Source organism: Mesocricetus auratus, unplaced genomic scaffold, assembly GCF_017639785.1.
Source record: "Mesocricetus auratus isolate SY011 unplaced genomic scaffold, BCM_Maur_2.0 Super-Scaffold_100676, whole genome shotgun sequence".
NCBI lineage: Eukaryota > Metazoa > Chordata > Mammalia > Rodentia > Cricetidae > Mesocricetus > Mesocricetus auratus.
In genome coordinates this window covers 99,261,377-99,323,315 of record NW_024429266.1, presented here as the reverse complement: position 1 = coordinate 99,323,315, position 61,939 = coordinate 99,261,377, and the positions used below count along the sequence as shown (strand labels likewise).

Sequence of the window (61,939 nt, the reverse complement as noted above, 5' to 3'; positions counted from 1 at the left end):
TCACGGTTCAGACGTTCTTTCTCGGGAACTGCAGACTCGCCGCAGACAGAGACGGGTTCCCGCCCACAGCCCCACATAAAGGCGAAGGCTCCCCCGGGCCCTGGCCGTCACCGCAACGTGAGGGGACCTGGCGCAGCGAGAGGGCTACAGACAGGAGACCAGGTCTCCATGGAGGCAGAGCCCCAGGCTGCCAGCAGCGTCGGCCGCAGGCGCTGCCGTCACACGGGGAGAACCGCCCACCTCACACGCCCGCCTCAGGCTCACCATGTCTCCGCCCGGGCCTCCGGCGGCCTCACCTCCGCTCCTGGGCTCCGAGCTCTCCCGGATACCGAGGCGGAACCCTCGAGACTTCCTCAGCTGACAGGGTCTCTGCACTAGTATGGCCGCGCCAGGAAGAAAGATGGCGAGTAAAGAACTTCCGCCCTGCCTGCCAGCACTCCTGAACTGTCAGTTTCCACAACCTTAGGCATATCTAGCACCTACTTCCTAGGTTTCTAGCTGGCCCCAGGCCTGCTTCTGGTTGATCATTAGAATTAAACGGTAGGGCTCTAATGCTGACGACAACACACAAACCCAGAAAAATCAAGACAGAACCTTGCAGCTGAGAGTCAAGTGTCCTAGAGAGTTGTGAACCCTGTAATCTACAATATCAACCTGCCAGTCAAGATGTGCCCATTGGTCTAATAGTGGAGTGGAAGTTAGGGTTGTAACAAACAACTTTCTGATTGCACCAGTCCTCTCCAGGAAGGGACTCAATGTGTGATGGTGCAAACTTGCTCACAAGCCCATGGATGGGAAGGTCACAGGTCCTGAGGGAGAACTGTTCTGTTGCTTTACTACAAGGACATAATGTCAAGCTGTCTTATAAACATTTATGTTTATACTCGCCGATTTTTGCCATGTGTGATGTTTAATACAGACACTCAAGTGCTCTGAGAGCTGAGAATAAGTGAATGCTCACCCCTAAACAGTGTCTCTGTGTCACCCATGCAAGGCTTGGAGACCATCTCAAAAGGACAGAAAGAATGCAAGCTCTGGAGGGTGGGAAGTAATGCTGTGAATACTGTCTCTGGACACTATAAAGCTGTTGAGCTCACGAACTCACAGCAGTGTACTCCCTGCACATCATGCAGGGAACGGGGTCTCTCAACACTCCATAGTTAGGCTCCACCCTTCTAGACGAGCTATTAGGAATTAATTAATGGCTTCCTGGGGGAGAAAGAGTCATTGTCATCAGAGACATAGCCACTGATAGACTGCCCATGCCTCAGAAAATAACCCTCACCCATGTTCATCAAGCAACCATAATCAAGGTCACAGACAAAACAAAACACTAAAAGTTTGAGGGGAACTTATTGAGGGCATGTTTCAGTAGAAGTGGGATGGGGATGACCAAGTGGGTGGTGAAGATCAAAAGATGTGTATACAAAATTGTAAAAAGTACAAATAAGAATAGTAAACAAATAAATAGTAGTGATCAGTATCTGAAGAAGATATGTCCTAAGATCTGCGGTGGAAGACAAAAATAGAGGCTAGCAGCTAGTGTAATGTATACTACGGTTTTCCCTACCCATATATATGAGAAACTTTAATTTGCTAACTAGGCACAAGAAGAGATTTACAACAATATATAATAGTGAAACAGAACTATAACAACAATATCTAGTGAGTCCGTTTCTTTCTCAATATGTCACAGTACACTGCATTCATCTTTCCTCTTGGGCTGGTGTAATGTCACATAGCTGCTATACATTCAATGAGATTATATGAGGTGAATGATGGACTAGCATGGCTTTATATTACATGACATTACTCATAAGAACTATCCACTATCCACTCGACTTGCCCTTTGATTACAGTAACAGTTTTTATGTCCCTTTCTCCTGCATTTCCTTAGCACCCAGTTGTCAGGTCCAAAAGAAACCCGGGACAAATCTCACTCAGTACCCATGGCTCCTCCCAGCACCTCTCATACACACCCTATCCCAAACCTCTCCAGCCCAGGGGCTGGGCTTCACTTCCCTTCTCCGGCTTCTGATCATTTATAAACCAGCCATGTTGGCCACACACTCTTGGTTCTCACATGCTCTCTTGGTCTTCTTGCTCCTTGTGGACTCCCCTGAGTCTCTGCCCTCTTGGCTCTCTTCTCTTCCTCTCTTGATCTCTCCCCTCCCACACTTTCCTATTCTGGCCTGGTTCAGTCTGGACCCTTCCAGATGCCTCAGACTGAACTCTCCCTCATATCTACAATAAAACCGTTCTCCTCAACCATACTTTGGAACAGTCATATGCCCATTTTCACTCCCCAATAACAGAAGCCATGCAGCTGCTCAAACACTAGCTGAGGCCTTAATTCCAAATATACCAGTTCATCACTCTCAAGTTCTGTTCTGTGACCTGTCCACTTGTAATGAGGATGGCAAGTTCCCATTTCCAACCAGATGTCCTCTCTTCTGATTAAAAGTGTATCAGTACAGCCTTTGCTGTCTATTGTTCTGTTTAAAGGAACTGTGTTGGTTGGCTATAGTTGTCAACTTTACAGAATCTCTAGCTACCTGGGAAGTAAGTCTCAGTGTGGGACTGACCATATTGGGTTGGTCTGTGGTCATGTCGGTGGGGAGTGTCTTGGTTGTGTTAACTGATATGAGAAAATCCAGCCTAAAAGTTGGTGCTGCTAGGCCCTGAGCTTGGGTCCCGGATGAGTAAGAGATGAAAGTAAGCTGAGCGTTAGGCATGCATATATTTATTTCTCCCTGCTCTTGACTATGGGTGTGATATGACTCTCCATTTCAAGCCCTTCCTTTACTTTTCTGCAGTAACTAACTGCAATCTGGACTTGAGAAGTAAATAAACCATTCTCTCAAGTTGCTTGTCTTTTTTTAAAAATTTTTTCTTGAGTGAGGGTTTCTTTGTGTAACCCTGGCTGATCTGGAACTTGCTATGTATACCAGGTTGGCCTCAAACTCAGTTTCAGAGGAATATTGTCAATCATGGGAAAGAAGAATCAACAGCAAGCAGAGATGGCATGGTCCAGGAGCAGGATGATGGCTGGTCATACACACTCAGGGAACAGAGAACGAAAAGGAAGTGGGACCCACAGTAAAGGCTCAGGGCCCCCCAGTATTCCACACCATCCAGTAAGTCTTCACCTCTTAAGGTTCAACAATCTACCACCTCGTGGAGACCAAGTGTTCAACCATGTGAAGTATGGGGGGCATTTCACATTCAAAACACAATACCCTTTCCCACTAAGGTACTGTTCAAATCAGAATGACAGTCTGATGCTCACCTGAATTACTACTGCTTTGGTGAGTGACTTCCTTTGGTATTTCAAAGGGGGAAATCAGAGTGGACTAGATTTTGTTATTACATCCACAGGAAAAACCCAAATGGGACAGCACTGAGTGTTGTTCATAACCTGGGAGAAACTTCAAGGCTTGAAGGGTGTGGTTTATATCACTACTTACTGGATGGAGGAATGGCTCAGTGGGTAAGAATGCTTGCGTAAGCATGGGGACCTGAGTTCTGATCCTAGCATGTGCCTACAACTCCAGTTCTATGGGGAAGTTGAGACAACACAGTTGACTCCAAGCCTCACTACAGGTATAGAGGACCCTGTCTCAAAGAGATAAGGCACAGTGAGTGATTCAGCAGAACACCTGATACACTTGTCTGGTCTCTGCAATACACATCGTGTATAACACACATGCACATGCACGTGCACTCTATCATCTATTTACCTATTCTTTGTTTGTTTTGGTTTTTTGACACAGGGTTTCTCTGTGTGGCCTTGGCTGTCCTGGACTTCACCCTGTAGACTGGGCTGGCCTTCAACTCACAGCAATTCACCTGTCTCTGCCTTTTGAGTGGATTAAACTATCTGCCTATTCTATCTAGACATCATGAAAGTGAATTCACAGCACCTGTGGTTACCTGCAAAATATACTTGCACAATACTGGCGCATCAGTATCTTTTCTGGAAGCGAGAGGGATGTCTGAGGAGTTATAAGCCACTACCTAGCAGCTGAGGAAGAAAGACTCATGAGGCCTATCCACTCCTTGAGGATCTGTATGTATTAATGGTTGCTGGGGGAGGAAGAGACATTTCCTTTAGTAGTATAAAAACTGGGAAAAAGAAAACAATCAACACAAGTAGGAGACACAAGAGAGTGTAATGAGGATCTGGAGAATTTGAGGCTAGCCTGGTGTGCATAGCTAGTACCAGGTCAACCCTGGGCACCAGTGAGAATGTGTCTAGGGTCAGGGTGGTAAAAAGGTTCATTTGAGTGAAAATGCAATAAATCATAAAAAACGGCCTTGGAAATCTTCAAATGATGTTAAAGAGTAATGAGAAAGCTCAGCTCTAGACTCTCATGTGCACACTCAGAATTACATGCGACATGCACTTGTGGAAGTCTGAATGAGAAATTTCCTCCACAAGCACTTAGGCGCCAAGCTGGTGGAGTTGTCTGGGAAGACTTAGGTGGCATGACCTTAGGTGGAGGGAATGTGTTACAGGGGATGAACTTGGGGATTAAAAGCCTCCCATCATTCATTTCACTCTCTACTTCATGCTTGCATTGAAACATGAGCCCTCAGGTTGCTACTCTTGTTTCCATGGCTGCCACCTGCTGCCACGCTTCCCAACCACTACGCACTCTCCCTCCTCAAGAACCATACGTTTCTTCTGTATGTTGCCTTGATCATGGTGTTTTATTACAGCAAGAGAAAAATGACTACTGCAACATTCATGGTAGCAACTAACAATAGTGAGATGAATGCCTTCTACCTATGCTTTTTATCACGCCAGGCTAGACTGTCCAAAGCACACCACACTGTTCATAAATACACACGAACAAGTGCTAGTACAGAATTAGGTGTTGGATATGGTAACAGAAGTGATCAACGATGACACCCTCACTTATTTACACACTGAATATGCACAGAGAAGAAAGAAACCCCAATTTGTTTCTGAGACAGGGTCTCTTTTTGTTGACCAGGCTGGCCTTGAATTTAAGAGATCCACCTGCCTCTGCCTCCCGAGGGCTGGGATTAAAGGTGTGTGCGACTACTCTCAGGCTGAAAAGATAAAACTCCAACTTGTATATCATCTGCTATCATTTACTCTCCTTAACTTCTGTTACATCTTACAAATGGACAGCTTACTTATTTCATTCTGTTAGCACTACTAAATATCCCCACTCTGTCCCCATCTCCTTATCCAGGACACATGTGAAACCTGCCAGAAATTTCTAGAATTAGAAATGGAGCTGTGGCCGGACGTTGGAGGCGCACACCTTTAATCCCAGCACTCAGGAGGCAGAGGCAGATGGATCTCTGTGAGTTCGAGACCAGCCTGGTCTACCGAGCGAGTTCCAGGACACAGTCCAAAACTATACAGAGAAACCCTGTCTCAAAAAACCAAAAAAAAAAAAAAAAAAGAAATGGAGCTGTGGCCCTGGGGTGTGGTTTTTTTCCCAGTTATTATGGGTCTGCCACTCCCATTGGAGGGCACCCTTGCCAACATGAGCTCTGGACAGCTTTGGTGGTGTTTGTTCATCTACTAGTTGGGCTTTGGCTATGGTTAGTGTTTTTTGTTTGTTTGTTTTGCTTTTTGAGACAGGGTTTCTCTGCATAGCTCTGGCTGTTCTGGAACTCACTTTGTAGACTAGGCTGGCCTCCAATTTGGTGACCTTGCCTGCCTCTGTCACCCAAGTGCTGGGATTAAAGGCATCTGCCACCACCGCCCACCTATGGTTATGTTTTTTGAGATAGGGTATCATTATGTAACCCAGGCTAGCCTTCCAAGAGTCAGGATTACAAATTATGCCACCGCATCCTTCTTGGTTGTGGTTTCAGTATTAAGAATACTTGGCTGAGTTTCATGGCACATACCTTTATTCCCAGCACTCAGGAGGCAGAGGCAAGTAAATCTCTGTAATTCCAGGTCAGCCTGGTCTTCATAGGGAGTTTCAGGAAAGCAAATAAGACACTGTCTTAAAACAACAACAAAACCATGTGAATACCATACATAGTTTTGGTATCAGTTGACTTCCAGACATCCTGCAAAGTATATATTCCATTTGTGTTCCAAAAAAATTTTTTCTTGAAAATATTCTCTGCCACTATACTACATCCCCAGTTCCTCTTGTTATTTTTATTTTAAAACAAGCTCTTTCTAATTCAAGCTGGGCTGGAACTCACTTTGTAGCCTACACAGGCTTTAGTTTCTTAAGCAGCTGGAATTTCCAGTCTGAACTACCTATGTAGACAAGGCTGGCTTTGAACTCACCTGTCTCTGCCTTCTGAATACTAAGATTAAAGACATGCACCACCACACCAGGAAAACGAGGCAATTTTTTATGGTAGTTAGTAATTAAAAAGTAAGCGACTATGGTTCCCATTATTTTTTCTAAAAAAAAATGTTTTTATCCAATGAAAGTTAAAGAAATCACTGTAGAAGAGGGTTATAATGTATTATAATGCACCAAAACACCTAGCTAGAATATGGAATTTCTTAATCTATTTCCAAGTTAAGTAATTTGAAAGCAGTGAATGTTAACATCACTTTTTTTTTTTTTGAGACAAAATCTTGCAGCTAGCTCAGGTTGGCCAGTGGGATTCAGTCCAAACTGGCCTTACTCATGATCATCTCGCATGTGCTCACATGCTCATCTATGTACACTTTCCAGGTCTTGCTGCGGAGGCAGGAAGGAGAACGGAATGCTGTTGCAGTTGGGGTGCGTCGCCGGGGTCCCCCACACAGAGCAGAGAAGCCTGAGTCCCGCAGCACCCGAAGCAGGGCCGGGTGCGGAAGTGTGGCCCCGACCCGGGGAAGACCCGGCGACTCCTTCGCTTGCCGACGTTTACCGCGTCTGCTTACGGGGCCTCTCACGGGTTTAGGAGGTCGGACTTCAGCGGCCAAACAGCCTTGGCCATGCTCCCGCCCCTCTCAGCTGACCAAGCCGCGCCAGGAAGAAAGATGGCGGGCGAGGAACATCCGCCCCGCCTCCCGGCATTCCTGATTGGACAGCTGGCCGCAAAGGCACTTACCATGGCTGAGCTCCAGGCCGCCTGAAGCCCTTAGGAAGGGATGCTCCGGTGCTGGCAGTCAAACAGCCACCGGTCCTGAACGGCCGCCTGGGACTCCCTCACCTGACAGGACACTATCACAATAGTCGGGCAAGTAGAAAGATGGCGGGTGAGGAGCTTCCGCTCCATCAATCGGCACTTCTCATTGGATAGCTCCTGCTGCGCTCCGCGCTACTGATTGGATAGCTGTCAGAGCCCACCTTCTGCCCTGCGCGGTGGTGAGCTCTGATTTTAATAAGTAGGGCACAGATGTCACTCACATTCCTGCCACAGCTCTCACAGCCCAGGCAGAAATCAGCCCATCCTGACAGGTGCATTTAAACAGAATTTTCACCTGTTCCCCCCCCCAAACCAGTTTTCCTGCTTCTTCCCCCTGGAAATGAGGAGGTCCCGAGTCCTCTTCTTTAAGGTCAGATTTAGCGTACCGTGGACACAACCTTAGAGAAAGAGTTCCTAGAGCAGCCACATAGAAAAAGGGTGCCAAGGTAAGGCAGACCACACTGGAAAAGAAGAGAAGGTCCACTGTGGATGATGTAGTTTGCATCAGAGCAAAAGCTCTTCCCTCCCTTTTCACTCCACACATTTTCAGTGAGGAAAAGAAAATCATGTCGATGATACAGTTATTCAATGTATACGAGAAGTGCAGTTACACAGGAGCAATCACAGTGTCCCCTAGGGGTGAGGGGACCGGTCCATTTGCTCTGCCAATTAAAGCTGTTTTATTAGAATTTTTTAAAAAGGAAAATCCCAGGGAAACAAAGTTGGTAAGTCACAACAACTGCTGGAGTAGGAGAATGGAGAGAAGAAAGTAAAGCAAGGCCATTTGAGTGATGCCTGCCTGGGAGTCAGTCACACTGAGGCAGGCAGTCGGGGAGGGAAACGGGGAAAAGCTAGGAAGCCAGAAGCCAGAGACTAGGAGTTAGCCAGATCTCTGATAGTTGGACAAATAGAAAGAGGGACCACAAATAGATAATAAAAATGGCAAACTTCTGGCTTTCCCCTCATATTTCTAAATAGAGACAAAGGCCTAAAAGACATAGTGGTCTTTTATTCCTGCCAATAGAGCCCCCTGCCTGTGGACAGGTCTTGCAAGTTTAGCATCACAGATCAGACATGCTTACCCCAAAGGAGGGATGTTTGCCAGTTTTTGTTCAAATTGAACACCTCTAAATTAGAAAAGCCCCTTCAAAGCTTCCTGATCCCTGCCCCTCTGCAAAGTGCCCCTCTGCCTGCACCCCTCCCCCCCCTTACCCTTACAGGTTCACTCTGTCTGCAGTGTCTGACATTTTTTCGTTGCTACTTGTTGCAGCTGAGAATTTTCTTGACTTTTAACTCTTTAACTGGCAGAAAAAAATCCTATCAAGACACCTTGATGGTAGTGAAGGTAACAGAAAAGGCATACTTAGGGTCTGACTAGTATCTGAAATAGAAAGAAAAAGAAGAAAAAACATATACCTTTCTCAGGTCATGTCTCAGAAAGGTGCCCTGACCTAGCAGAACCTCAGAGAGGAGGGCAGGAACTCTGGGAAGGAAAAGTGCAGCATCTCGTCAGAGGGATAGTTATCCTACAGATCTCTTTAGCATGGCTTCCTTGGAATGTCACTACATTTATGAGATAAGATTCATTGCTCAGGTTACTGACAGGCCCAAAGGGATTAATTATTTTATATTTTGGATAGCTTGGAATGTTAGGTCTCTACCTTGGCTAGAAATGCCATCCTCTTGATTAGAAGGAACTAGTTTTTCCTTAGTAGACTTTTACGGCTGCTGTCTGTTTCTGAAGAGGGAGCCCTAATATTAATTATGGAATGAAGTGAACTTGGAGGACAGATATAATGAGCATTTAGATATCTATGTAGTTCTAAAGTTGTTCACTAGAAGAGATGATTAATGTGTGGACTGGAGTTTTAGTTTTCACCCTTACAGAAAGCCTTTAGGTAGGGGTAATCATTTAGGAGGAAATAAAAAAAAACAGGATTCTCTTCCACAATTCCTGACCAAAGAGTTAAGGACATTATTGCTTTGGGGGCATCTGTTCTGAACTGCCTAGCCAGTCTGTCTCTTGTTCTCATTATTACCCTCTCTTAAGAGATAGATAATCCTAACTGCGGTTCAGAGAACTGGGGTGATGGTTGATCTAGCTTCTTAGCGCTGAATGGGGCTGTTAGGTGCAGCATTTGGAGTACTTCTTTAGTTGGTCTATCTTAAATACTCCAAGAAAACGTCAATTATTTTATTCCTATAACTGCAAGATGTAGGTAGAAAAAGTGAAGTAAATACAAGAATTAAGAATTATGGTTCGCCTCCCCTAGAGCCAGCCCTACTCTGTCTTACCTGTGTAAGGCTACTACAAGGATCAGACCCGGAAACTCTGGAAGGTTGTAAGCCTGAAACTTAGGCCCCACCATCCAACCTAACTCAGGCCTGAACCTGCTCTGACTGTCACGTTGTGGCAGTTGAGTAAATTCTTCCAAGAGCTCCTGTCCCCCTTCTCCTCAAGTTTAGCTGATCTCCCCTTGGAGTTGGAGCAACATTCTATGGTAGTATACCAGAGGACAGACTCAAGGTTCTGGAAATTAGCGGACCATATCCAGATTGGTACCACAGAGCAACTGGTCCTAGAGATGGAGAACTAACTTGACTTTCTCCCTGTATAGGAAGGCCATGCTGGTGGCTCTCCCTGAGCCATCTCTCCAGCCCCGGATCCTAAACTTTAAACTCCTTTCCACACTGGGGCTTTGTCCTGCTGAACAAATTGTAAGGCAAGATGCAAATAAGAGAGCCAGTGTTTAAAATGTCAGGTGTTAGGAAAGTGTGATGACAGCAAGCCCCCTTTATTCCTGGAACAGCAGTGGGTTCCTGGGAATTATTACAGGCAAAAGATGTTACAGTGCTGATATCAGAGCACCGTCTAAATATGCCATTCTCATTCCTGTAGTCTTACCAGGCCTCTGGAAGGAAAAGAAGAAGAAAAATGTGTGGGTAGGTAAATCGATGCTGGCAGAGTGGGAAAATCAGGAGGTGGGATGGGGCCCTAGGTCCCTGAATAGGCATATAAACATCATGTTTTTACTAGGACTGTCATGGCCACTCAGAATTGGGTGCCATCATCTCTGACCATGCACACATGCATGTATAAACTAAATTATCCTTGAAGCATGAGTCTAAGCGGGGAGGCATGTTGGCCCCGCACATTGCCCAGGCTTGGCTGGGGTTGTTGATCTGTTCAGTCCTTGAAGTTTGAAGGTACAAACTCTAGGGCAGCTGCTTCAGTTTAAGGAGTGGGGCTGAACAGCTCGTGGCTAACACATATGCTTGTTTGCCTTGACTAATATCCCACAGTACAGGAGGGAAGCTTCAGTTCTGAGTTCTTGCTGCCAGATGCCATATAACCCTGGACACAAGGGAGAGGATGACATAAGGCTTTTGTGGAAACTGGATAACCATTTTCAACTTTGGGAGGGAGGGAGGGAGGAAGAAAGAGTGCTATACAGGATGCATTTGCTAAGGAAGAAATCTGAAGGCATTCTCTTTACCTTCTAACTGGCTGTTCACCAGCTGTTATGGGTACAATTTTGACTTTGGAAGTCACCCAATGTAATTTCTAGGTTCTTGTGTCCAAGCAGTGCTTTGGACAGAGAACCCTGAACAATACAGGAGACAGTTTATTCAAGCAGAAAACCAAATGGGTTGCAAATGTGCCAGAGTTACACATAGATCCAAGCAACTGAGTTGAAGACACTCTGACCTTTTGTGGATCCACTACTATATCCACAGGCTGCTTCTTACACAGTGGGCAGTCAGGAAGATTTCCAGCCTAGTCATTACTTTCTTTCAAGCTAATCTAAAAAAAAAAAGATTTGTGTGAGTGCCTTGGCTGCATGTGTGCATCTGCATCAGGTTTGTGCCTGGTGGTCAAGATCAGAAGGCATCAAGATCCCCTGGAACTGAATTAGGAATGCTGGTGGGTGCTGGGAACTGAGTTAGGAATGCCGGTGGGCGCTGGGAACCGTCCTCAATCCTCTGCAGGAACAAGTGCTCTTATCCACTGGACCATCTCTTCAGCCCTTTCACGTTAATCTTGATGCCTTTGCAATGTCTCCTCCACTCCGTCCTCTTACTTCAAATCACTGTAGCCACTGCAGTCTCTTCCTAGGTTTCTTTTCTATTTCCCTGGTTAAATCTACAGAGAAAATTTAAGGCGTATTAACAAGCATACTATGAAGTGTGCTGGCACTCTTAACCGAAACAAGGGTGATCATGGATTCTTGGTGGTCTTTGTTGATAGCTTTTCTTGTTAAAATGGTTTGGAACAAATATATTGGGAGACAAATCGCTTCTATTTTCAAAGACCATCTAAATCTGGGGAAGTGATCTGCAGTATACTTACTTTCTCATGATGCTAGCTAATGGCATCCAGCAACAGCAGTCTGCCTGCTACTTGTTCAGGAACACAGCCACATACCATATTATATAGGAAATCCAATGAATTACTGAGTTTTCAACATATAAAGTTTGCGTGGTATTGGTTTGCTTTGCTCAACCATAGACTAATGGAGGTGATCTGGACATAGTCATGTTGGCTCATATTTGAAATTCGGTAGGTTAGATGGAATAATTGCGTTTCCAACTTAGGGTAGTTTCACTTTGCATTGGCTTTATTGAAACACAACTCCACCAAAATTGAAATATATCTCTTTTATTGGAGAACAGGATCCAATGTACATTGTAGGAAATGCTTAAGTGTTTAAATAATGACATTAAGTCCAGAGGTTGGCCTTATATTAATAGGAAGGCCAGATTTAATGAAAAATTATATTCCTCAAAGAATAGTGTGGACTAACACAAAAACAAGTACATGTGTTTCTAAAATTTGTAAAACAACACTTAATCTCAATAATGAATCTAACTAGTGTCACCAGGTTTTTTCCTTCACCCAATTATTTCAGCCTCTTAATTACTTTGATTACCCAAGATAGAACTGCATTCATATCAATTTATCCACTGGAGGGGGATGTCTCATATGTTTAGTAGCTACTCAGACCTCTAAAATGAACACCAGTCCTGCAAAACATTAAATTGAGAGGAGTTTAATGTTGAAGCATGTTTTCAGTTATGGTTTGTGGACACATGATTTATTACATATTATTACACGAAAGGTGAGACCCTTGTGTTGTCTGGCAAGAAGTCATTTACATCAGCAAGATGTATCCTCCGAATGAGCAAAGAAAAATAAGTGAAAAGAGAAATAAACGTAAGGTGAAAAAAAAACCCTTACCATTATTTGTAAGCTCAATATATGTGCTGGGCTGGAGAGATGGCTCAGCAGCTAAGAACACTGGCTAGTCTTCAAGAGGTCCTGAGTTCAATTCCCAGCAACCACATGATGGCTCACAACCATCTATAATGAGATCTTGTGCCCTCTTCTGGCCTGTAGGGATACATGCTTACAGAACACTGTATACATAATAAGTAAAAAAATTTAAAAAACAATATATGTGCTTATATATGACTCAATATAAAAGGAAAAACTTAAGCTAATAATATAAACTTTATCTAACTTATGAAATATTTGTAAGGATCAACTCAGTAAATGAAGATAACATTTGATAAAAGACAAACACACTGTGCAAAAAAAAAGTACCTTACAGAAAACAATTATTAGAAAGTAAAAAATACAAAATCCCCACTCAAGTACCATTTTATATGTAAAATCACCATGATGGTTAATCTACAATGTATCAACTTGTCTGAATTGTGAGAAGTCCAGGACATTAGTAAACCACACATCTGGGTATGTCTGTGTCTGCAAAGAATGGCTGGGTCAAGACAACTCTGACCTAATGAGTGTATTGGGCAGGTTATCCTGGGGCTATTATTATGTACTGCACTTTTCTGCATTACCCATTAAAGACCTTTGTGATCATTATATAACTGTGCTTCACAATACCATGATCAACCCAATAAATCATCTCTTGCCTTTGTTTCTCAGTCACCAAAACAAGAAAATTAACCAATATAAACATATAAAGATGAAATGAAAAAAGTGAGATTGCTATTCCTTAAGGACAGTAGAAAATTTCTAACAATTAACAAAAATTCATTTTTCTCTGGGCAGTGGTGGTGCATGCCTTTAATCCCAGCACTCAGGAGGCAGAGGCAGACAGATCTCTGAGTTCGAGATCAGACTGATCTATAGAGGGAGTTCCAGAACAGGCTCCAAAAGCTACACAGACAAACCCTGTCTTGAAAAAAAATCACCTTTCAATGGCTTATCAATGAAAATAATTTTGTTTCGTTTATTTTCCTTTTTAAGGTTGTTCTGGAGCTCATTACCTAGGTTCATGGCAATTGAACTCCCTGAACTCTTGGCAGTCCTTTTGCCTCAGCTTCCCAAGTGCTGGAATTAGAGCTGTGTGGACAACCTACTACTTTAAAAATGAAAAATAAGCCTTACATATTAGAAATATGTTTGACTTATATACGAATTAAATATGGTTGTGTGTGAAATGAAAACATGACTTCATTAAAAATGTCACTACTGGGTTGGAGAAATGGTTCAGCAGCTAAAAGCACTGACTGCTCTTCCGGAAGACCCATGTTTAATTTCCAGCACCCACATTGCAGCACACTATAAGTCCAGTTTCAGAAGACGTGATATCCTCTTGTGGCTTCCAAGGGCGCTGCATAAACATGGTACAGACATAAATGCAGGTAAAACAGCAATACACTGTTATTGATGAAAATAAATACATCTTTTATTTTTAAAAGTCAGTATTTTGAAACTGAAACTCCTTCGCTCAAACAAAACTTAGAGATTTACCATTTTAACAATTATTTTTAAAAATGACCAATACTGGGCGTGATGGCATACACTCTTAATCCTGATGACCCATGTCTTTAATCCCAGCACTTGGGAGACAGAGGCAGGAGGATCTCTGTGAGTTGAGACCAGCCTGGTCTACAGAGTGAGTTCCAGGACAGCCTCCAAAGCCACAGAGAAACCCTGCCTTGAAACAAGCAAACAAAAAGAAGTAGAGGTAGATGGATCTCTATGAGTTCTAGGCCAGCTTGGTCTAGATAATGAGTTCCAGGACAACCAGGGCTACCTAGAAAGACTCCTGTCTTAACCCATTAGAAATAAAATGTACAGGGGCTGAAGAGATGACTCTTACAGAGGATGTGAATTCAGCCCCAGAACCCACATAAAGTGTCTCACAACAGCTGTAACACCAGGTCTAGAGACTAAGATGCCTTCTTCCTCAGGCCTCATGTTCACTGTCGTTCATACACACGCACGCGCGTGCACACACACACACACACACACACACACGCACACACACGCACGCACGCGATTAAAAACAAAACCCTATATTTTAAAAAGCAATAAATATTCCATAAACCTGTTTTAATACTGAATGACTAGTAATCGTGATATGCTCATAATTTTTATAATATTTTCTCAGGTATTATAATTTCTGGAACATTCTATAAAAGTTACTTTACATCAACCTTTTTTTCATAAGATATACTTAAGGGACTTGACAAAATGAACTATTATAGATTTGATATAGTTTGTTAACAATCTATAACATTTTTTTTACTTTTATAAGTTTTAATACTAAGTGCATTCTTAGACATGGTTGAACTGAAGACTTGCACATCTCTTCTAGTTTCTAATGAGATCGTGTTCTATTACGTTTGTGAATTCAGGCAAGATGATTAGAAGCACGTCTACAAACTTTATGGTGATAGTCTCTTTGCTACTACATACTAGAAATGCCATGTGACAAGGAGGCCTTTGAAGAATCTATTCTTAGGAGTTCTCACTAGTGTATCTTTTCATGTTTTTTTTTTTTTTTTTTTTGGTTTTTTGAGACAGGGTTTCTCCGTATTGTTTTGGAGAATGTCCTGGAACTCATTCTGTAGACCAGGCTGGTCTCAAACTCACAGAGTCTTTTCATGTTTTTTAAGGGAACTACAGTACTGAAGGTTTTCTTACAGTGCTTACATACACAGGGCTTCTCACCAGTGTGAATTTGTTCATGTCTTTGACAGTGACTCAAAGCAGACAAGCCTTTTCCGCATTGTTTACATATGTAAGGCTTCTCTCCACTGTGAACCCTTTCATGGCGCTGAAGGGAGAGCAGTAAGGGCTTCCCCACACTGCTTGCACACGTGGGGTTTTGTTCCACTGTGTACTTTTGCATGGCGACGAAGAGAACTGTCAACACTAAACACCTTACCACACTGATGACATGTATAGGGCTTCTTTCTCTCCAGTGTGAGTTCTTTCATGTAGTCGAATGGAGCAGGAAGAAATAAAACTCTTCCCACATTGTTCACAGACACAGGGATTCTCACCACTATGAATCCTCTCATGACAGTGGAAGGAACTGTGATTGGTAAAAGCTTTATCACAAACTTTACATACATACGGTTTCTCGCCCGTGTGACATCGCTCATGTCTTCGAAAGGAATTATAATACGTAAAGGCTTTCCCACATTGCTTACATACATAGGGTGTTTCACCAGTGTGAGTTTGTTCATGCTCATGAAAATTACTCAGATAACTGAAAGTTGTATCACATTTCGTACAGCTGTAAAATTTCGCTCTAGTTTGAGTTCTTTCATGTCTTAGAATGCTACTCAAACTAGACAAGGCTTTCCCACTCCGCTTCTACATGTGGTTTCCTTCCAGTGCTAGTCTTTTTATGACACTGAAGGAAACTGTGGTTCATGAAGGCTTTTCCACATTGCTTACACACATATGTCTTCTCTCCATTGCTAATTTTCAAATGTATTTGAATGTAGCTCTGATTCTGGAAGGCTTTCTCGCATTGCTTTTATTCATAGGTGTTCTCTTCACCAGAAGTACTCTCATGCTTCAGAATGCATTTGGGATAAATGGAAGCTTTCCCACATTCTTGAACTTTATAGAGACCTCTGCCACAGGACTCATATTTATGGTGTTTGTGTCCAGTATGCTCGCTAACAGGCACATTTTCGAATGAATCACCATTGAGCATACCCTTATGCACATGTCTTTCAAATGTCTTTCCTCCAGGAAGAGTTTTCTTGTTCAGAACTGTGCTTACAACCTGGCTGAAGATTTCTCCACATTCACCCAGACTGGGCACCACTTCACTTCTGTAGAAAAGAGAAAGAAAATGACTAAAATTTTGTTTAGGGCTGGGGAAATGGCTTAGTGGTTAAAAGTGCTTGCACTGCAAGTATAAAGACTTATGTTTAAATCTCTAGCATCCATGTAAAAGCTAGGTGTGGCCATGAGTAGCTAAAATCCTAGCACTGGATGGTGGAGACAGATTCTGAGAGCTCACCAGCCAACTCACTCAGGCAAATTGGTGAGCTTCTGGTTTAGTGACACTGTCTTGAAGAAATAAGACAGAGAATGATGTAGAGTACATCTGATATCTTGCTTTGGCTTCTGCATGGGCATACATACATACATACATACATACATACATACATACATACATGTGCATATAATACACACACAACACATAAAGTTTTATTTATAAGTTATAAGCAGAAAGGATTGCTGGTTTCATGCACCTTGGGAATTTTAAAGAAGAGTACAGGTAGCCTATAAGAAAACCAATATTAAGATACTGGTGGGCTGGAGAGATGGCTCAGAGGTTAAGGGCACTGGCTGCTCTTGCAGAGGTCCTGAGTTCAATTCCCAGTAACCACATGGTGGCTCACAACATCTATAGTGGGATCTGATACCCTTTTCTGGCATAAAGGAATACATGCAGATAGAGCCCTCATATACATAAAATAATAAACAGTAATATTCAAAAAATTAAAATAACACAAAAAAGATACTGATACTTATATGGAGTTTCTTAGTGCTTTTATCAAGTTAACTATTTTCTAAACATTGATTATCTTATCTTTATTTATTTTTATTATTAATTAATTAACTTATTTTTTGGCTTTTCGAGACAGGGTTTCTCTGTGACTTTGGAGGCTGTCCTGGAACTAGCTCTTGTATAGCAGGCTGGTCTCGAACTCACTGAGATCCGCCTGCCTCTGCCTCCCGAGTGCTGGGATTAAAGGTGTACGCCACCACCGCCCGGTTATTAGTTTTATTTTTGAAGATTTTATTTTCATATCTTAAGTTGTATGCATGGGCATGTGAGTACAATGCCAGTGGAGGTCAGAAAAGACACTGGATGTGAACTATTAAATGTGGGTGCTTTTAGCTGTTGAGCTATCTCTCCAGACCCTAGGATTTTGGAGATGAGGTCTTCATGTAATATAAACTCACCACCTGCCCTGCCAGAGTAACCACGGGATTGCAAGCATGACACAGTATCTGCTTCTTTACATCAGAGTTAAATGCACTCAAGCACACATTATGCAAAATGCTTTGGCCACCACTATTTTGGATTTTGAGATATTTGCATATATATAGTGTATCTTTCAAAATTTTTATCAAGGCAGTGGTGATGCACACCTTTAATCCTCACACTCAGGAGGCAGAGGCACGCAGATTTCTGTGAGTTCAAATCTAGCCTGGTCTACAAAATGAGTTCCAGGACAGCCAAAGCTATTACACAGAGAAACCCTGTCTCGAAAAACAAAAAACTTTTCAAGAGATTTATTTTTATTTTATATGTATGGTATAGTACTTGCATGTATGTTTGTATACCATCTTCTTGCCTGGTCCTAGAAAAGGGCATTGAATTCCCTGGAACTGGAGTTACAAAGGGTTGTGAACCATCAATTGGGTCCTCTTGAAGAGCATCCAGTGCTCTTCAGTGCTCTGCCTCCCTCATTTTTTAAGACAGGATTTCACCAGTGTAGCCCTGGCTGACCTGGAACTTACTATGTAAAGGGGGCTAGTATACAACTTTTAGACATCTACCTGCCTCTGCCTATAGAGTGCCGAGATTAAAGGTGAGTTCCTTCATGACTGGTTCAGTCCCATATTCTTGAGGGATTTCACTTTAATTTGGAAAGGAAAAATACCTTAGTCTCCAGGAATTTTTGTGGTTATCTTCAATGCTTTGGCATTCCTGTGCTTGTTCTAAAAATATAGAGCCAGAAAAATCACTATGAATCCTATTGTAGAAGAAAAATACTAGATTCAGAGTAGTTTAATGATATAATGTGACCATACTTGGTATAGTCTCCAAATGGATCATTTCTATACTCCAAATCATTGAGCAGCATTGATGAATAAGACAGACTGTTGTCAGTTTGAGTATTAAGGAGTGATTTTACCCTTACCTATAGAGAGCAGATTCTCGAAAGTTTTCTCCATCACATCTCTGTAGAGTTTCATCTGAGAAGGATCCAGAAAAGCCACATTCTCAAAGGTCAAAGTCTCCTAGAACATACCACAGATTTCCAGGAGGAGAGGTGAGATTCACAACACAGTATATTTATCATCAACTCATATTTTATATGTTAAAAAGACCTGCATTTGATTCCTGGTACCCCTGTGGTGGAAGAAGAGAGCTGACTTCCCCAAGTTGTCCTCGGCCCTCCACATACATGCTGTGGCACACAGGAACAAACACACAATACATTAATTGGTGTAATAAACATTCTAAAGCAAGGCAGAGTGGCAGTGGAAGACACCCTACATCAACCCGTGGGTTCAATATATGGGTGAGTGCACCCACACTCACAAATGTGCACACTGCTCACACACGCACACACACACACACATGCACAACACACACACACATGCACAACACACACACACACACACACACACACGCACGCACGCATGCACACGTACATCCAGTCTGTCATGATTTGGAAGGTAAAGGGGTCATCTTCTCCCAGTTAATGTCATTCACGTTATAAATACAGCCATAAATTGTCTTTAAAATTTGCAACAGAGAAACCAGTATAATGTTGCCCCTTTCCTTGGGACAACTCACTCCAATTTTCTATATCCTTTGCTAAATCAACTTCTGTTTAAATTGCCTATCTCCATTGGATGAATTTTCTTCTTCAAGAAAATAATAAGTGGTCCCTCTCCTTCCATCGGGTACTTGCCTGATTCCATCTCACGGTACTGTTCCCCACCAGACCCTCCTGACTGTTCAGATAGACTACCTGTATTCTCTTCCCAGCTCCCCTCCATATGGGTTACCTCAAAGACCCTGGATGCTTGACAGAGTTCTGCCAGCTGACTGACTGTGACCCTCCAGTTGCCCTGTGCAGCCTTGAGTCTCAGAACAAGTACACAATGCCAGGGAAGTCTTATTCCAAGCCTGTTGAAAAAGCCGCCGAAGGCACCAGACTCTGGCAGAAAAAACAGGCTGTAGCTTCAACTACCAGATAAACAGAGATTAATATTCCAACCCTGCTGTGGATTACCCCTCCTGAACATCTTAAACACCTCTGCTGAAAGAAGAAGGATGACTTGAACAAAAAACACAAAGAAAAACTCAGCCAACAAACTAACTCCAGATACCTCTCGGGACATCTGAATGAACACACACACACACACACACACACACACACACACACACACACACACACAATTTTTTAAAAAAGTGACAGTGAAGTCGGGTGTTGGTGGCACACACCTTTAATCCCAGAACTCAGGAGACAGAGGCAGGCGTATGTCTGTGAGTTTGAAGCCAGCCTGGTCTACAGAGGGAGTTCCAGGACAGGCTCCAAAGCAATACAGAAACACCCTGTCTAGAAAAACCAAAAACCAAAACAAACAAATAAAGCAAACAAACAAAAACAAAACAAAACAAAAAAACCTCCATAAAAGTTACAGTGGAGTCATTGCACAATGGGGCAACAATACTACTAGATACCTCAGACTAACAAATAAAAAGTCCAGTGGCAGGAGTGGATCTTCTTCTTTAGATCTTATTCATTTTTAATTTATGTGTATGGGTGTTTTGCCTGCACAGATGTCTGTGTTTTATGTGACATGCAGTGTCTGTAGAGACAAGACAGAAGGGTCAGGTTCTCTGGAACCAGTGTTATAAATGGTCATGAGCTACCATGAGGGAGCTGGGAACTGAACCTGGGTACTCTGAAGAGCAGTCAGTGCTCATAACTGAGGACACATCTCTCCAGGCCGATGTGTTATTTCTTTTGGAGCTGTTGGCCAGTGAGGTCCCATAGACTCCTAAACATTACAGGCTATTGCCAATGCTATTGCTTACCCTTCAGAACTTGACAGTAAGACAAAATGGATGAAAATAGCAGATACTTAAGTCACATCACAAGGAGATATCAACTGGTACTGACTGGAATCTTTATCCCCACTGGCTAGCTTTCATAGTGCTGGCAGGTGCTATGCATTCTACCAGAGCAGAAAAGTAAGCATCAATCTTAGCCAGCTGTAGTACGGACTTGCCTGACCAGGCATGCCCAATGGTGCAATAGTGTGACTAACCAACCACTTTCTGACTGGATTTAGGTATTGCTCCACAAGATGAAAGCTACACCTGGCACTATTAATGGACCAAGAACCTGTGTCTGAGAGGTCATAGGCCCGAGGGGAGAACCCACTACTATTCTGCTAAACAGACATTGTATTAAACTGACTCCTAATGACTTATTATACATATAGATTAATGTACCTTTCAATCCTCATCAGATAATCTATTTGCAGTAAACAGTGATACAGAAACCCACAACTAGTTAAGCTACAGAGGACAAGAGATTCTGCAGTGCTCAGCCCTAAATGGGACATGTAAATTGCACCTCCTTACCCTAAGGCTTAGGGTCAATTTGGAAAATGGGGTAGAAAGAGGGTAAGAGACTGAGGTGGTGGGTGTGGGTGACTACAAAGAAACAACGTCTTCCTCACACAGCAGAGAAGCTGCACACACACATTTACTTTGGTTATGACAACATGAACAAAACTTGTGCAAGCTCAACCAGTTGAAATCTCAGCATGTTTGGGGAGGTGGGTATAAGTCCTTCCCCTACCAAAGGAGCTATTGACTCTCCTTTTGGTAGAGGACGATGATTCTTTAAGAATGCATCCCCTGGTAAACTGACCACAGAGAAATTGAAGGGCAAAGGTCCAAGAATACATGGGCAGCACAGATTGAAGTTGATGCATTGAAAAAACAAAGGACACAAAGTTTTGTGTCAATGGGGAAGGAGCGAGCGCTGGTTATCTAGCAAGAATCAGGGGAGGGGATGGATATGAATATCGTATAAGATTCTAAAGAACTAACAAAATAAGACATTTTGGTCATACCACTTCTCCTTCCTCCCTCTCAAAAACAGAAGGTAAGAATTGAGAAGAAAACTTTAATAATCACTTCTAAGAGTATTACCGTACACCTCTCAACTTACTGAGTAGGTTCTGCCTCATGAAAGAGTTATGATTTCCACAGTGTGTCTGAGACAAGCACCCTGAAAAGTTCATTTTTCCAAGCAGCATGGAAAGAGGGGAGAGTGAACGGAAGAGAGAGACATCAGCCCTGACCTATGTCATGGGAAGCAACACTAATTGTGCTTTATTTCTTAAGAGAGACACTTTTTGAGGCCATTCAATGGGTAAGGAACAGCAAATCACTAGGCCCCCATAACACCTTGATAAGTACAAAACTGAGTGGTTTAGTTGCTCCTCACACTCCTGGAGAATTCCGGAAATCCACAGAAGTTTGGAATTTTCCCAAATCCTTAGGTGCTGACTGGAGACATACAAAGCAACTATATACTTAACCAGTGTAGAGTACACGCTGCCAAAATTTGGGTCAGTGTTCTGACTAATTATGTATTCTAAAAAGTCCCCAGAGATGAAATACTTCCTCAGTGTTCAATATTAGCAAAGCAGGCACTGAGAGAAATTATAACCGTAAGCTGTTCTGTTTTCTCTAAAACTAGACAAGGATGTCTACTTTTCCACTATTATTCTATATACTACTGGAAGATATTCAGATCAGTAAGTCAAGAGCAAGACATAAAAAAGATACAAATAGATAGTGAAGACCTCAATTTTCATATAACTCTATTTTCATATAATATACTCCTATGCCAGAAAGACTCAAGGATGTCATCAGAAAATTCTAAAACATGACAAACACTTTATTCAAAGTAGGAAAATACAAAATGAAATACAAACATCAGTAAGTTTCTATATCCATAATGAATATACTGGAAAAGAAATCAGGAAAACAATTATATTAGCCTCATAATAGCTTCAATACACACACACACACACACACACACGCACACGCACACGCACACATGCATGCACGCACGCACGCTCCATGAATACACAAAAGGAAACAAATAGGAATAAATCTATGCAAAAAAGTGAATGGCCTTTTTTTTGAAAACTTTATCAAGACATTGAAGAGAGAAATTGAAAAGGACAATAGAAGATGACACCGGAAAAATTAGGTATCCATATGCTAAAGAAAGAGATCAGAACCCTAATTTGACCTTAAGCAAAAATCAATTAAAAATGGATGAAAGACTTTGAATCGAGTGCCTGGTACATATTAGGCAACTGCTCACTGCTGGTCTTCCTTGCTGCCACAGTCCTCACATTACTCCAGTTCTTTCTACTTCTGTCCAATAATACGGTAAGAAAAACCTGTGGTCGTTAGCTTCTTTCACCATTAACTTTTCCAAAAGTGCATGGAGTCAAGCAACCATGGACAACACCCTCTGAAACTATAAACAACCCCAATTAACCTAGCCTGTCTGGAGTTTACTCTGCTGGGTATTTTGGCCACAGAGATGTACAACAAACACTGGGAAATGACAGGAAACGATGAGTGGCCTCTGCCTGTTCTTTTTGTTTGTTTGATTTTTAGAGACAGGGTTTCTCTGTGTAACAGTCCTGCCTATAATGGAACTCACGTTGTAGACCAGGCTGGCCTTGAACTCACAGAGATCCGCCTGCCTCTGCCTCCTGAGTGCTGGGATTAAATGTCAGGGAGAGTCCCAACCAATAAAGTGGAGAATCGTCAAGGAAAACAAGCACTGTCAACGTCGGGCCTACACATGTGCATCCCACAAATGTGAATATCTATACACAAGCACATGTATAATGAGATAGATGGATGGATGGATATAAGATAGATAGATAGATAGATAGATAGATAGATAGATAGATAGGTTTAAAACCCCAAAGAAAGAAAGCTACAAATTTACAAAAACATATTACGTATTTAAGAGAAGACAAATGAATGGAGAAAAGCACTACTTTGTTCCATTAGTTAACAAGAATTTGTTAGGTTGTCATGTTTTTATTTGTTAGTGTGTTTTATTTTGTCTTATGTGTGGGCTGTTTTGCCTGCTTGTATATTTGTGCACCATTTGCATGTGTGGTGCGTGAGGAGGCCGGAAGAAGGTGTCTGACCCTGTGACACTGGAGTTAAAGACCGTTGTGAACCACTATATGGGTGCTTAGAATCAAATCCAAGTTCTCAAGAAGAACAGCAAGTTCTCTTAACTGCTGAGCCATCTCTGCAGCCCCCATTTTCTTTAAAACAAAAACAAAAACCTTATTTATTTTCTCTGTGTGGGCACAGTGCATGGAGGTCTGAGGAAATCATGAGACTTGGTTTTGCCTTCCACCATGTGGGTCCCAGGAATTGAACTCAGGTCTTCAGGCTTGGGCATTTCACCAGGCCAGGCTGTCAGTTTTGAATAGAGGCCAGAGCAACATAATGTAGTATGTGATGAACACAGACACAAAATCTCAAGTAAAAAAAATACGAATTAAGCCCAGATGCACATAAAGAGGGTAGTATTTGTAATTAAATACCATTTATTATAGCAATACAATATTGATCAACACCAGGGTAGAAAATCTTTTATTTTCATTCATTGGCTTATATTAGTTCATGGCATATAATAGTTGCTCAATAAATGTGTTAATTGAATAGAGTCTTTACATTTGTTTTACTACATTAAAGGGGAAATATGCATGGAATCTCAGTGTCAAAACAATGCTTAGAAAAAAAACAATGATTAGACCAATTCTGTATCTCTTTTTTTGTCTCATTCCCTGATTGCTTTTTTTAAAATGTGAGAATATCTTCAATTAATTAATTAACCAATTAATGTGTGAGTGTTCTGCTACAATACTTGTGGAAGTCAGAGGACAACTTGTGATAGTTTGTTCTCTCTCACTACTATGTGAGGTTGGCGACTGAAGGTCCTTTATTCATAGGTACCCTACTGGGCAGTTACACTCGAACTCGATCTGTGGACCAGGCTGGTCTCAAACTCACGATCTCACAGAGATCCTCCTGCCTCTGCGTCCCGAGTGCTGGGATTAAAGGCGTGTGCCACCACCGCCCGGTTGGCATTTATATTCTTGATGTCTCTGCCTGCAGTCCCTACTGTCCTCACACAAAACCCTGGGTAACAGCATCTCAAAGGCTATCCTGAGATGCCTACTGACTACAGACACGAAGCGACACAGCCTGTGATCCTGAAAGTGCCCAAGGTTCCAAGCATCACTATGACAATCCCAAAATTCATTGTGCGCTGTCTCTGGGGGCGGGGCCAGTCCCCTCAGCTTCTGCTTAGGGAAGTCCTGGGGCTCACTTGGCTCCCCAGGTCGAGGAGCCCCTGCAGCCTTGAGGCTGAGGAGGTCCGTGGAGGGTTTGCAGCCCTGGACATTCCTGTCAGGTTTGGGGCATGGAAAGCTTTGTTTCAGTCATGGATTTGTAAAGAGCTCCTCGTAAGTTTGGAGGGTTACAAGGATAGTCTTGTCGATTTCAGAATCTAAGACAAAATCTCTTATCAAATGGGGACACAGGAGAGCCCTAGTCAGTCTGAGGCGGCTGCTGCAAAGAAATGCCTGACATTCGGGCCGTGAAAAAAATATCTTCCTTCAGTATCAGGATTTGAGGGAAGATTTTTGTTGGCTTACAGCAGTTTTGAAGAGACTTGTTTTATTATCAGGGGTGTGAGGAGATCCCTGTCAGGTTTAAAGTGCATGGGGACAGCGATACTCATTACTGGCCGGGAAGAAATGCTTAGAACCTAACTCCAGGATTGTGACTTGAGCGCCTAGTCTCGTATGCCTTGTGCTGAAAGACTCTGAGGTAATTTTCTAATAACCTGACCGGACGTCAAAGGATCTCTACATCTCTGGCCCCTCCTGTTTTGAGGATTTGAGCGCGTCTCTCCCCAAGCCCCTCCCACTTCCTTATGACGCAATTCCTGTCATAATACGGGGAGTGGAGAATTCTAGAACCTGGGAAGCAAGAGGACAGCAACAGAGCAGTTAGTTACAAGCGCTTGCTTCTGAGAGGCTTCAGGTATTTACACGGAACCTCAGAAAGATACCTCTGACTTCAGGACCAAAGAAGGTGGGCCCGCAAGGCCTCAAAGGAAGAATAGGGCCCCAGACTCTCTGCCCTCTCAGTGAAAGAAATTCTGAAGGCTGGGTCCCAGCGACCCTTCATCCTCCAGCGAGGGTGCCTGCTGCCTCACTCTGCGAAGATGAACTCAGTGCCTGGGTACTGCCTCTGTCGAAAGCCTTATGATGAGAACCACTTCATGATCGAGTGCAACCGATGCCAGGACTGGTTTCACGGGAGTTGTGTTGACGTTGAAGAAGAGAAAGCTGCTGACATTGACATCTACCACTGCCCAGACTGTGAGGTCTCACATGGGCCTTCCATTATGAAAAACTTTCATGAGTCCTCTAATGTGGGCGAAACTCTTAAGAGGGAGCCAGTGCTGACAGGGAGCCCTGAGTTTATTCACCAGCTTCAGGGTAAGACATTTGACAGTGCGGACGAAGTGGTTTTGAAGCCCACAGGAAGTCAGCTGACAGTGGAATTCCTGGAAAAGAGTAGCTTCAGCGTACCCATCCTTGTCTTGAAGAGGGAGGGGTTGGGAATGACACTTCCCCCACCATCATTCACGATCAGAGATGTGGAACAATATGTGGGTTCTGACAAAGAGATTGACGTGATGGATGCGGCCTGTCAAGCTAGATGCAAGATGATGCTGGGTGATTTTGTGAAATACTACTACAGTGAGAAGAGGGAAAATATCTTCAATGTTGTCAGTTTGGAATTCTCTAATACCAGGCTTTCTAAGATAGTAGAGGTGCCCAAGATAGTTAGTAAGCTTTCCTGGATTGAAAATTTATGGCCAGAAGAGTGTGAATTTGAAAGACCCAAAGTCCAGAAGTATTGCTTTATGAGTGTCCAGGATAGCTACACAGATTTTCACGTGGAATTTGGTGGCACTTCAGTCTGGTACCATGTGCTTAAGGGTGAGAAAGTCTTCTACCTGATCCACCCGGAAGATGCTAACCTGACTCTCTTTGAATGTTGGAGAAATTCCTCTAAACAAAGAGAGATGTTCTTTGGTGACCAGGTGGACAAGTGTTACAAGTGTTCTGTGGAGCAAGGGCAGACACTTTTCATTCCTCCAGGATGGATCCATGCTGTGCTGACCCCCATGGATTGCCTAGCATTTGGAGGAAACTTTTTACACAGTCTTAGCATTGAAATGCAGCTCAAAGCCTACGAGACTGTGAAGCAACTGAGCACAGCAGACCTCTTCAAGTTTCCCAGCTTCGAGACCATCTGTTGGCACGTGGGAAAACAAATTCTGGACATCCTTGGAGGTTTGCGAGAGAATGGGAGACATCCTGCATCTTACCTGGTTCGTGGTGGGAAAGCTCTGAACATGGCCTTTCAGGCCTGGACAAGGAAAGAAGTTCTGGAAGACCACCAACATGCGATCCCAAAGACAGTGCAGACCATACAGCTCATTGAAGATCTGGCTACAGAGATCTGTCTGGTTGAAGATACCTCCCAACAGAACATCCAGAAGGCGAATACAATCTTTGGGGTCGAGCAGCTCTTCCCCACTATTTCCTCTTCCTTAACTTGGCCAACTGATTCCCCTTCAGTATCCAAGCCTACATTATCATCACCCTCCAAAAGTGATTCAAAAAAAGACCCAGAGCTTAAGGATGTCTTTAAGAAGACCAATCCAAAGGACAAAGAGCATCAAGTCTTGGGGTCTGATGATCAAGGTATGGATAATCTTAGGGGTCTAGACAATCATCAAGTACTGAAGGCAGGCTCTTCCCAGAAAGTAGAGTTTAGTATTGCTAATTCCTGCTTGAATGACTCAGGTAATGACTCAAAATCTGACAATGTCTATGATGGAAACGAGAGCCCCATGGCTCTGTTGATGGCTAATGGTGGTACCAGCAGGGTGAAGAGCTTGTCCAATTCTTGGAGAGCCAAAATCATAACGAAGGAAGATAATTCAATGTTGGTGAAAGAACAAGTAATGGGAGACAAGTTTGACTTGGGTTCAAATGTTGAGCTGCAGATTGAAGAGAGATTGGGCAAACAGAAAATGAGCCTGGTAGTAATACCAAATATTCCCCCAAATTTTCCCCATGTGAAATTTTGCTCTGGTCAAAACCAAATTCATAAACAAGAGGAATCTGTGATCACCACTGAGAACTGTAAAATAAATAAGGAAATCGTGGAAGGCGTTGAAGATAAGATATGGAATGGAAGTGGATCTGGTAGAATTATTGATCCATTTAAGGCCAGGGAACAGATGGACAGACTTGACTCTGTTGTCCTCACTGAAGACCCAGACTTTTTTGACAATAAGGAGGCTATCCAGGACATTGTGACCATACCTGAATTGCAGTCTTCATCTCCTTCACCAGCTCCCTGCAGCCTCCAGACCTGGTGGAGTGAAAGGCAGGACCAAAGCATTGAGAGCTTCAGCAGTGATTTGGGCATGGTACCTAAAAGTCTTGTTTCTCAGCACACCCAAAGGAAATGGCCCATCAAGCGGCTAGTATACTGGAGAACCAAGAGCGTCGAGGAGAATAACAGGGTGAATAAGCAGGACAGCTTGGGAACGTGCTTAAAGGATGCTGAGCATGCCTACCTATTCCTGGAGTCTGATGATGAAGATGATAACGATGACAATGATGATGATGATGATGATGATGATGATGGTGGTGGTGGTGGTGGTGGTAGTGGTGATAGTGATGGTGATGATGACCTTGTTTTGAGATCTCTACCAAAGAAAAGGAGGATATCAAATGATGCTCCATGGATTCCTAGCTCACGTGTGATACCACCACTACCAAAGCAAGACCGTCCTGTGCGCAAGGGTACCCGAGTTGCCTCCACTGAGGTTGGTTTGCCTGCAGCAGCTACGAAGTTGGCACAGCAGGTGAACAACATGAAGCTCACTCTAAGTGACTAGTCCAGGATAGGGCAACTAGTAAATGGAAAAGATAAGACTTAAACCCATGTCCTCAAATTTCAATTTTCCTGTTGCTTGATACTTAAGTGAATGTATATTTTAGTAATACTGTCCCATTTGAATGAAACTTAATAGAGTTGTGTTTTTTAATAGGATGTTCTATAGAGATGTAGTTTCTTAGAAATGTCTTCTAGGTTGTTATTTGGATCCAGAAAAGATTAAGCAGGTCAAGAGTCTCTTCTCTTACTAGAACCTGCCCTCTGTCATTTATATCTTAGAGTATAACTTGGAAATAAAGGCTTTACTGCTTTAAATATACCCCGAAACAAAGAAAACAGAAAAGCCCACAGAAATAAAATACCCACCAATATCTGTATTGGTACTGCATATTCATACAAATACTTGAGATCCAATTTTGAATCTTTGCTTGTATCTAGGAATTCCTCTTGGGATAGACTTCACCAAAATAGAAGCATTAGAATCCCACTGTTACCAGTTTTGACGAAGAATATACAGCAGATTTTATCATTTCCTTAATACACATGAGACTGGTTCGTCATCAAGCTGTTTTATGAAATCTGGGATGCATAATGAATGTTTGAAATCTTTGGAACAATAAAATGATATCTTGCCTAATACAAATAAATGGAAATGTCTTTATCTATCTATCTATCTACCTATCTATTTAGGTTTTTCGAGACAGGGTTTCTATGTATTGCTTTGGAGCCTGTCCTGGAACTCACTCTGTAGACCAGGCTGGCCTCAAACTCACAGAGATCTGCCTGCCTCTGCTTCCAGAGTGCTGGGATTAAAGGCATGTACCACCAACGCCCATTGGGAACGTCTTTATTATTGTTTGGATATGGAATGTCTCCTAAAGATGCATGCACCCAAGGCAAGTGCCCATTGCAGCTAAGTTCAGACCTAGAGGTTAAAGGGAGTAACTTGGACTATAAGTACTCTTATTTCATAATTGCAGTACTTCACTCATAAGGAACTGTTTTGTGAAAGTGATTGGAAAAGTGTAGTCAGCAGGGCTTATTTGGAAATAGTACTAGCATAACCCCGAATTGTAGATTTTTGTTCTAAGCACTTTTCTCTCTATTTCTCAACTTCTATGGAGTGAGCATTCTCCTCCTAAACTGGTTCCCCTAGTTAAGATGTTCTGCCTCATCATTGGCTCAAAGAAATAGTCAGTTGACCATGCACTGAACATTTGGAACCATGAGCCTAAGTAAACCTATCATTAAGTTGCTGTTCTTATCTACTGTAATGTTTTGTTTGTATTTTATTTCGAGATGTTGTCTCTCTACATAACCCTAGCTGTCCTGGAATCCACTATGTAGACCAGCCTGGCCTTGAACTCACAGAGTTCTTCCTGTCTCTGTCTCCCAAATATTGAGTTTAAAGACATGTGCTACCTGACTTTATGGCTTCTTAGCTACTTTAAAAAAGATTTGTATTTTATTTTATTTGTACAAGTGTTTTCCTGTTGTTTGCATGCATACTATATACATGTCGGTGCCTTCAGAGACCAAGAGGGTATTTGATGACCTGGAACTGGGGTATAGATGGTTGTGAGCTGGCTAAGGCGAGTGCTGGGGACAGAACTCAGGTCCTCTGCAAGTTTGGTGAGCACTCTTAACTACTGAACCATTATCTCTCCAACTCCATTTCTTAGTAACTATTTTTTTACCATTAATAAACATCTTATCAATGCACACAATTCTTTAAGATAGCATTAACAGAGTGGTGAAAAATAGTATTAAAAATTAAAGCAGAATTTAATGGGTCCACACATAAACAGAAAGTCAGTGGGGAGTCTGCCAGAAGTCACAGTCTAGGACTGGAGGAGGGCTCAGCTGGTAAACACACTTGCCGCCGAAAGCCTGGTGACCCATATTTGATCTCTGAAATCCATGAAAAAAAAACCTAGGTACATATGTACAAATCTGCAATTCTAACACTCCTCTAATAAGAGAGGAGGTAGAGATAATAGAATATCCCAGAAGCTTACAGGCCAGGTAGTCTGGAATATGCAACACAGCAGCACAAACAATACATAAGATCTTGCTACAACAATATCATTCAATACCATATTTGTATAATTGTCTTCCAACTGCCACTCTCAGGCTGTGCCACCCCCCTCTTGTAATACATATTCACATCACACATGCTCTCTCTCTCTCTCATAATTCATAACAATGAAAATGGGAAAATTACAGTAGTGTCTGAAACAAGGGGAAACCAAGAACTTAGAAACACACTACATTCTTTTCTTTTTCAGACACGTATAAAATTACATCCTAAAATGCTGCAGGAGTTGATTCTGATCGCCAACTTGATTGAAACCAACAAAGAAAACCACTTAGGGCATTAGTGAGCATACTTTGTGTCTGTGAGGGTTGGGGTCTCAGACTGAAAAGGAGAAAGGAGCAAGGTGGCTCCATGCGCCTGTTTCCTACTTGGTCCGCCAGGATGCAGACTAGCAGCTTCCTACCACCATGCCTTCTCCAGAATGATGCACTGTCCCTTAACTGGGAACCAAAATACCTCTTCCCTTCATCAAGGGGCTTCTACTAGGTATCTGGTCATAAGAGTCGGAGAAGTACCTAATGCCAAAAGTAAAGATAAAACTTTAAGACTTTGAAAAGCCAGGTGCAATGGTGAGTTTGGGTCTAATGGGGAGAATTTCCAGAGGCTGAGGAGATGATCATTTGGGAAGAACGTTTGATACGCAGGCATGTGGACTCTGTTTGTATCCCCAGCACCCATATAAGAAGCCAGAGATGACAGGTGTGCCTGTAACCCAGTGATGAGGGGCCACAGACAGTGATTTGGCTTGCTCCTAATCTGCCTAACTCCAGGTTCAGTGGGAGACCCATCTTAAGGGAATAAGAGAGTGATAGATCATGGGGCTGGAGAGATGGCTCAGAGGTTAAGAGCACTGACTGCTCTTCCAGAGTTCCTGAGTTCAATTCCCAGAAACCACATGGTGGCTCACAACCATCTATAATTCAATCTGGTGCCCTCTTCTGGCATGTAGGCAGAACACTGTATATGTAATAAATAAAAAATTAAAAAAAATAAGAGAGTGATAGATCAGGACACTGGGCATCCTCCTCTGGTCTCCATGTGAGGTTCTTCTCTGGCCTTGGAACGCATTTAGGTGTGTGTACCTGTATGCACACTGTGGACACACTACAAACACATACTCACAAACACATGCCTTGTGGGCCATGTCAATATGGGTGGCCTGTGCAGCCACCTGGGGCCATGGTGACAACCTGGTCCAAGCTGCTGCTGAAGACCATGTCTGCGTTCATGGTCCTGGGGTCCATGGTGATGTCCCTGCCCATCTTGCCTCCAGGGTCCATGTGGATGCTGGGGGTCTGGACTGCAACCTGTGACCATGTTGATGTCCAACAGCTGTGTCCCTGCTGTACCAGGCCAATCTGGTTGGTCAGTGATGTCAACCAGGGTCATAGTATTGTCTAGACCAGGACTGTGGCAGAGGGCCATGTCTGAGTCCGTGGCCCTGTAGCATCCAGGGCCTGTGTTGATGTCTATAGCTCCTGAGACCATAAAAACCTGTGTTGATGTGTGTGTGTGTGTGTGGTGGTGGTGGGGGAGTCTAGGCTGCCACCTGGGGCTATGTTGGTGTCTTAGGGCCATGTTGTTTTGGGGGTCATGTAGATTTGAATAGTCTGCACAGTCATCTGAGACCATGGTGACATCCTGGCCCAAGCTGCTGCCTAGGACAATATGGGACTGGGGTCCTACCGCAGCTTGGGTTTTTATTGCTGTCTGTTGCCCATATTTCCACAAAAGGCTATATAGATGCTCAGAATCTGTGTAACACTTTGTGGCCATGAGGGTGTCTTAGTGTCATGCTGCCACCAGAGACATGCTGATCTGAGTTACCTATGCTGTCACCTGGGGCCATGGTGTCTTCTGGACCAAGGCTGCTGCAGAAGGTCATATCTGGGTCTGGGCCCCTATAGCAGCCAGGGTCTGAGTTGATATCCGGGACTCCTGTTGTTGCCAAGGGCCTTGTGGATGACCCATGTGGGGGTCTGGTCAGCTACCGTAGACCATGCCACCTGGAGCCACAGAGATGTCAGGGCATCTGCCTAGGGCAAGATTGTTCATCCATCCATGACAGGGACCCCATATAGCAAGCTGACACAGCAGCCCTCAGAGGGAGTGAAGTTCCCTGTCTACTGTTAGGTTTTATAGACAAAAGTTGCAGGATTACATCAGTAGGTACAGGTTGGCTTCTGATTGGTTGACATTTGGGAACAATTAGGAGCATTTCTCAAAGTCATATTTTGGCATGAAATACCTGTGTACCAATTATTTTCCATTGGTCAGGGCTGAGAGGGAACATTCTGTGGTTTCTATGGCATTGTCTTGTTACTTGCAGGTGGCCTGTTGTACACAGATACCAATAGTTTTCAGAACTATATCCTGGAAACTACAAGGGGTTTTGGCCTACCCTGGAGTTTCTTTTGTGGCCAAACAGTTGCCAGGAACCAAGCATCTAGGAGGCTGGTGGTGGGGGAGGGGGATCTAGAGTTTCTTTGTGTTCAGTTTTGTCCCTAGACTCCAGGAGGCCACAGGATCTGGAGTTTCCTTGTGTCAGAGGCCTACATGTCTTTTCTGTAGCCTATCATGACTGCTAAAGCAGGGGCTGAGTGAGGGACTGGTCCCTTTATGTCTAAATTATTAGAAGTGAAGCCCTTGAGTTTAGTTTATCCCTTTCATTCATCCTCTTCTATAGGTAACCCAATCCTGGGTTACTAGTGGACAATTTTTATTGTTATCTTGTCCCATATGCGAGGAAGTTTTTCTTTGACTTAGCATCTCAACCAGGGAAAAGGGAAGATGTATTCTTTCCTGTGCTACTTTCTGCTGACTTGGGGTGTCATAGTCAGGGGTCCAGGTAGGCTGAAGTGCTAGTCAAAAGCAAAGAGGGAATTTAGGCAGTGGGGTATTTATCAGAAGCATCTTGTTGGCAGACTCTGTTGAAGAAACAGGGAGTGTTCACATTGGTTGGACTGGTTTACATCCATAGCAAATCTAGAGTTCACAGCATCAGTCTTTGCCAGGCCTATAAGATGAGAGTTTTTCTCTCTGTGGAAGAGGGATGGAACAGACTGACCTTATTTGGTCTAGGCAAAAGGGGTACAATCAATTCTCCAATGTCCTGTTGCTTGTGCACAGTCTAGGCCAGGTCCTGGCAGCAGGTGTGCACTGGGGCATCTTGCCCCCTGGTCAGTGTTGTGTAGACATCGAGGTGTCCTGTAATCTTCTTTGGAGACTTTGGGGCACTGTCAGGATTTGGAATTCTCTGATATTATAAGTTTTTTTAGTTAACATTTTAAATGCAATATTCTGTAGATCTCTGGAAGCATTAAGATTGTTATCTAGGTAAATATGGATAGACAACTTTGTTTTTATTTATTTGTTTTAAGCCTAGCCTTTGAAAACATATACAAGGGACTGAGTAAGGTTTATTCTTGTTATAAAGATTGTACTTAGTATGACTACAATGACAGTGTAGGATGTATTTGGAGAACTGGATTCAAACTGAGAGGTTGTGGAGGGATGTTTTACTCAGAGCCCTCCAGCCTGACTGTAAGTTGTCTTACCTTAGCAAACAGACAGGACATTTAAAGAGACAGAGTAACTTAAAACTGTTGGTGACAAGAATATACATCTGCTGTAGATGGAACAGGCAGGATTTTTGCATGTAATGTGTGCCCTACAGGGTCCTGGAAAGGCACGGCATTCTGTAAACAAGCCATGTATAGCAGAGCCAGTGAAAGAAGAAAACTTTCAGTGACCATAATAAAAGGCAAAAAGGTAAATGAATTATGTCTGGCAGCAGAGTTTGTTGGCAGAAGCTGACTACATTGTCCTCTGTCTAGGCTGAGGGAAGGGGGTAACTCAGTAAAAATAAAATACCCTTATGTTCTTAAAACCATTATCACCTGGGTGATTGTTAAATTACAAAGTTTACATAACTTTTTTTAGAACAGGAAACTTAAATTAACAGAATAGATTTCATTGCTCCTTAAAAGGGGAAGGCACAAGTCAGAAATAGGAGTCTCTTGCTCTACCAACTAAGGTGCTCTCCCAGTCCCACAGCTCTTTGTCAGTGATTGGCCATGCATGAAGGACTGGTTAAATGTGCTTACTTTTTTCCTGGTCTAAGTTATGTGAAAAAGTTGAAGCAACCACACGTCTGATAGAGAACCTATGTAAAACTCAACAGTGACATAAACAAATGATCCAAGTGAAAAATGGGCAAAAGACATGAACTAAGGACATATAGATGGTAACATCATATTAACCTATTACAACCTTTACCTTGGTCATTGTTTGAGTTGGCTGCTGGCCGCACAAGGTGAGGCACGGCACAGAAAGACTGCATCCAGACAACAGGGGAGTACTGGTCTACAGCCAGCAGCTGTGGTGATCCATCTCCCATGCAAGCTGCTGTGTGTAGCCACCATAAATGACTAAAACCTGTATTTTTCCCATGGAAGCAAAAGTATAAAGTATACAGACTACAAGGGAGGGGAACAGGGCTGGTGAGCACAGAGTGTAGTTGGCTGTCAGTGTTCCTGAAAGAAAAAACATTTTTTCCAACATTTTAAATCACAATCCCAGATTTTTTGTTTTATGTCCTTTCAATGGGTCAGGCAGAGATCTAGAGATGTGGACGGTATCTGTTCCATGTTAGGTTGCATCCCAGTCAGGTCTGTACTGTCAGTACCATCAAGACAAGAGAAACAAAAAAAAAACACAGCACTTAGACAAAACAAAGGGACCCATCTCAAAGACTTGCAAGTTTCAGATTCATGGTCGGGAGGCAAACTCCCCAGTAGCTACTCAGATTCAGATGATGCATTAATTAGACAGCTTTTTACCCAAATTTAGATTCCGATAGCAGAATTCCCTCCCAGACAAGAAACCAAAAAGCTGAGACATCTCTCAGCAACTCTAGATCTGACCTTATAGCACGTCTGCCAAGGTCTTCTTGATCTGTTTCTTACAGTTTCAGATTGTCCACCAGTGAACTAGAATCAGAAACATAAAAGTCGCAAAAAGGTAAACTCACAAACCTGTCACAGAACTCAGGACACAGAACTTGACAGGCCAGCACAATGGATAACACAGAAACAAACAAAAAAAAGCCTAACAGAACATTTACCCGTCTGGTTGGAAACTTAAACCTTTAGTAGGTCTGGGGTCCTGGGGATCCCGGACGAGCCCCCATATGTTATGCCCAAATTGCAAAGTCCCCAGAGACCACCAGGAAGACAGACCCACTAATCCAGCCATAACAGGGACCCCATCTATCAAGCTGTCACAGCAGCCCCCAGAGGGAGTGAAGTTCCCTGTCTATTGTTAGGTTTTATAGACAAAAGTTGCAGGATTACATCAGTAGGTACAGGTTGGCTTCTGATTGGTTGACATTTGGGAACAATTAGGAGCAGTTCTTAAAGTCATATTTTGGCATGAAATACCTGTGTACCAATTATTTTCCATTGGTCAGGGCTGAGAGGGAACATTCTGTGGTTTCTATGGCATTGTCTTGTTACTTGCAGGTGGCCTGTTGTACACAGATACCAATAGTTTTCAGAACTATATCCTGGAAACTACAAGGGGTTTTGGTCTATCCTGGAGTTTCTTTTGTGGCCAAACAGTTGCCAGGAACCAAGCATCTAGGAGGCTGGTGGTGGGGGAGGGGGATCTAGAGTTTCTTTGTGTTCAGTTTTGTCCCTAGACTCCAGGAGGCAACAGGATCTGGAGTTTCCTTGTGCCAGAGGCCTATGTGTCTTTTCTGTAGCCTATCATGGCTGCTAAAGCAGGGGACTGAGTGAGGGTCTGGTTCCTTTATTTCTAAATTATTAGAAGTGAAGCCCTTGCGTTTAGTTTACCCATTTCAAGGGTTCATTCTAGCCTTCCTGGCCCACTGGCTGATGGTAATGAGTTAGATGATAAATTAACATAGACAGTCACATGCCTTCCATCATCAGAATAGCAGAAATATAAGAAAACAATTTGGCCTAACAAGAGAAATTGCTTGTCAAATTGTTAAGCAATGTTTGTCTGTGCCTTTCTTACGAGGAAGCCCTCAAGGACTGCTTCCTAATCATTTATGGCAAATGGATATTACTTATGTTGTAGAATGTGGCAAATTAAAATATGCGCACGTGGAAGTCGATACTTAGTCTGGGTTCTTGATGGCCACTACACAGACTGGGGAAGGCACTAAACTTGTGATAACTCACTGCTTAAAATGTTTTTCATATACAGCAATTCCTAAAATTATAAAAATGGATAGTTGATCCGTACATATTAGTAAAGCATTTCAGCAATTTTGTTTCCAACAGAAAGCTGAACATAAAGCATGCATTCCTTATAATCCTCGAGGACAAGGAACAGTCAAAATTGCTCATGGCACTTTGAAAACACATCTTCAAAAAATAGAGAAGAGGAATTACATCCCCAGTCACCACATAACATGAATCATGCCCTCTTCATTTTAAATTCCTTGACTGTTGATGCCTCTGAGCAATCTGCTGTGGGTAGATTTGGCATGACATTCAAATGACTTTTGCTCAAGTGAAATGGAAAGACCCTTGCACTTGATGTTGGAAAGGATCCAACCCTGTTTTAATATGGCATTGAGGGTATGTTTGTGTTTTTTCACAGGAAGAAAATGAAGCTCAATGACTGCCTGAACATTTGGTGTGGACGCTGGTGCTCTCCCAGATGAGCTGGAGTGAGATCTGCTGAACCTATGCTCCTGACCCTCTGATGTCATCATTCTGCAATCTTGAGAAGGGGAGGAGAGGATGACAATGATCCCCGCCTTCTTGATAAACCTGCTGCACCAACTCTCCAGACCTCTGAGAGTTGTAATCATTCTGGATTCAGTCAGGGACTGAACATTCAGCAGTTTACCCACATGATATCTTGGGACATGGAACTAGTTTTTTTGCCAGTAGAAACTCATTTCTGTTGTTGAAATAGAAAGCCTGGAAAACAGAATATCATTGTAACTCAGAATTAAGTGCTATACTGGTTGAGAAACCAAATTGGAGGTACTAAAGAGACATCCCACCCACTGTACCCACCCCCACTCACCCCCACACCCACCCCTGTCAAAACTGATGGGTAGGAATGAGACCAAAACTTTGCTGCTCATATTCATTATCTGGGACAGTAGTAGTTCACATTTATCTTTGGAAGTTAGAAGCATCAATGCACTGGACTTTAAGAGAGGGAGAAAGAAAAGCTTCAAAATTATGGAGTTACTCAGACCCCATCCATCACAAGAACATTCTATTGTCCTTTGATTGAATAAAAATCTAGAATTGTAATCTAACCAGTTGTGTTCCCATTGTTAACACTCATGCTAGAATTATGGTATTGACCAGTTAATGGTTGTAACAACTTCTATTCACAGTGAAAGTGTTAATGGATGGGGAAAAAGTCAGATATCATTCTGAGAGGGATTTGCCATAATGCAAATGAGTCTTTAGATTCAATGTTATTAAAAAGGCAGATTTGGATCTTGATGCAGCTAAAACTGATAGGAACTTCCTGGATCAATTTTAAAAAGGCCATTTCATCATGGTCATTTTTATTCCTTTTACAGGAGATATTGTAGCCATAGGAGCTTGGTTGTTGCTTGACATTGTCAAGTTGCTTGTGAACTCTCGATGGAAAGCTGGCTCAGAGGTAAATGACATCAAGTACATATTTATTCACCCTTAACCTTTTGTAAACAGAGGCTGGTAGTCAAAGATGGGTATGATCTTTTTGACTCAAGTCAACCTAAAACAGGGAAGGCATGGTGGAATGTGTGTACTAATGGCAGATAAGTCTGGAAGGTTAAATAGGACAACCTAAGACAGACACACTCATCTGTTTGTCTGTGGCAGAAGCGCAGGTGTTAATGATTAAATTAAGAAGGGTAAGTGTGGAAGCCTACAGAAGTGGCTCTGCTCCATATTGACTTTAGGTCAGAGAGTTCAAACCCATTCTTGCTCTTTCAAGTCTACACAACAGGATGTCTGACCTAAGGGGTGACTACTGCAGAATGTTTGGCCTGAGGTGTGGTCACTGGATGTCTTGCCTAAACAACAGAATACAGGATATGGTTACCTGATAGTTCAGGTATTAAAAAGGCACTTACTTCTGATTGTGCTTTGTATCACTGGTAAGGCAGTCTTTTGCCTTCTCTCCCGTTTTGATCTTAGTATATAAGAACTTTGAGCAACAAACTTGAGACAGATCACAGTATTCACTGGATGCCCTCTAACTCTATCTTTTGTCTTTAGTCTGTTTCTTTCCTCAATCTGCACTCATTCCTCAGGTATGAACTGAACTATTTGGCTGGGCCAGACACATCTCTGTGACAACTAAATTGGACACCCATCTGTTACCCTGCACCAAGACCAAATTCAAGCGAATAAAACAATTCCAAGTGAGACCTGAAACAATGAATGATCTTTAACAGAATTAAGATATTAATGGTTTTCAGAGACTAAATTACAAATTAGAAAATCATGCCCATTGTGTCTTTCATTCTACATTGTGTTGATAGCAGGGTAGGTGGATGTCTCAGTTTCTTTTCTATTTCTATGATAAAACACCAAAAGCCACTTCAGAATAATGGTCTTATTTATTTCTTTTATTGTACCACCCAGGGAAGTCATAACTGACTCAAGCAGGAACCTGAACACAAAAACTGAGGCAGAGTCCCTGGAAATCTACTTCTTACTGGGTTGATTCTCAAGCTCTCTTTACCCTATTTATTACCCTATTAATTATGGCCTCCTCATCAAAACACTCAGATGTGGAAAGATTCACATTGAGCTGTGCCCTACCATATCAATCATTAGTCAAGAATATGTACTACAGGCTTGCTTACAGTGGTGGTGGAGTTCTCAATTTATGTTTATTCTTCCAAAATGTCTCTAACTTGTACCAATTTGACATAAAGCTAACCATTACTATGGATAATAGCATTTGTTCATGTGGTTCAATTACCAGGCATCTTTAAAAAAAATCTGAAGCGATGGGTTGAAAAGTGATCTGAAGTTGGGAAGAATTAAAGAAAAATTAAGACATAGCAGAGAGTGAAGATAAACTTCTCCATGCATCCTGACCTCTTCGGCTATTCATGAACTTTTTACCCCATGTCTTACTAGAGATCTACTAACAAAATCAACTTACATGATTTTCAATGTTGCTTACACATGGTGTGTTGGCACAGGTCCAATTTTAAATTTTCTCAAGAGATGCTCATTCTTGGTACAGTCATGGTATAGACATAAATCACATTACGGCACATGAGTCAGGAGAAGTTTTTCACAACATATTTTTCAGACTCTGTCATATCATGAAGTTCTATGCAGAGCTTCAGGCCTGAGTATTTCTGATTCCTCCAATGAGTATCATAAGGGATGGATAGAAAGAAATGGAAGGTATGAGTGACTCCCCTGGTAAGCAAAAAGAATCATATATATGTATATGCTTGCAGGTAAGTGAGATACATAATATGTCTGAATACTCTTGACCTGTACAATCAATGCTTAGTCTCCAAACTGAGCAAACATGGATGAGGTGTACTTTTTGTTTTTTGTTATCTTGATCTTGAATCTTCCTGTCTTCTTGTGTCATTTGACAGCCATCAATTGCTTTTGGAGATTAAGTTACACTAAAGATCTGGATAAAGATTTCATACTCAGAATTGTTCTTGTCCTCCAAACCATTCAGAAAATGTATTTTAATGAATTTTTGAATGAGAAGTAAGTACTTGTCTTTTTTTCTCTCTCTCTCTAGCTATTTTCTTTAATAATTTGAGCGAGTTTTGATAATACAGTTTTGATAGTACAAGGGCAGACACTGCATATACTTTTTGTCTTCTTAAAGACATTACTTTGCAAACCAACAAAACTTATTTTGTACTTTGCTGGTTACTAATTTACTATTTTAAAGTGGAAAATATAGTATTTATCTTTCTACTGCCTAAGATGTTAGAAGTCAAGAGATATGACATTCCCTACGTGCTTCCATGGTAGACATCAATACTCATGACAGCTGTGGTCCAGGGATTCCCCTTAGAAACACAATTAAAACCACACTTACAAATCGAGCATTGAGAGATTTAAGAAAACTCTCTCTTAACAGCTGCTAATGTTTCTCCCATCATCTTGTATTTCCTCACACATTTATAAAAGGCGATCTGCTCTCTGTGTCCCTCATCTTGGGAAGTCTCTTCGTGCAGTTATTTAGCAACTCTTTCAAATATTGTCTCATGTACCTTATTATACCAAAAGAAGTATGCCTTCTAAAGCTGTGACAACAAAAATAAGCTTTCTTCCAGCTGTGACTTTGTTTATGCTGTCACATTTTATTCTGTTTCATTTCTGCATCTGTGCAGTTCTGGATTTGGGCTTTCCTAAATGCTTGGTGTTTTCTCTATATCGTAGGCAATACATTTTCAAATCTGACAAACTGTTTTCAACTCTGGACAAAATATATCATACAAATAGACTGAAGACAAAAATCTACATGCTTGTCTAAATAGAGGCAGAAAAAATACAGACAAAATTCAGCAGGCTTTCATGTTAAATGTACTATGAAGAGTAAAACTGGAGGAAACACGCTACAGCATACTAAAGGTAGTAGATAAAACTACACCCAGCACTTGTTTAAGTGGAGTAGATCTTGAAACAATCCTAAATAAATCAGGAATGACTTGGAGCTGCACACTACCCCTATTACTTTTCAGTATCTAGTACCAAGCACGAGTACAGTCATAAGGCGATAGAGAACATCAAAAGAACACACAGGGCAAAGGAAGAAGTCAAACAACCCCTGCTTGTAGATGGTCTCACGTTATATGTAAGGGCTTTTAGAAAGTTCTCCCATAAAATTCATACAAATGATAACAATTTCAGGAAACTTCCAGGATACAGAATCAACTTACAAAAATCAGTAACTTTTCTACACACCACCAACAAAAGTTGCTGAAAAAAAAAAATGAGCATGGAGACCCTGCCGTTCAGCACAGGCTCAAAAATACAGAAAAACAATTCAGAAGCTTTAAGGTTTCATGAAATCGAATGCACCAAATATTGTCACTGTTTTCTAGACTATTGCACTGTCTTCCAAAAAGATGTTTGTTGTGACTATAACCCGAAATATTCGTAAATATTTTTATCTGTACATGTTTTAAAAAGGATTGATTTACATTCCATCATTTTATTTACCATAAAATATTCCATGCAACAGTATTTTTTCTTTTTTGTTTTGTTTTTTATTTTTTTTGTTATTATTATTTTAAATAGCTTGTTTTACATGTCAATCCCAGTTCCCTCTCCCTCCCCTCCTCCCGCACCCCCCCATCACCCCCAGCCTCCCACCCTATCGCCACTTCCTTCCACATAGGGGATATCTAGAGTCTGTCATTTCACTCAGGGCAGGGTCCAGGCACTACCCTAAGATTCCAGGCTGAGAGAGCTTCCCTCTTTGTGTTATGGACACACGACGTCTGTTTGTATTCCAGGGATAAACACGGATCAACTGCTCAGGGCCCCATAGGTTGCCCAGGCCTCCTCACTGACTCTCACACTTGAGGGGTCTGGATCAGTCCCATGCTGGCCTCCCATCTGTCGGTCTGGGGTCCAGGAGCTCTCCCCTGTTCAGATCAGCTGTCTCTGTTGGTTTTGCCAGCCCATTCTTTGCCAATTTGCTCACGGCTCCTCTCTCTCTTTCACTGTGTTCCTTGGATTCAGTTCAGTGTTTAACTGTGGCTGTTTGCCTCTGCTTCCATCAGTCACTGGATGAAGGTTCCAGGATGGATATAGACATCAAGTTCATTATCAGGAATGGGCATTCGAGGTGATCTCTCCACTATTGCTTAGCTTGCCAATTGGTGTCATCCCTTTAGATCACTAGAGGTCACACTGGTGCCTGATCTGTCTTCTAACCTATGATTCCCTCTTCCCCCTATTTTACCCCCACTCAACCTTCCTGTTCCCTAATGACCTACTCTCTCTTCCTCTTCTCCCCCTCTCTTCTTCCCAGCTCCCACTCCCCCCACCCCTCACCGTGTTCCCCATCTGTTCAGAGGATCTTGCCTCATTCCTCTTCTCTTGGGTGCCATACATATCTCTTAGGTTCTTTCCTGTTTCCCCGACTCTCTGTCAGTGGAAGTGCAGACTGGCACTATCCTGATCCATGTCTAAAATCCATATATGAATGAGTACATACTATGTTTGTCTTTTTGGGACTGGGTTATCTCACTCAGGATGGTTTCTTTAGTGCCATCCATTTACCTGCGAATTTCAAGATTCCATTGTTTTTTTTTCTGCTGAGTAATACTCAATTGTGTAAATGTACCACATTTTCTCTATCCACTCTTCAGTTGAGGGGCATCTAGGTTGCTTCCAGGTTCTGGCTATTACAAATAATGCTGCCATGAACATAGTGGAGCAGATGCCCTTGTTGTATGAATTTGCCTCATTTGGATATATGCCTAAGAGTGGAATTGCTGGGTCTTGTGGTAGATTAATTCCCATTTTCCTGAGGAATCTCCATACTGATTTCCAAAGTGGCTGTACGAGTTGGCACTCCCACCAGCAGTGGAGTAGTGTTCCCCTCTCTCCACATCCTCTCCAGCATAAATTGTCTTCGGTGTTTTTGATTTTAGCCATTCTGACAGGAGTAAGATGGTATCTCAAAGTTGTTTTAATTTGTATTTCCCTGATGGCTAAGGATGTTGAACACTTTCTTAAGTGTCTCTTGGCCATTTTAGCCTCCTCTATTGAGAATTCTCTATTTATTTCTGTACCCCACCTTTTAATTGGATCCTTTGGTGTTTTGGAGTCTTGCTTCTTGAGTTCTTTGTAAATTTTGGAGATTAGCCCTCTGTCAGATGTAGGGTTAGTGAATATCTTTTCCCATTCTGTGGACTGCCTTTTTGTCTTGTTGGCTGTGTCTTTTGCCTTACAGAAGCTTTTTAGTTTCAGGAGGTCCCATTTGTTAATTGTTGATCTCAGTGTCTGTGCCACTGGTGTTATGTTCAGGAAGTGGTCTCCTGTACCAACTCGTTGAAGAGTATCTCCCACTTTCTCTTCTAAAAGTTTCAGTGTGGTTGGATTTATGTTGAGATCTTTGATCCTTTTGGACTTAAGTTTTGTACAAGGCAATAAACATGGATCTATCTGCAGTCTTCTGCATACCAGTACCCAGTTATGCCAGCACCATTTGTTGAAGATGCTTTCTTTTTTCCACTGTACAGTTTTAGCTTCTTTGTCAAAAATCAGGTGTTCATAGGTGTGTGGGTTATAATTAGGGCTTTCAATTCGGTTCCATTGGTCTACCTGCCTATTTTTGTGCCAATACCAAGCTATTTTCAGGACTATAGCTCTATAATAGAGCTTGAAGTCAAGTATGGTGATGCCTCCTGAAGTTCCTTTATTGTATAGGGTTGTTTTGGCTATGCTAGGCTTTTTGTTTTTCCATATAAAGTTGATTATTGTTCTTTCAAGGTCTGTGAAGAATTGTGCTGGAATTTTGATAGCGATTGCATTGAATCTGTAGACTGCTTTTGGCAAGAATGCCATTTTTATTATGTTGATCCTACCAATCCAAGATCATGGGAGATCTTTCCATTTTCTGGTATCTTCTTTGATTTCCTTCTTTAAAGACTCAAAGTTCTTGATATACAAGTCTTTAACTTCCTTGGTTAACATTATCCCCAGATATTTGATGCTGTTTATGGCTATTGTAAAGGGTGATGTTTCTCTGATTTCTTTCTCAGTCACTTCATCATCTGTATATAATAGGGCCACTGATTTTTTTGAGTTTACCTTGTATTCTGCCACTTTGCTGAAGGTGTTTATCAGCTCTAGGAGTTCCCTTGTGGAGTTTTTTGGGTCACTTATGTAAACTATTATATCATCTGTAAATAGTGTAAACTTGACTTCTTTTTTTCCTATTTGTATCCCCTTGATCTCCTTTTGTTGTCTTATTGCTGTAGCTAGAACTTCAAGTACAATATTGAAGAGATATGGAGAGAGTGGACAGCCTTGTCTTGTTCCTGATTTTGGAGGAATTGTGTTGAGTTTCTTTCCATTTAGTTTGATGCTAGCTGTTGGTTTACTGTATATTGTTTTTATTATATTCAGGTATGTTCCTATTATCCCTGATCTCTCTAGGACCTTTATCATGAAGGGGTGCTGGATTTTGTTAAAGGCTTTTTCAGCATCTAGTGAGATGATCATGTGGTTTTTCTTGTGCAGTTTGTTTATATGGTGGATTGCATTGATAGATTTTCTATTTTTTTAGCATATCTAAAATGTTACTTCCTTTGTTTTTGTCACTGTCCTCATGAGTTATTTCTCATTATCTTTTTATTTCAGTTTTTTTGGTTTTTTTGAGACAGGGTTTCTCTGTGGCTTTGGAGGTTGTTCTGGAACTAGCTCTTGTAGACCAGGCTGGCTTCAAACTCACAGAGACCCGCCTGCCTCTGCCTCCCGAGTGCTGGGATTAAAGTCGTGTGCCACCAATGCCCGACTTTATTTCAGTATTTTAAAACTTATTTGGTATGCTCTATTATTTCCATCATTGATTGAGATGAAAGAAATTAGAGTTGAGAAGAGGAACATTATAATACAGCCATGTAATCCTTAGAATGATTTCGGGATGCTTTAAAAGTTTATTACATATAATAATGATGGAAAGTCTAAAATAAATAAAATAATTTCAAGACAGATATACAATATCAAAATTAAGTAAGGAAGTTTCATCTTACAGACCTCTAGATATTTGAGGCTATTGATTTTGCCTACCGTCTTGAACTTGATTTTACGGCACTATTGGTGAACATACTACATTCTTGAGTCAAAGACCATGGAGAAATCTAGCTTATACTAATTTTTAAAAAGTTTTCTTATGTTACTGTTCCTATTGCTCTTACAGGTTGGGTACAATAGCAGGGAAGAACAGTCGTAAGTCTTAAATAGTTGCCACTCTTACTCAACTGGGAAACCCCTAAGCTACAATCATGACTGGTCTATCAAGATAAACAAAGAATTATAGCATGAATATTATGGGACTATCCCAATGACTTTTTGATTAGACTTAATACTACCTTAGCCAAATCAAAGACTTGCCTGGCTATGTTAATGCAGAGAATCTATTATTACCATTGTTAAATGTGCATAATTTTAAAACCAACTTTCAAACATCACATTTGTGGCTGCTCATTCCACAGTGTCACAGTATTTGTTTATTGACCACATGTGGGTCTCTGCTTATCATCATCTACTGTAAAAGAAGTTATTGTAATGAGCATTGAGTGATACCTTGTGTTTGCTTTTAATCATGCTGATGTTATTATTTGCTTAATACTAGGATGCCAATAATGGATTATTGCTTGCAAATTCTATCACAGGGTGTACAAAATTCTGCATTTAGTGTGAATTGTTTGTGTTTGAAGTAATATGCTAGATTTTAGATAAGAATACTCATCTGAGGAGGTACTAGGAATATCTGTGGATGTCCAGAGGAACTTTCTCTCATTAGGTTTATATCACATCTCTCTTAGGTGTAATTTAATACTAAAGATGAAGAGAAAAATATATATACACTTCTGTACAATCAGGACACGGATAATATTTTGAATGTACAATGCATATATACAATGGTTGATCATTTCCAGGTGATACACATCTTTAAATTTTACTGGGAGGTTGAACTTACTGGTATTAACAGTCAGAATCAATAACAGCATGCAATTTTTCCTTATTATTTTTCATTTTTTTCTTGGCCACAGAATGGGTGTTTTTTGTTAGCCAGACCTTTCCAACATGAACTAAGCTGGTGATGTTCTCAAATTACACAGCAAAGTTACAACCAACTGCACCTTCTTAAAATAGTTATTCTAAAAACTTTTATGGAAATTAAAATTCAATATTCTAAACCCAAACAAATAAGTACAGCATTGATAAAATGATAAGATAATATGACAAACTAAACTTTAAATGATCCTATTTATCACAGGCACATATACCTAAGAAAACTTTTGCCTCATCAGATATATAATAGCTATTAATATACATCTTGCTTCAGTCAACATTTCCAGCTACAAATAGAAAGATGGAATGAAAATATTACAAAATATAGAAAGGATGATAGATGCAAATAAAGCCACTAATTATGAATGAAAGTTTTATGTGAATTCAAAGGCTTTATGAAAATCAATTTATGTTTTACAAATAGGCTTATTATGCAATCAGCTTTAATAACCTCAGCCAGTGCAATCTGATATATAAGAGAGTAACATGAACTAGATATGTGATAGGACTTATTGTTTGCTTTTGTTGGTTGTGAGTGAGGATCTTAAGACTAATGAATGAGATTTCTGGAAAGAATCTGCTGTATAGTTGAAGGACAGTGTGGAGACTTTTCTTCACAACTTTATGTGCCAGAGATGAAACAATTTCATTTTGGATTTTCATGATGAGAGGCATCTCATTTATGAAGTATCCCCTCAGTAATTTTCAAATTAATTTCATACCTAAAATACTACCCACTCTCTGAATATTAGGAGTAACCTCACCACATATATTCTAAAGGAGATATAATTTAGTTCACACTGTACATTGCATTTGAATTGAAGATTGTCATGCTTGGATTGTCACTGTGAACTATCACTTTGCCTTCCTTTTAGTTTGGCACCCTGAAAGTACCAACTACTTCTGGCATTGGCTTTTGCCATGGAGAACAATTGCATTTATCTGAAGACACTCTAGCATGGGCCACCAGGAATGAACAGGTTGGTTCAACCAAATGGTTAGTCTTTAAACTAGACATAAAAACTGATATTTTGCAGTACAGTTTATATACTGAGGCATGGTACAACGTGTTTTCCAGGTCTAAGTGTTCTCTTGTCATCTTTTATTTAGGTAACATATTTGCTACTATTTTACAAACACTTAACTTTAAACTTAAAATGACATAATGTACTATGTGAAATATGAACACCATTTAATAGACCTGTCAGTAAAGAAAACAGATTTCCTAATTTCCTAACATGCTACACAGGAATGTAATTATAGTATGGAACACATTATTTACCTATCTTATTATATCCTCATACACAAACACATATATGATACACACTATTTTCCTTAAATTCCAAGCTCTGTGTGTAGTGCATTCTGCAGCCCTGGTTTCAGGAAATCTCCTCAGGAGGTAAAGGCTGTCTGCTGTTTTGATTGCATCTCATCTCTTGACCAGAGAATGAAATTTCCAATGAAACAGGTAAGACTATATCTTATGGAGATATTCTTCAGATTGGATGGTATTCCCACTACAGAAGGAACTCCAAGGTTCTTGGCATGGAATAAAGTCTATCAGATTAATTTATATCTTAAATGAATCATTTAATGAGTATTGGACTCTGAAATAAGGACCGTAATTTTATACTCTGATTTAGACTTGACAATATGGCAGGTGATTTTTTTTCCTCAACGAAACTCTTTGACACTCAAACAGCAATATCTACTTTCTTTTCATTAGAGAATTTATGTATAGAATTTTCTAGTTCATTTTTAAATCTTTGAACCTCCATGAATGTCATATTGATTTTCAACTCTTTTGTCTTTCCAATGGCTAGCAAGGTATGTGAAAAGGGCAAATGTCCAGATGTATTTACTTTTTAAAGAATTTATGTTTTATATGTTGAACTTGGTATAACACAACTGACAGAGTAAGTAAAATTTATGGATTAATAAATTTACTTACGCTTTTACAATTCACAATTAAGTAAGACAAAAAGTAGAGATGTAAGTTTAACCTAGTGCCATAAAGTTGCTAAAAATGTCTGTGAAGAGAACTATAGAGTGATACACAAGTCTGTGTCCATATGTTTGTGGATATTGCAAGGATATTTATAAAAATCATGGTTATTATGTTAGGTGCCTAATATGTCAAATAAAAATTTAGTAGAAACAGCTAACTTTGAGAAAACACCATCTCTCATGTCCAAAGCATGTTGCAAAACATCTTTAGTTTGTTTTCAAATTGAGAGACTTGATTGTAAATGTAGAGACACTGTGTAGAAAATGTGCCTAATACGAACAATATACATTTGTTTTGTATAAATCCAACGGGTGGAATCAGAAAACAGTTATTTAAAAAGTATTGTGTGTGCTGGAAGATGGCTCAGTGGCTGTTATTTAAAAAGTGTTGTGTGTGCTGGAAAGATGGCTCAGTGGCTGTTCTTCCACACGTTCCTGGTTGATTCCCAGCACCCACGTGGCAGGTCACAACTGTCTGTGACTCCAGTTTCAGGGATTCTGGAATCTGCAGGCATTACATGCACATTTTGCACATATGTCCACGCAGGCAAAACACCCATACACATAAAATAAATGAATAAAATGAAAACTAGAATTACGTTAGAAAGTCAAGGGAAAACATCTATGTTGGTGTAAACATGACACTGTTTCTTAAATACTCAACGTAATTGAGATGATTGAATAATTCAGTAGATTGAATTTTATTTCTAATAAATAAAAATGATAGCCAATATAATATTGGGCTGACATTTCCATTTTTCTGATCCTACAGATAAATATGCCAAGCATTTCAAGACTAAGCATGTGCTTATCTCTACAACTTCTTTAGTAGAATTACTGCTGTAACAAATCAGGTCTAGGAGTAGTATTTATATCTCTCACTTTGAATGTGAAACCAAAGACATAGGCTCATTCTGTGCACTTTCTACTCAGTTGTGTATTATGAATATTTAACTGTGTATTTAGGCTCCTATGAAAAATGTACCCCATGTTATTTTAATGGATATTCCTGAATATTAAAAAGCACAAAGTACTCTGGCTTCCTACACAGTAATAATAAACTCTCCTGAAAGCATAGGCTTTAGTTCCTGCAATCACTAATATGGAGAAATTTAAATACAGCTTTCAGTAGCATCAAAGAAAACAGCTTTTCCTCCCTTCTCCAAAATACTTCTGTGAAGGGTCCGTTGACTAACTGGAGCAGTAAGGAATGATACTGATGATGCTGTCCCTTTTGCATTAGATATGGATGGGTGGGTGAAGTGTCCAGATGATTAACATGCCAATAAAGAGCAGAATCACTGCCTCCAGAAAGCTGTGATGTTCCTGTCCTATGAAGGCCCTGTGGGGATGATTGTAGCCTGCATAGCCCCGCTCTTCTCCGCACTGACAGTTCTCATTCTTGGGCTGTTTGTGAAACACCACGACAGTCCAGTTATGAGGGCTAATAATTGGACTCTCAGTTACATTCTACACATCTCCCCTACATTTTGTTTTCTCTGTGACTCTGTATTGACCATCCTAGCACACTTGCTTGTATCCTTCAACAGACCATATTTGCAGTTCTGTTCACAGTTGCAGTTTCCAATATGTTGGCCAAAACCGTTACAGTCCTGGCTTTCAGACACACTGGCCCACAAAGAAAAATCACAGGCTTGCTGATGTCTGGAATACGCAAATTCATCACTTTGATCTGCATGCTGATCCAACTTATACTCTGTAAGATCTGTCTGAGAACATCTCCCCCTTTTGTTAGTACAGATTTGTACTGTCATCATGGCCAAATCATTATTGTGTGCAACAAAGGCTCATTTGCTGCCTTCCGCTGTATTCTGGGATACCTTGGCTCTCTGGCTTTAAGAAGATTCACGGTGGCTTTCTTTACCAGGAACCTGCCTAATACATTTAATGAAGCCAAATGTCTGAACTTTAGCACACTGGTATTCTACAGTGTCTGGGTGACTTTCATTCCTGTCTACCACAGCAATAAGCGGAAGATCATGGTTGCTGTGGAGGTGTTTTCCATCTTGGCTTCTACTCTAGGGTTGCTAGGTTGAATCTTTTTCCCCAAATGCCACACTATTTTGCTAAGAACAGACGAAAATATCCTGCAAAAGTTAGTGATAAAACATACTCATGAAATTTTGCTATTTAAAAAATAAACCACATAGGAAATTCCTACATGGACTCAAGAAAAAAAAAAAGCCCTGCTATATTATAACCAGGAAATATTAGCTTAAAAATCACATCTGCTGTGCATGGACAAGCAATTCTTTTTTTTTTCTTTTATCATTTTTTATTTTAAATAGCTTGTTTTACATGTCAATCCCAGTTCCCTCTCCCTCCCCTCCTCCCGCACTCCCCTTCCCTCCCCCCCAGCCTCTCACCCTATTGCCATATCCTTCCACATAGGGGATATCTAGAGTCTGTCATTTCACTCTGGGTAGGGTCCAGGCACTCCCCTAAGAGGCCAGGCTGAGAGAGCATCCCTCTTTGTGCTATGGGCACACGGTGACTGTATTCCAGGGATAGACACTGATCCACAGCTCAGGGCCCCATAGGTTGCCCAGGCCTTCTCGCTGACACTCACATTTGGGGGGTCCAGATCAGTCCCATGCTGGCCTCCCCGCTGTCGTTCTTGGGTCCAAGAGCTCTCCCCTGTTCAGATCAGCTGTCTCTACTGGTTTTGCCAGCCCATTCTTTGCCAATTTGATCATCACTCCTCTCTCTGTCACTGGGTTCCTTGGGTTCAGTTAAGTGCTTAATTGTGTGTTTGCCTCTGCTTCCATTAATCACTAGATGAAGGCTCCGGGATCGTTACAGACATCAAGTTCATTGTCAGGAATGGGCATTCGAGGTAGTCTCTCGACTATTGCTTAGCTTGCCAATTGGTGTCATCCCTTTAGATCACTCGAGGTCACTCTGGTGCCTGATCTGTCTTCTAACCTATGATTCCCTCTTCCCCCTATTCTACCCTCACCCACTCTACTTTCTGGTCCCCCATGACCTTCCTCTGCTCCCCCTCTCTTCTTCCCAGCTCCCACTCCCCCCCCATCCCTCACCATGTTCCCCATGCATTCAGAGGATCTTGTCTCAATCCTCTTCTCTTGGGTACTATGCATATATGCATATCTTTTAGGTTCTTTCCTGTTTCCCAAACTCTATCAGTGGAAGTGCAGACTGGCACTATCCTGATCCATGTCTAAAATCCATATATAAGTGAGTACATACCATGTTTGTCTTTTTGTGACTGGGTTACCTCACTCAGGATGGTTTCTTCCAGTGCTATCCATTTACCTGTGAATTTCAAGATTCCATTGTTTTTTTTTCTGCTGAGTAATACTCCGTTGTGTACATGTACCACATTTTCTCTATACACTCTTCAGTTGAAGGGCATCTAGGTTGATTCCAGGTTCTGGCTGTTACAAATAATGCTGCCATGAACATAGTGGAGCAGATGCCCTTGTTGTATGAATTTGCCTCATTTGGATATATGCCTAAGAGTGGAATTACTGGGTCTCATGGTAGATTAATTCCCATTTTCCTGAGGAATCTCCATACTGACTTCCAAAGAGGCTGTACGAGTTGGCACTCCCACCAGCAGTGGAGGAGTGTTCCCCTCTCTCCACATCCTCTCCAGCATAAATTGTCTTCGGTGTTTTTGATTTTAGCCATTCTGACAGGAGTAAGATGGTATCTCAAAGTTGTTTTGATTTGCGTTTCCCTGATGGCTAAGGATGTTGAGCACTTTCTTAAGTATCTCTTGGCCATTTTATCCTCCTCTATTGAGAATTCTCTATTTATATCTGTACCCCACCTTTTAATTGGATCCTTTGGTGGTTTGGAGACTTGTTTCTTGAGTTCTTTGTAAATTTTGGAGATTAGCCCTCTGTCAGATGTGGGGTTAGTGAATATCTTTTCCCATTCTGTGGACAGCCTTTTTGTCTTGTTGACTGTGTCCTTTGCCTTACAGAAGCTTTTTAGTTTCAGGAGGTCCCATTTGTTAATTGTCGATCTCAGTGTCTGTGCCACTGGTGTTATGTTTAGGAAGTGGTCTCCTGTACCAACTCGTTGAAGAGTATCTCCCACTTTCTCTTCTAAAAGTTTCAGTGTGGCTGGATTTGTGCTGAGGTCTTTGATCCTTTTGGACTTAAGTTTTGTACAAGGCGATAAACATGGATCTATCTGCAGTCTTCTGCATACCAGTACCCAGTTATGCCAGCACCATTTGTTGAAGATGCTTTCTTTTTTCCATTGTACAGCTTTAGCTTCTTTGTCAAAAATCAAGTGTTCATAGGTGTGTGGGTTAAAATTAGGGCTTTCAATTCGGTTCCATTGGTCTACCTGCCTATTTTTGTGCCAATACCAAGCTGTTTTCAGGACTATAGCTCTATAATAGAGCTTGAAGTCAAGTATGGTGATGCCTCCTGAAGTTCCTTTATTGTATAGGGTTGTTTTGGCTATCCTGGGCCTTTTGTTTTTCCATATAAAGTTGATTATTGTTCTTTCAAGGTCCTTGAAGAATTGTGATGGAATTTTGATAGAGATTGCATTGAATCTGTAGACTGCTTTTGGCAAGATTTTCTGGTATCCTCTTTGATTTCTTTCTTTAAAGACACAAAGTTCTTGATATACAGGTCTTTCACTTCCTTGGTTAACATTATCCCCAGATATTTGATGCTGTTTTTGGCTATTGTAAAGGGCGATGTTTCTCTGATTTCTTTCTCAGTCACTTCATCATCTGTATATAATCGGGCCACTGATTTTTTTGAGTTCACCTTGTATCCTGCCACATTGCTGAAGGTGTTTATCAGCTCTAGGAGTAACCTTGCGGAGTTTTTTTGGGTCACTTATGTAAACTATCATATCATCTGCAAATAGTGAAAGTTTGACTTCTTCTTTTCCTATTTGTTGTTGGTTTTTTTTTTCTTTATCTTTTTCTCTTTTTTTTTCTTTTTTTTTCTTTTTTTTTTCGAGGCAGGGTTTCTCTGTGGCTTTGGAGGCTGTCCTGGAACTCGCTTGGTAGTCCAGGCTGGTCTGGAACTCACAGAGATCAGCCTGCCTCTGCCTCCCGAGTGCTGGGATTAAAGGCGTGCGCCATCCCCTTGATCTCCTTTTGTTGTCTTATTGCTGTAGCTAGAACTTCAAGTACAATATTGAAGAGATATGGAGAGAGTGGACAGCCTTGTCTTGTTCCTGATTTTAGAGGAATTGCTTTGAGTTTCTTTCCATTTAGTTTGATGTTAGCTGTTGGTTTACTGTATATTGCTTTTTTTATATTCAGGTATGTTCCTGTTATCCCTGATCTCTCTAGGACCTTTATCATGAAGGGGTGCTGGATTTTGTCAAAGGCTTTTTCAGCATCTACTGAGATGATCATGTCGTTTTTCTTTTGCAGCTTGTTAATATGGTGGATTACATTGATAGATTTTCTAATGTTGAACCATCCCTGCATTCCTGGGATGAAGCCTACTTGATCATGGTGGATGATTTTTCTGATGTGTTCTTGATTCCGGTTTGCGAGTATTTTATTGAGTATTTTTGCATCGATGTTCACGAGGGAAATTGGTCTATAGTTCTCTTTCTTAGTTGTGTCTTTGTGTGGCTTGGGTATCAAGGTAATTGTAGCCTCATAAAAAGAGTTTGGCAGTGAGCCTCCTGCTTCTACTGTGCGGAATAGTTTGAGGAGTATTGGAATTAGCTCTTCTTTGAATTTCTGGTAGAATTCTGCACTGAAGCCATCTGGGCCTGGACTTTTTTTGTTTGGGAGACTTTGGATGACTGCTTCTATTTCATTAGGGGTTATAGGTCTGTTTAGATTGTTTATCTATTCTTGATTTAGTTTTGGCAAGTGATATCTATCCAGGAAATTGTCCATTTCCTGTAAATTTTCTAATTTTGTGGAGTACAGATTTTCAAAGTATGCCGTGATGATTCTCTGGATGTCCTCAGAGTCCGTTGTTATGTCCCCTTTTTCATTCCTGATTTTGTTAATTAGCATGCTCTGTCTCTGTCTTTTGGTTAGTTTGGATAGAGGTTTGTCTATTTTGTTGATTTTCTCAAAGAATCAACTCTTTGTTTCATTGATTCTTCTCAGTATTTTCCTGGTTTCTACTTGATTGATTTCAGCCCTTCATTTGATTATTTCCTGGCATCTGCTCCTCCTGGGTGAGTTTGCTTCTTTTTGTTCTAAAACATTCAGTTGTGCTATTAATTCTCTAGTATGACTGTTCTCCAGTTTTTTTCATGTGGGCACTTAGTGCTATAAACTTTCCTCTTGAAAGACCCCTACCCAGGACCCCCTAGGAAAAGAAAAGTAAGGCCAGGCCATTGCCTAATGAAAGAAACCCAGACCAGGTGCCTCACCCAGCTGGCAAGATGTCAAACAGGATCTGTGGTCACCAGAGCAGTCGTGGGACCCGGATAATAATTGCTGAAGCATGCCAGGGTCTTTTATGTGGCAATACCAGGACACCTAGTCCTTGGCAACTACCCCTGCCCCCAGTTGTGTCTATGATCACCATAGTAGTCATGGGACCCAGATAATAATTGCTGAAGCGTGCCAGGGTCTTTCATAAAGTAATACTAGGAAACTTAGTCCATGGGAACTACCCCTGCCCCCAAGATGAGCCAATGAAATGCCTGTTACTTATGTAAGCATTAAAACTCTATAAATATTGTACTCCTTGCAAGCCCGGTATGTTCTGCACCCAAGTTGCAGTAGCATCCGCAGGCGCCTGTGTACTCAATAAATCACCTCTTGCATTTGCAGCCAGTGGTCTGGCCCCGGTTCTTGGGCAGAGGGTTCGGTTCAGTGCCCGGCGCTTTGATGCCGAGGTCTTTCACTCTCAGCACTGCTTTCAAAGTGTCCCATAATTTTGTGTATGTTGTGTCTTCATTCTCATTGAAATCGAGGAAGTCTTTAGTTTCTTTTTTTATTTCTTCCTTTACCCAGGGATGGTGCAACTGTGCATTGTTCAATCTCCATGAGTTTGTCGGGGTTCTGCGATTTGTGTTATTGTTGAATTCTAAAGTTAATGTATGGTGGTCTGATAAGATACAGGGGGTTATTCCAATTTTTTTGTATCTGTGGAGATTTGCTATGTTTCCTATTATGTGGTCAATTTTAGAGAAGGTTCCATGTGGTGCCGAGAAGAAGGTATATCCCTTTGTATTTGGGTGGAATGTTCTATAGATGTCTGTTAAACCCAGTTGGGTCATAACTTCTATTAGTTCTTTTGTTTCTTTGTTAAGTTTCTGTTTGGAGGTCCTGTCTAGCAGTGAGAGTGGAGTGTTGAAGTCTCCTACTATTAGTGTGTGAGATTTTATGTGCATTTTGAGCTTTAGTAATGTTTCTTTCACGAATGTAGGTGCCTTTGTATTTGGGGCGTAGATGTTTAAAATAGAGACTTCATCTTGATGTACTTTTCCTTTGATGAATATGAAGTGTCCTTCTTCATCTCTTTTGATTGATTTTAATTTGAAGTCTAATTTTTTAGATACTAGGATTGCTACACCCGCTTGTTTCTTGGGACCGTTTGATTGGAAGATCTTTTTCCAACCCTTTACTCTGAGATAACGTCTGTCTTTGATGTTGAGATGTGTTTCTTGTATGCAGCAGAAGGAAGGGTTCTGTCTTCGTATCCATTCTGCTAGTCTGTATCTTTTTATAGGCAAGTTGAGGCCATTGACATTGAGGGATATTAATGACCATTGATTGATGATTCTTGTTTGTGCTTGATTTATTGTTAGTGAAGTTATTTTGCGTAGTTTCTCCTCCCTTTTTCTTTTGGTGTTTTGTAAAGTGGGATTATATATTGCCTGTGTCTTTGTGAATGTAGTTATTTTCCTTGGATCTAGGTTTTCCTTCTAGCACTTTCTGTAGAGCTGGATTCATGGATACGTATTGTTTAAATCTGGCTTTGTCATGGAATATTTTGTTTTCTCCATCTATGGTAATTGAGAGCTTTGCTGGATATAGTAGTCTGGGCTGGCATCCTTGTTCCCTTAGCATTTGTAAGACATCTGTCCAGGATCTTATCGCTTTCATCGTTTCCATTGAGAAGTCAGGTGTAATTCGGATAGGTCTGCCTTTGTATGTTACTTGGCCTTTTTCTTTAGCTGCTCTTAATATTTTCTCTTTACTCTGTAGGTTTGATGTTTTGATTATTATATGACTTCTTTTTCTGGTCCAGCCTATTTGGTGTTCTATATGATTCTTGTATTTTCATAGGCATATCTTTCTTTAGGTTAAGGAAGTTTTCTTCTATGATTTTGTTGAATATGTTTTCTGTACATTTGAGTTGTATTTCTTCGCCTTCCTCTATATCTATTATTCTCAGGTTTGGCTTCTTCACGGTGTCCCATATTTCCTGGATATTTTGTGTTAAGGATTTGTTGGTTTTGAGATTTGCTTTGGATGACGACTCTATATCCTCTAATGAGTCTTCAACACATGAGATTTTCTTTTCTATCTCTTGTATTCTATTGGTGATACTTGCATCTGTAATTCCTGATCATTTACCCAGCTTTTCTATTTCCAGCATCCCTTCATTCTGTGTTTTTTTGTCGTTTCAATTTCAGCTTTCAATCCTTCAACTGTTTGAGTTGTTTCCTTCATTTGTTTGGTTGTTTTTTCTTGGTGCTCTTTAGATTCTTTGAGAGATTTGTTTATTTCTTGAATTTTCCCCCCATTTCATGGTTTTTTTTTGTTTTTTCTTCTATTTCTTTAAGGGATTTCCTCGTTTCTTCTTTGAGGGTCTCCATCATCTTCATGAAATAATTTTTAAGGTCTGTCTCCTCTTCTTCGTCTATGTAGTGCTTTTCGGGTCTTGCTGGTATTGGATCCCTAGATTCTGGTGGGGTCATGTTGGTCTTTCTATTGCTGAGTGAGCTCTTATTCTGTCTTTTTCCCATCTCTTCTTCCAGTGGGTGCTGGTGGGGTCTTTCTGTCTCCACTGGTCTCCTTCCTTCCTGAGGCTGAAGCTGGGGATGCTGACACGGAGCTTGGGGCCTGGAAGGGCTGATGTCTTTCCTGAAGCTGGACTCACTGGGGTTTGAGGCTTGGAAGGGCTGATGTCTTTCCTGAAGCTGGACTCACTGGGGTTTGGGGCTTGGAAGAGCTGATGTCTTTCCTGTATGGGCTGGTCTTCTGGATGCCAGGAGCAGCCCCGGAAGATCAAAGGGATGGATGTTGGGCAGGGGTCCCCGCTGGAGACCCAATCTCACCTGAAGCTGGACTCGCTGGGGTTGGGGTCTTGGAAGGGCTGATGTCTTTCCTGTGTGGGCAGGTCTTCTGGATGCCAGGAGCATCCCGGAAGATCAAGGGGATGGGTGTTGGGCGGGGGGGCGGGGGGGGGAGACCCAATCTCACCTGAAGCTGGACTCGCTGGGGTTTGGGCTGGACAAGCGATTCTAATGTGTACTTTATTCAATGTTTTTCCAAGAGTAGATGGCTATTATTTATATTCTGTATTTTTCCTAATTAGTCTGCCATCAATTGTATGGATATTTCTATGCAGGAGAGAACTTGTGTAGTGTAATGTATCAATTTCCTTGGGCAGTTTGAGCTCATTTAGAAGCTCTTGTAGTTGGGCAGGCCCTTTTCCACATCCTAGATCTAAACACTTTTGTCTCAAAGGCTCCTTCAAACCTTCAATACCTGAGGATTGACTGCCCTAGTCAATAATATGACAGGGACTCCAACACAGTCTAAATAGAACCAGGTTTAAGTTAAACTATGTGTTAACGATGTTACTTTCTTTTCTATCACGACATAAAAGTGGCTGCCTTGGAAAAGAGGCATCACACAGTTCATCCATGGAGAACAAGCTCAGTTGTGACTCATTTTTCTGGAAACTGCAGCTGATTACTTCAACTCCCATAGTTAGTTTCTGCTAGATATTGTGCCTACCAGATTTGATAAAATTTCCTTCCTTCCTCCCTCCCTTCCTTCATTCCTTTCTTTTTTCTTCACAATTTAAACCACTTTAATTTGAATCAATTAATTTTCACAATGTCCTTATTAGACACACACTATTATCCCATTTTCACATAAGGAAACTGGGGCACATAGGTGGCAGAATGACTCTTTAGGCATTTATGATGGGACAAAATATTGATGTCATTTTTTTCACTGAGATTTGATGATATTTTTTCTAATAATTTTTACTTAACTTTTTACACGTGTTACTCCCAGCTCCCTCTCACTCCCCTCCTCCCCAGACTCCACAATTCCCCCAACCTCCCACTCCATTCCCCCTACTCTGCTCCCCAGGGAGGGTAAGGCCTTCCACGGGAGATTTTCAAAGTCTGTCATATCATCCTGGGCAGGGCTTAGACCCTCCCCCATGTGTCCAGGCTGAGAGAGCATCCCTCCATGTCAGACCGGGGTCTGTGAGCTTCCACTTGCTGTGAGTTTCCCCAGCATGGACTTGACTCCTTCGCTCCTCACTCCTCCTTTCCACAACTGGATTCCTGGAGTTCAGCTCCGTGTTTAGCTGTGAACCTCTGCTTTTGCTTCCATCAGCTACTGGGTGAAGGCTCTAGGATGGCATTTAAAGTAGTCATCAATCTCTTTATAGGGGAAGGACATTTATGGTAACCTCTCCACTATTGCTTAGATTCTTAGTTGGGGTCATCTGTGTGGATCCCTGGAGATTTCCCTAGTGCCAGGTTTCTCATTAAGCCCATAACAGCTCCCTCTATTAAAGTATCTCTTTCCTTGCTCTCCTTCTCTGTTCTTCCCCCAACTCGACCTTCCTGACCCATTATGTTCTCCTCCCCTCTTTGCGTCTCCCCTCCTCTTTCTCCTGCCTCCCTACCCTCTTCCATCATGCTCCCAATTAGCTCAGGAGATCTTGTCTCTTTCCCCTTCTTGGGGGTTCATGTATATCACTTATAGAGTCTTCCTTGCTTCCTAGTTTCTCTGGGGTTGTGGATTGTGTGCTGGTTATCCTTTGCTCTATTCTAATATCCACTTATGAGTGAGTACATACCATGCTTGTCTTTCTGTGTCTGGGTTACCTGACTTAGGATGGCTTCATCTAGTTCCATCCATTGCCAGCAAATTTCAAGATTTCATTGTTATTTTACTGTGGAGTAGTACTCCTTGTGTAAATGTACCACATTTTCTTTATCCATTATTTGGTTGAGGGGCATCTAGGTTGCTTCCAGGTTCTGGCTATTACAAATAATGCTGCTATGAACATAGTTGAACATATGTCCTTGTGGTATGAATGTGCATTCTTTGGGTATATACCTAAGAGTGGGATTGGTGGATCCTGAAGTAGACTAATTCCCATTTTCCTGAGAAACTGCCATACTGATTTCAAAAGTGGTTTACAAGTTTGCACTCCCACCAGCAATGGAGGAGTGTTCCCCTTTCTCCACATTCTCTCCAGCACAAGTTGCTATTGGTGTTTTTTATTTTAGCCATTCTGACAGGTGTAAGATGGTATTTCAGAGTTGTTTTGATTTGCATTTCCCTGATGGCTAAGGATGCTGAGCAAATTCTGAAGTGCCTTTCAGCCATTTGAGATTCCTCCATGGAGAATTCTCTATTTAGATCTGTACTTCATTTTTTAATTGGATTTTGTGGTGTTTTGGAGACTTGCTTCTTGTGTTCTTTGTATATTTTGGAGATCAGCCCTCTGTCAGATGTGGGGTTGGTGAATATCTTTTCCCATTCTGTAGGCTGCTGTTTTGTCATGTTGACTGTTTCCTTTGCCTTATAGAAGTTTCTTAGTTTCAGGAGGTCCCATTTATTAATTGTGGATATCATTGTCTGTGCTACTGGTTTGTATGTTCAGGAAGTAGTCTCCTGTGCCAATTCTTACAAGGGTACTTCTGACTTTCTCTTATAAGAGGTTCAGTGTGACTGAATTTATGTTGAGGTCTTTGATCCATCTGGACTTAAGTTTTGTACATGGGAATAGACATAGATCCACCTGCAATCTTCTACATGTCAGCATCCAGTTATGCCAGCACCATTTGTTGATGCTTTCTGTTTTCCATTGTATAATTTTAGCTTCTTTCATAGGAGTGTGGATTAATATCAGGATCTTCAGTTCAATTCTATGGGGCTACCTATCTGTTTTTGTGCCAATACCAAACTGTTTTCATTATTATAGCTCTATCGTAGAGCTTAAGATGGCGATGCCTCTGGAAATTCCTTTATTGTACAGGGTTGTTTTGGCTATCCTGGGTTTTCTGTTTTTCCATATGAACTTGAGCATTGTTCTTTAAATGTCTGTGAAGAATTGTGCTGCAGTTTTGACGGGGATTGCATTGAATCTATAGATTGCTTTTGGTAAGACTGCCATTTTTACTGTGTTGATCCTACCTATCCAAGAGCATGGGAGATCTTCCCATTTTCTGATATCTTTAATTTCTTTCTTTAAAGACTTGAAGTTCTTGTTATACAGGTCTTTCATTTGTTTGATTAGACTTACCCCCAAGATATTTTGTGTTATTTGTGACAATTGTGAAGGGTGGTATTTCTCTGATTTCTTTCTCAGCCCATTTGTAGTCTATATATTGGAGGGCCACTGTTTTTTTTAGTTAGTCTTATATACTGCCACTTTATTGAAGGTGTTTATAAGCTGCAGGAATTCCCTGGCAGAATTTTTTTTGGGTCACTTATATAAACTATCATACCATCTGTAAATAGTGAAAGTCTGACATCTTTTCCAATTTGTATCCCCTTGATCTCCTTTTGTTGTCTTATTTCTCTAGTTAGAACTTCAAGTACAATATTGAAGAGATTGGAAAGACTGGACAATCTTGTCTTGTTCCTGATTTTAGAGGGAGGAATCACATTGAGTTTCTCTCCATTTAGTTTTATGTTGGCTGTTGGCTTGCTATATATTGCTTTTATTATGTTTAGGTATGTTCCTTTTAACCCTGATCTCTCAAAGACCTTTATCATGAAGGGGTGTTGGATTTTGTCAAAGGCGTTTTCAGCATCTAATGAAATTATCATGCGGTTTTTCTTTTTCAGCTTGTTTATATGGTGGACTAAGTTGACAGATTTTTGTATGTTGAACTGTCTCTGCATCTCTGGTATGAAGCCTACTTGATCATAGTGTATTATTTTTCTGATGTGTTCTTGGAGTGAGTTTACCAGTATTTTTTTATGAAGAGTTTGCCAGTATTTTATTGAGTATTTTTGCATCAATGCTCATGAGGGAGATTGGTCTGTAATTCTCTTTCTGGGTTGTGTCTTTGTGTGTTTTGGTAATTATTTCTTGGTAAAAATGTTTGGCAATGACCCTCCTGTTTCTATTGTATGGAACAACTTGAGGAGTATTGGTATTAACTCTTCTTTGAATTTTTGGTAGAATTCTGCACTGAAGCCATCTAGCTCTTTCTTGGGTTGGAGGATTTTGATGACTGCTTTTATTTCATTAGGTCTATTTATTTCATAGGTCTATTTAAATTGTTAATCTGTTCTTGATTTAATTTTGGTATCTGATACCTATTCAGATGATGATTCTCTGAATTTCCTCTGTGTGTGCTGTTATGTTCACCTTTTTACTTCTGATTTTGTTATTTTGGATATTATCTCTCTGCCTTTTGGTTAGTTTGGATAAAGGTTTATCTATCATGTTGACTTTCTCAAAGAACCAACTCTTTGTTTCATTGATTCTTTGTATTGTTTTCTTTGTTTCTGTTTTATTGATTTCAGCCCTCAAATTGATATTTGCTGGCATCAACTCCTCCTGGGTGAGTTTGCTTTCTTT

At 41.3% G+C, this 61,939-nt stretch overlaps 2 protein-coding genes across 2 annotated transcripts in view; one reads left to right on the top strand and one right to left on the bottom strand.

Moving 5' to 3' along the window:
• The window catches only part of LOC101828217 (zinc finger protein 136), a 16,715-nt gene extending 15,334 nt beyond the window's left edge, over positions 1–1,381 (bottom strand). Inside the window, exon 1 of the mRNA XM_013121483.3 lies at positions 265–1,381. Coding sequence (XP_012976937.1) covers positions 265–267 — 3 coding nt within the window. The 5' untranslated portion in view covers positions 268–1,381. The remainder of the gene's footprint in view (positions 1–264) is intronic.
• Positions 1,382–24,975: 23,594 nt separating this feature from the next.
• Positions 24,976–28,920, top strand: LOC101827700 (histone lysine demethylase PHF8-like). The gene is made up of 2 exons (XM_021233684.2): positions 24,976–28,260; positions 28,731–28,920. The coding sequence occupies exons 1-2, from the start codon at positions 25,531–25,533 to the stop codon at positions 28,746–28,748; spliced, it is 2,748 nt and encodes a 915-aa protein (XP_021089343.2). The 5' UTR covers positions 24,976–25,530; the 3' UTR covers positions 28,749–28,920.
• Positions 28,921–61,939: the final 33,019 nt, after the last annotated feature.

Excerpts from the sequence above, each read along its gene's own strand:
- LOC101827700 (XM_021233684.2), top strand. The coding sequence starts at position 25,531 with ATGAACTCAGTGCCTGGGTACTGCCTCTGTCGAAAGCCTTATGATGAG.